This window comes from Helianthus annuus, chromosome 17, assembly GCF_002127325.2.
Source record: "Helianthus annuus cultivar XRQ/B chromosome 17, HanXRQr2.0-SUNRISE, whole genome shotgun sequence".
Classification (NCBI taxonomy): Eukaryota; Viridiplantae; Streptophyta; class Magnoliopsida; order Asterales; family Asteraceae; genus Helianthus; species Helianthus annuus.
The window spans coordinates 160,029,522-160,101,610 of NC_035449.2; the positions used below are offsets into that span (position 1 = coordinate 160,029,522).

The 72,089-nt window shown below is 34.5% G+C and overlaps 3 protein-coding genes and 2 long non-coding RNA genes across 14 annotated transcripts; 4 read left to right on the forward strand and 1 right to left on the reverse strand.

The window, feature by feature from the left end:
• The first annotated feature begins 24,391 nt into the window (after positions 1 to 24,391).
• LOC110920641 (CBL-interacting serine/threonine-protein kinase 9) lies at positions 24,392 to 29,922 on the forward strand. 2 transcript variants are annotated; one of them, XM_022164818.2, is made up of 14 exons: positions 24,392 to 24,798; positions 24,908 to 24,970; positions 25,285 to 25,356; positions 26,125 to 26,232; positions 26,424 to 26,492; positions 26,581 to 26,634; positions 26,719 to 26,844; positions 28,265 to 28,354; positions 28,428 to 28,550; positions 28,831 to 28,938; positions 29,054 to 29,170; positions 29,299 to 29,430; positions 29,534 to 29,604; positions 29,679 to 29,922. In XM_022164818.2, exons 1-14 carry the CDS (start codon positions 24,628 to 24,630, stop codon positions 29,689 to 29,691), a joined length of 1,317 nt encoding a protein of 438 aa, XP_022020510.1. In that variant the 5' UTR covers positions 24,392 to 24,627; the 3' UTR covers positions 29,692 to 29,922. The 2 variants fall into 2 exon arrangements, with proteins under 2 accessions (XP_022020510.1, XP_022020511.1); XM_022164819.2 differs by having other exon boundaries at positions 29,682 to 29,922.
• Positions 29,923 to 32,050: 2,128 nt separating this feature from the next.
• Positions 32,051 to 33,624, forward strand: LOC110925178 (3-ketoacyl-CoA synthase 1). The gene has a single exon (XM_022169148.2). The coding sequence runs from the start codon at positions 32,111 to 32,113 to the stop codon at positions 33,545 to 33,547; it is 1,437 nt and encodes a 478-aa protein (XP_022024840.1). The 5' UTR covers positions 32,051 to 32,110; the 3' UTR covers positions 33,548 to 33,624.
• A 1,305-nt stretch (positions 33,625 to 34,929) lies between these two features.
• On the reverse strand, positions 34,930 to 38,600 carry LOC110922097 (phosphoribosylformylglycinamidine cyclo-ligase, chloroplastic/mitochondrial-like). 9 transcript variants are annotated; one of them, XR_004885714.1, is made up of 6 exons: positions 38,247 to 38,600; positions 37,829 to 37,963; positions 37,645 to 37,731; positions 36,985 to 37,140; positions 36,793 to 36,878; positions 34,930 to 35,115 (listed from the first exon to the last, which is right to left on the reverse strand). XR_004885714.1 is itself a non-coding variant. In XM_022166425.2 (5 exons), exons 2-5 carry the CDS (start codon positions 37,853 to 37,855, stop codon positions 35,061 to 35,063), a joined length of 306 nt encoding a protein of 101 aa, XP_022022117.1. In that variant the 5' UTR covers positions 37,856 to 37,955; positions 38,247 to 38,600; the 3' UTR covers positions 34,930 to 35,060. The 9 variants fall into 9 exon arrangements, 4 of the variants coding, with proteins under 4 accessions (XP_022022117.1, XP_022022116.1, XP_022022115.1 ...); XR_002582870.2 differs by lacking the exon at positions 34,930 to 35,115 and adding an exon at positions 35,525 to 35,871 and having other exon boundaries at positions 37,003 to 37,140; XR_004885713.1 differs by lacking the exon at positions 34,930 to 35,115 and adding an exon at positions 35,525 to 35,871.
• An 11,157-nt stretch (positions 38,601 to 49,757) lies between these two features.
• On the forward strand, positions 49,758 to 50,333 carry LOC110922448. Its single transcript, XR_002583170.2, has 3 exons — positions 49,758 to 49,884; positions 50,145 to 50,207; positions 50,285 to 50,333. It is a non-coding gene; the product is annotated as an uncharacterized LOC110922448 (long non-coding RNA).
• Positions 50,334 to 70,258: 19,925 nt separating this feature from the next.
• On the forward strand, positions 70,259 to 70,834 carry LOC110922460. The gene is made up of 3 exons (XR_002583177.2): positions 70,259 to 70,385; positions 70,646 to 70,708; positions 70,786 to 70,834. It is a non-coding gene; the product is annotated as an uncharacterized LOC110922460 (long non-coding RNA).
• Positions 70,835 to 72,089: the final 1,255 nt, after the last annotated feature.

Consider the following 72,089-nt stretch of genomic DNA (forward strand, 5'->3'; position numbering starts at 1 on the left):
TTATTGTTCTCGCCTTGTTCCATTTCAACTCAGATCCTTTAGGTCCCCGATTTGTTTTTCTTTCTTTCGGCCGCTCGTGTGTTTCAGGTGGGATCCGGTGACGGCGGAGAACCGGCGGCGGCGGTGGAGCCGACCGGCGACAGAGGCGATGGTGGTGATGTGGTGACACTCGGTTCAAGTGTTAGTTAGTTCAGGCTCCAGTTTAGTTTCGGGTTCCGTTCGGTTCGGTTTGGTGAGGCGGTTCAGTTGACTCAGTCACCGAGTCAACTAAGTGTCCGAGTTAACTCAGTCAACGGGGCAGATTCAGTTCCGGGTCAAACCCGGTCAACACGACCAGTTTTGGGAGAGGTTCGAGTCGACTCGTTGGACCGAGTCAACTCGGTCAAGCCTGGTCAACTCAGCAGTCAACTTCAGTCAACTCCGGGTCTTGTTTCGGTTCGATTTCGGAGCAGTTGGGTCTCGTTTCAGTTCAAGTTACGGGTTCGGGTCTCAGTTTCCGTTCGGTCAACAAAAGTCAGCAGCGGTCAATTGTTCGGGTCAACCGGTCAGATGTGGGTTCGGGTCAAACCCGGTCAACGCTATCCTTGGTAAAGTATTGATGATGATGTTTCATTATACAATTATTTTGATTTGTCATAACGTGACGTCGAGCTCCAACCCGGACCAACTAACATAATCGTCATGAAAATAGAAAGATTTTAGACTCATATCAGATTTTGTTGTTATCGTGCGTATATGCTTATGTACATATTAGTCAAAAACCGAACTTTTACGTAATATAATAGTGTATATATATAAATATATATATATATGTTAAAATTTACAAGAAAGTGGCGTTTGAATAAAATGAAAGATACTTGTGTATTGTTGAAAAGTTGATTGTTGAATTTTGAAAGAAACAACGACAACTTGTGTTGTCGGGGACGTCCAAAAATAGAGGAAACTCTGCCCGTTTTTCGAGAAAATTCGTAAAAGTAAAACGCGTTTTATTATAAAACAAACTATCGGACTCAAACGACTTTTATAAAAACCAATACAAATTACTTATGGTAACACTTTACAATTTACGAAAACGACTATTCGGAAATTATTGGGGAATTGGCCTATAATAATCCCACCTAGACCTTATTGGCCATTAATAATCCCATCTCAGAATATTCCCCCCACCAGTCCCAGCTTTCACCTATTTTTCCTACAATGGTCCCCCGTTAAAAAAACTTAACAGAGTTAAGCTTTTTTTCCAAATTACAAACAGATTTTTTAGGGCTTTTGATCAGAACGGCGATATGAGTCCATTGATGTAATACTTAATTCGAAATGGTGCTTCAAGTGACTTGATTTTGGTTAATTGGAAATTTAAACACCCGAATTGAAGCGCCGTTTTCATCGTTTAGAGCACCATTTCGAGGCAAGTTTTACATCAATGAACTCGTATCGTCGTTCTAATCAAAAGCCCTAAAAAATCTGTTTGTAATTTGGAAAAAAGCTTAACTCCGTTAAGTTTTTTTAACGGGGGACCATTGTAGGAAAAATAGGTGAAAGGTGGGACTGGTGGGGGGAATATTCTGAGGTGGGATTATTAATGGCCAATAAGGTCTAGGTGAGATTATTACAGGCCAATTTCCCGAAATTATTTACAACAAATAAATATAGTTATTATATTTATTCTAAACTTCGAAACTTCGACAATTCTTCTATAAAAATAAATATTGATTATATATTTATTTCAAATATCGTACAACACGAATTCTTTTTATAAAAATAGATATAGTTTATCTATTTATTTCAAATATCCAACAACTCGATGATAATTTTATAAAATAAATATAACTTTTTATATCTATTTCAAACGTCGAAACGGCATTATATTTTGACAAATATAAACAAGACGCAATATATAATACGAGCTTGTAATATAATACTTTCATACGAATATTCTTACTTACACATACGACTTCTCGGGACGACGAAGCGATCTTATTGCTATATTTATATATTTTTATATAAATATTTATATATTTTAATAATCTCTCGAGAACTAAGTCATCCAAGACTTATTAATTATCGACAATAAACGAACTAAATAAGTATAACTTACTCGTTTTCATTAAGTTAATAACTTACCGTCGAGTCGTTTGGTCAACGATTCGGTAGAGCTCGGTGACACGTAGTTTAGTTACTACGTTTACTTAGAAACTTATAAGATACTCTGTGTTAGGAATATTGTAGAATGCACGCTAGCAAGTCAAGTCTTGGAAACGACATCACGAAGTCGTAATTAGCTAGCTTTGCACAGGAATATTCAGGTGAGTTCATAACCCCACCTTTTTACGGTTTTACATTTTTGTAAATGTTTTCGGGGTGGAAAGACATGCACGATTTTCAGAAACATACAAAGTTTTCGATAAACAAAAACTGTATATTTTTAGACAAAGCACGTTTTGCAAGAACATACAAAGTTTTTGAACAAACGCAAAACTCGTATTTCTAAATCATATTACGAATGGATTTCGAGGAACTCAAATGATTTACGAAAGGTTTATACTAAACATACCGGTTTTTACAAAACAAATGCGTATTTTCGAAATGTGAATGATTTTCATAACTAGGGATGGGTCGTCTAGGGATAATATATAGAGACTAGGGAGTTGGCCTTAGAGGCTGGGAGGTTCAGCCTTAGAGGCTGGGGAAATTCAGCCTTAGAGGCTGGGGAGGTTCAGCCTTAGAGGCTGGGGTAAAATACATGTTACAATTATTTCAGACATTTTATACATGGTATGGTTAGCGTAGGGAGGGTTTTTACTACTTAGATCATGTGAGTGGGTAGGTGGAACTTAAGGCCATTAATCCTCGTTGTAGGACCGAGGGACATGAGTGATAGATCTATTCGGGTGTAGCGAGCCCCACTCCTGAGTCCGCCGAGTGGACCATGTGGTGATTATGTGCCCGACGCACAAATCTGCTAGGCTTGAGTCTTCCTGCATCACTTCACACATATCAATGGCTTTGCAAACCATTGGTGATCTCTTTTTCCTTATTGCTACATACCTGGGGATTTTTATCCTTCATACTTACAAAAATACTTGATTTATACAAACTAAATACCATGTTTTATACAAATTCAAAATATAGGATTATACGGGCATAGAGTCAAAGTCAGGGTGGGCATTGACGGTTATACAAATTTTACAAATTTTGCAAATACAAGAGTTTACAAATACATGGTTTTACGAACATAAATCGTTACAAATACAAAGTTTTCATATAACTGGGCAAGAAAATGATTTTAAATTCGTTTTCTCAATATTATTTCATAAACCGGTTATTCAAAAGATTTATTTCAAATCTTTTTCAAACAAACTATGAACTCGCTCAACTTTATGTTGATTTTTCGCATGTTTCTTTCTCAGGTTACTTTCCAGAAATTATGGCACGGTTGGAATAGGAGAGCCATTGGAGATTCGAGTACTTAGTGATTGTTCATTTTCTAGAAGTCTTAGCTTTATTTGCTTCCGCTGTGCAATGAAGATACCAGTCCGGTCACGCCAGTTCTGATAATTTCGGGGTGTGACATTTTTCTCAAGTTACTATCATTTATGTTTGGTTTTTGAAAAGATTTGATATGTTGAAAATAACTACTACTAAATCTAATCAATTTTAAACAATAATAAGAAATATGGTTAAGTTAAAACTGAGTTTAGAGTTTAGAAGACAGAAATATAACCTAGTTTAGTTACCAAATTGGAAGATTACATAATCATATTCGTTTTAGGGTTATGAAGGAATAAGGATAATGGCTGACACAAAATATGGCCATGTTGACCCAAAGGTTTGAATAATCGGCTAAGAACACAATCTAAGACAATATCAGACCGATTATCTCCTACTCAAAGTTCAACAAGTTGAATTAAGAAAAATCTAACTTTAATGCTCTTTAGAACTCAAAACGAATACATAAAACATTTATAGATTACAAATGAGATATGTCCAACCACGCTAAAATTAACTTGGTTGAATACACTTTCTAGCTAAACCTAACACCCATAGTTGATCACAGAAATTTAGCCAATCATCAAAGTAAAGAAATTGAATATTATAAGTATCAAATTTTTCATTAAAATTTAATCAAATAAAATAAAATACTCAGTTTTGTTCTAAGAGTAAATTTAAAGAAATTTAACAACATACTTTCTTATAAGAGTAAATTTAAATAAATTTAACAACATAGTAGGGATGAGCACGATATCAGTTTGTTAGTATCCGATACCAAATGTTCATCCCTAAAACATAGGCTGTCCATTGTCTTTGTGTGACCCCCCTAAAGCTGCCGTCATGCGTTCACTTTTAAGCCAGCCCTCATGTGAGTTCAATTAAGCCCAAGGCCCGTCTCTACCAATTATCATGGTTGCCTCGTTTATTATGTGAAGAAATCAAGAAAACACTTTATTAAGCCCAATGAGATTTAATTATTTTTTTGGGTTTGCTCCAACCAAACGCCCAACATATTCTTTCAGTTTCGATCACTAGCTTTTATTTGTAGAGTTAATGGGCAAAGCTGACATTTTTGTCCATGTGGTTGTTCATTTTTGTCCATGTGGTTGTTCATTCAAATGTTTAATTTTTGGTATTTGGGTCTTCGAGCTTCAAAATCTTGTCATTTTCATCTTTGAGATTTGGCAATTTATTGTAACTTTCGTCTATTAAGGTTTGGCACTCAGGGACAAAAATGACAAGGTTTTGAAACCACAGAGACTCAGATGCAAAAAAATAAATCTTTGAATCAAAGTATCAAACGTGACCAAACCTCAGGAACGAAAATGTTAGTTTACTCAAATAGTTAAATGCACTAATAGTCCATATGGTTTGTTTGACCAAATTTCATCTTTAGTTCTCAACTTTTTAAAATTATACACTTGTTCTCTCTGATTTAACAAGTTGTTACTCGGATAATCCCTCTTTATATGCTAACTAATATAGATAGAGATTTTGCATGACTAATATTTTACGACTTTTTAACAACTTTTTTGAAGCTTTGGTTATTTTGTTATTTTATTATTTAAAATGATTTGTTATAACGTCTAAAATACGATGATTCGAGTATGTTGTTGCGACGTGTCTATTTTTATCTACGTCTCGATCTAGTTTTTTTCTAAACCGAGTTGTGAGTTATAACTTATAAGTAACTAAGGCACAAACGTACATGTTATCAAAGCTACTTCACATATAGTTATCTTTATATAAATTGACATTGTTACCATTTTCGTTATTCTAATAATATAGTGTAGTGTCTTATGAATTTCCGAACATATGCAGTGTACTTATTTTTATCTTCATTTCGCTAAAAGTTATGTTCAAAATCGAACAGATCAATTATGATTAATTTTTGTTCTTTACCGTGATCAACCAAACCGATATTGTGCGAACAACTTTGGTAGTGACATAGGATATCTTTATTATATTATAAACTATATCAAGTGTTAGTACTGTACTAATACCGTTACGAACCGAACTTATATCGTCTGTTCTTTACCATGACAAACTAACTCGGTACCATGACGAATTAAGCCGGTATTATGCGAACAACTTCGATAGCGGTATAGTTATGAACTATATATATTAATTCGTAACTTTGTGTTGCATTGTTAATTATAACTTTGGCATATTGGATTGTACCCTACTTAATTTTTTTATCTTTGTTTTTTTTACTTTTTATCTCAATACTTTTACATCTTTTATAATTTAACCTTAACAATTTTTCACTATCAACTTTGATCCCTATACTTTTCATCTTTTACAAATTTTTCATTTTGCGTTCTATAATTTGCGAGTTAACACGCCAGAGCGTGCATGTGTGGTTTAACATTTTAACCTATTTTTTATGTTTAATACACCCATTGCAACATGCGGGTTCTAAATCGGTTTAATTATTTTTTCCTATGGTTTATGTTTCACGTGTGTAGTTCAACTTTTTTACGTCTGCATTTCTTTTCGTTCGGCATTTTTTTTTTCGTTTTATATTTTCTTTTTATATGAGTTTTTTCCGGTGTTGGTGGTCTCTGGTCGTTGTGTGACATTAGTGCTACTTGGCACGGTTTTATGCCCACGCCGCAATACGGGGGCTTAATACTAGTCTTTTTTATATCGTAAACTATAGCGAGTATCAATATCATACTTGTATCATAAACTTTGGTTTATCTATGTTATAATAATAAGAGTAAACTGCCATTTTGGTCCCTGTGGTTTGGGCAGTTTTGCCATTTTAGTCCAAATCTTAAACTTTTTAAATCTGGGTCCCTGTGGTTTGCATTTTGTTGCCATTTTAATCCAAAAGTGAAATCAGGTAAAAATTTTCTTATTCAATCATGCTATTTTGTCTTTTTTACTAAGGGCAAATTGGTCATTTTTAATTAAAAAAATCTCTCTCTAAACCTTCTATATATTTAAGCCTTTATCTCTCTCTTAACAAAAACCCCTTTCTTCTCCAGATCTCTAATTCCTCTCTTAGCAAAACTCCCTTTCACCCACCAAACAATATACCACCCATCTTAGATCTGTTTCCCATCTTGATCTGTTTTCCGGTGGAGGGCGATGCTTGTGGCGGTGTGAAGCAGCGGCGGTGGTGGCCTGCCCGGTGTTGGACGTGTTCGTTGATGGTGGTGGGGTTCGGTGTTGGTGGGTGTTTTGGTGGTGAGACCTGGAAGCCGCCGACCACCTCCTTCACCATTGTCATTGTCTCCGGCAACCTCCACCATCACACCTAACACCCCGTCTTCTTCAATCATTCTTATCAGAAAAGGTAAACTCCAGTGGATATAGCACCAACCCAGTTACTAGTTACGAGTGTTGATGATGATTGCTGATGAGTTTTGATTTTTTATTGATATTTGTTTGTTTATAATTTTATTTTAGTACTAATAAATATCAATAGATGATATGTTTATTACCTTTTTCAGTATTTATTTTAAGTATATGGATTTGTTTGATTTATTTTTATGGAATCGTATTCTTTGCCATCAGAACAACTTTAGCTTTTGTTTAGTTTTGGTTTTGATTAACGAATCTGATTTGGGACAAAATGACACCTTATCAGCGGGCTAGATTTTTGTGTGGTGTTACAATTGGATCTGCTGTTGTTTATAGAGAGAGAAGAGAGAGAGAGTCAGTTGTATTTAATTTACTTTTTTAATTAAGAAAATGTTAATTAAGAAAATGTTAAATGAAAAGCAAAATGACCAAAATACCCCTGAATTAAAAGACAAAATAGGAGGTTGCAACAGTCAAAAAATGGGGTTTTTTGAATTTTGAACTAAAATGACAACAAAATGCAAACCACAGGGACCCAGATTTAAAAAGTTTGAGATTTGGATTAAAATGGCAAAACTGCCCAAACCACAGGGACCAAAACGGCAGTTTACTCTAATAATAAAGTTTGGCACGAGACGGAAGTGTTAGATTGGTTATATTAAAGTTTAGTATTAAACCTTAATGGCTTAATTATGTATATAGTTATGTGATAATATTAGACTTAGGATTAAAATTATTAGGGGATGATTAAATCGGTATGACGGCATGTAACACACCAAGACAATGATCAAGTTCTGATGCAATGAGAGAAGAGTTGAAGAATTTTATGTACAACTTGTATAAGATTTGTAGTATTATATATCTATCAAATACAAATAGCTTTATCATACAAAACGTACGAAATGTATGAAAATGTAAAAAAAACGTGATGACATTTTCGTAATTATTTACTCATAGAGTAATTATCAAAATTACCCTACAAATGATTTTGTATGTTAATTTTGATCTTGTAGGGTAATTTTATAAAATGACCTTGTAGGATAATTTTGTAGAGTGTCATAATTACTCTACAAATGATCTTGTATGGTAATTTTATATGCGGGGTAATTTTGATTTTATAGGATCATTTTGTAGAGTATCATAATTACTCTACAAATGATCTTGTAGAGTAATTTTGATCTTGTAGGGTAATTTTGATCCTGTAGGGTAATTACAAGTAAAATAATTACGAAAACGCCAGCGCGTTTTTTACTTTTTTATGTCTTTCATACGTTTTGTACGATAAAGCTATTTGTACAGGATCTTTTAAATACTAATGAGGTAGTAGTATATTTACAAAGCAAAAGCTTTTAAATACCTTTGGATTTGAAATGTGGATATACTATGATCAAGTCTCAAAAAACATGGATTAAAAGAAATTTAGCATTCAAAAAAACAAATACCCAAAAGATTTCGAGAGGGAAAAAAATCCTTCTATTAAAAGAGGTGAGTACCATTACTTTATACAACTTAAATATCGTTTTAATAGCAACGTTATTATAAGAATCAACAAATTGAGATAAAAATATCAGACATGACTCATATAGTAAAGGGAACTAGAGTAGAAAATATAGATAGGCTTATGGATCATCGATCACCCCAGTTTGATAGTAAATTGGTTGTTACGAGAGATTATTGTTAATAAGAAGTTAAATATGTCTCGTTAGATTAAATAATGAAAACAGATTGCCATTGTTGTCGTTTCATTTAATTTAGTCCGTCAATTTTTTAACCTTCAATTATTTTTATAACCTAAAACTGAAGTTTATTCTTTATAAGTTGACTATAGTATTGATCGATGCAAGAATTATAAAAGACTGAATGATCATATTATTGAATGAGTAGGTTACAGTATATAGGGATTACAAGTAATCCTAAAAACCTAACTAAACCCGTGGGCTCATAGTGTAATACTCCCCCGCAGTCGTAGCGGATAGGGGTGTTCAAAAAACTCGTGGCTCGCAGCTCGCTCGAAACTCGCTCGAAAAAAGTTCGAAAAAAGCTCGGCTCGAAATTGGCTCGGTTGTAAACGAGCCAGCTCGGCTCGGCTCGGTTTGTAAGCGAGTCGAGCTCGAGCTTGGTCTGGCTCGGCTCGCGAGCTCGTGAGCCAGCTCGATAAGGTTTATATCCTTCATATTTTTGTCCCACATCGCTCAAAAGACAAAAACTAAGGGAGTATCTCCCCTATAAAAGAAGGTAAGGAAAATGTACAAAGAGATTTAAGTATTTATACTTGCATATTTAGCCATTTGGTTAAATATAATTGCAATTATGGCCCTTAGTCTATGAAAATATTCATTTTTAGGGTTTTTAAAGTAGTAAATTTTGCGGTTTTTTGTTAATTCGAGCTAGATCGAGCCGAGCCGAGCTAGCTCGAATTTTAATCGAGTCGAGCTCGAGCCTCAAATCTTAGCTCGATTTGAAATTCGAGCTCGAGCCGAGCCAGCTCGAATTGAGTTCGAGCCGAGCTCGAGCCGGGTCGAGCTCGGTTCGACTCGGCTCGTTTACAGCCCTAGTAGCGGAGGAACTAGAAGCTTAGACGGAAAAAAAATATGAAAACAAAAACAATAATAAACCCTAAAAAACTGTCTTCGATTTCGGTCAAAATTCCATAATCTTGCAATCTTCAATCCATAATCTTTGATCCACAGTTTTGAATGATCTCGTAATCCTACAATAGGCATCCAATACGGCAGTGCGGCGGCGGCGGGTAGCGGCTCAGCGACGGATCGTAATCCTGCAGGCGGTGCGGCGGGAGACCGTAGTATAATGAGCGGCGGCGGCACAGCGGTAAGGGGCGGCTTGATGGAGACGCGAAATCAACAAGATGAACCGTAGCATCATCTATGTAGTAAGAAACTGTAAGAACACTAGTGAATCTAGAACCGAAAACATAGCTTTATTTGAACATGAAACTGAGAAAAGAAAAAGAACCAGAAACGGAAAACGAACAGCGGCTGGACAGGGCGGCGGCGATAGTGATGGCACACCGCCCTGTCTAAGGTTTTTCTCAAGTGGTGACGGCTAGGGTTTGGTATTTGTGTGTGGCGCGGCGGAAACGGTATAGAGCCTAGGCTGGCTCTGATACCATGTAAGAATTATAAAAAACTGAATGATCATTATTGAATGAGTAGGTTACAGTATATAGGGATTACAAGTAATCCTAAAAACCTAAATAAGCCTTTGGACTCATAGTCTAATAATCGATTTAAAAAGATGTTTTTAAAAGTCTTATATGCACTATTGATTATAACATTGTGTTCAAAAGTGTTATAACCGTGCATTTAAATTAATTAAAATTGTGTGCAACTTTCATGACTCATGTATGAATGAACTATAAAACTATAAGACTATGGAGTGATAACCTCTCATAATCCTCTTTATTTAAACATTACCCATCATAACCCCCCTTTAATTATGTGTGTAGTGGATAACCCCCTTCAATTATAGATATATATGTAGTGGAGAGTTCAAATGAGAATAATTTTTTTAAGAAGAAAAAAGAACAAATTTCAACCAATAAGAATGCTTTATTTTACTTCATTTAATATAAGTATTTAATGTTACTATAAGGGTACATTGGTAAATCTACATAGGTTATTAATTTGTAGTCTTCCTTTTTAATAGTAAATACATTAAATTTTTTGTAACTTATCTTCAAAATATATAGTTTTTCAAAAAAATAAAATAAAATAATTTAAAGTGTAGGATAAATTACGAGTTGTGTAGGATAAAATACGAGTTGTGTAGGATAAATTTCAACGTGTAGGATGAATTTCGAAATATGTAGAATAACTTTTGATGTGTGTAGGCAAAAAAAAGTTAGTGTGGAGGATAATAGTCTTTATGACTAATTAATTAGTGAAAAATGATAATAAATGGGATAAGTGAAAAAAATATTTAATGTTTTACAAAATTACCTTTTGTTCTTTTTCTTCTCAATTAAATTTTCTTTTCAAATGAACCTTCCCCTATATATGTATGTATATATATGTGTGAGAGAAACCAAAACAATAACCCCGCCGTCACCATCACACCCAACCCATAACCCTTCATAACGCCCAGGGGTCGGTGTTCCGGGGCTTTATAAATTATAGCGCCCCTTCACCTCTTCACTACACATGGCCTAAATATGCATCTGAACTATCATAATGGTACGTCTAAAACCAATCTTTCTATACTAATAAACAAAAATCTTTTTTTGACACATGTCATTCTCTGGTAATTTCTCACCCTTATTTTTTTATTTATCTCTTTTATTGAATAATAATAATAATAAAAATACTAATATTAAACATCAATTTAACTAAATCTATTTATCTCTTTTCTTTAATTGATTTCTTTTTTAACTCTAAAGTTTCAATCTTTGGCAATTTAAGTCTAAAGTTTCAATCTTTGGTATTTTAACCCCCTTGATTAATTTGATTTTTCACTTATAATTCAAAAGTTTTCATCTTTTCACAATTTTACCCCTTTAATTTTTTTTTACTTTCAACCCAAAGCTTTTCATCTTTTGCAATTTAATCTCAACACTTTTTTCACTTTCAACTTTAGTCTCTTATATACTTTTCATCTTTCATAAGTTCTCCGTTTAACGTATCGTTCTAAATTTCTGACTTAACACGCCGCAACATGCGTATGGGGTTCAACGTTTTTTCAATCTATTTTTTTCCTGTTTGACATGTCCGTTGCAGCGCGTCTATTTTTCCCCGTTTGATAGGTCTGTCGTAACGTGCGAGTCAGAGATCGACTTAGTTACTTTTTTCTCGGTTAAACACACAAGCTCGTGATTATGTGAGAAACATTTGCCTTTCATCTAACATGATATATAACTAATGAATCTCCGTCGCATTACGGCGGGTGGTAATTCTAGTTATATAATTATACGGAATCACCTATCATCGATATAAAACTAACTTGCTTCACACGCAAAATTCTCTTTTACAAAATTCGTTGCAAGCAAGGCCGGTGCACACATGAGGCATAAAGTCGTATGAACTTGTTTTTTTATTTTTTCTAATTTCATTTGGCTTTTATGTAATAATAGATATCGTTTTCTCACCAAGAAACCATCTTGTGGTACTAAATGATTCTACATTTACATTGTCATGTATTATGTCTGGAACTGATTGGTCTAAAATTACTTCGAGGTCTAGAGTTTTTGGAAGTGTTAGACTTGTGGGTCTGCATTACGAAAGGGAAATACTTTGGGTTTCTTAAAACAAAGTAGACTGTAAAATGGTATAGATCTAACCAGAATATACAAATACACCAGATATAGTGACAAAAATAGTGACAAAATCTTTATTATTTTCCCAAACCAAAAACACCCAACCAGATACCCTAGATCTCAAACTTATGAGATCTATATGAAACAAAATACAAGTTCAACAGATTAGTAAAATCTGTTGAACACAACGGAAATACAAACAAAGTAAAAACAGAAACTGAGATCAACAAGATCTCTGATACAACCACGATCTCAACACTGAGATCTATAACCCTGGATGATGAAGATCTTCAACTCCAGATGAACCCAGGTGAACAATCCAGATGAACACCAGATGAACAAGAACGAATACACAGAGAAAGTGAAAGTGAAACCCTAACAAATATCTAGAAGTAAACCGACTTCACTCTCTCTCCTCCATTATATAGCTGGTAACAACCACATGATACATCCAGCCCCATGATCTTTACAAACTATGCACATAAAGTCCCTGAAGTTACACTTTGACCCTTGAGCCCAACAGACTTGTAATAACCTCCAGTAAGCCCAATAACCATAACAACCTGTTAATAGTCCATCAATAATATGAAATAATAACATAACGTACAAGCCCAATATTATGTTTATAGTATGAATTATATAACATGTAACATTTTCAACATCCCCCCATAATTCATACTGTAAACATATCAAACAACCCTAATTTTTCACACAACTCATTGTGTTGTACAACACTAAGACCTTTAGTAAAAATGTCTGTTATCTGAAACTCAGTAGCAATTTTTTGTGGTTCAATTATGCCATTTGCAATTTTTTCTCTTAAAAAATGCAAATCTAGTTCAAAATGTTTTGTTCTTTCTTGGAAAACTGGGTTATATGATATAGAAATGGCAGACTTATTATCACAAAACAGTTTAACAGGAAAAGCACAACTAGTTTTCAACTCTTCCAAAACATTTTTAATCCACATAATTTCACATGTTGCTGAGCACATTGCCCTGTACTCAGCCTCAGCTGTGGATCTAGAAACAACATTCTGCTTCTTACTTTTCCAAGATACAAGAGTATCACCTAGATAAATTGCAAAACCAGTAACTGACTTCCTGGTCAAAGTACACTTTCCCTAGTCAGAATCAACATAGCCTGAAACATCAAGACTACCAGTTTTCCTAAACATAACACCTTTTCCTGGACACTGCTTTAAGTATCTTAATAACCTCAAAGCAATGTCCAAATGAACTTGACATGGCTTATGCATAAATTGGCTTAAAAATTGAACAGAATAACTTATATCTGGTCGAGTCAACGACAGATATATTAATTTACCAATAAGTTTTTGAAAACCATTAACATTGTCCAAAAACTTAGTATCTTTACTAGTTTTACTAGTAACAAGATTAGACTGTTCAATAGGTGTACCAACAGGTTTACATCCCAAATATCCAAACTCATTAAGAAGATCTAGGCAGTATTTTCTTTGAGACAAACATATAGATTCATTTGAATACAAGACTTCTATACCAAGAAAATACTTCAGTACTCCTAAATCTTTTATTTTAAAACTATCACTCAAACACTGTTTAACTTTTGTTATTTCAGCAAGATTATTACCAGTTACAACAATATCATCTACATAAACCAACAAGATCAGAAAAATTTCCCCTTTGCACATAATAAACAAAGAATGATCACATAAACTTTGTACAAAACCCATATCAACAAGTACAGATGTCAGTTTTTCATTCCACTTTCTTGGTGCTTGTTTAAGCCCATAAAGAGACTTAACAAGCTTACACACCTTACTTTTATCATTACTAAAATAACCTTGAGGCAAGGACATATACACATCTTCAGATAATGATCCATACAAGAAGGCATTATTTATATCAAGTTGATACAAAGGCCAACCATTATTAACAGCAAGTTTTAAAACAATTCTAACAGTTACCATCTTGACAACTGGAGAAAAGGTTTCTCCAAAGTCAATCCCCTCTCTTTGATTAAAACCCTTGGCTACTAACCTAGCCTTATATCTTTCAACCTCACCACTTGCTTTATACTTAATCTTATAAACCCATTTACAACCTATGGGTTTTCTACCTTTAGGTAAATCAATAATAACCCAAGTATTATTTCTATTTAAGGCCTCCATCTCATTATTCATAGCTTCTATCCATCTAGGGTCTTTAACAGCCTCATTATAAGAGTTAGGTTCAACAGATTTATTCAAGGATGAAACTAAGCATAAATTTTCAACAGATAAATTAGCATAGTTAACAACCTTCTCAATACCATATTTCACCTTCCCTTCAACAACAAATTCATTAAATCTTTGTGGAAAAGACACTTTCCTTGAAGATTTCCTAACAGTGTTTTGTCCCTCAGATAGGTTGGTCTCATCACATGACCCTACAGTGTTCTCTGCCCCGCCATTGTTACCCAAACTACTACTACCTAACTGGCCATTTTCAGGTTGACCACCCTCAACATTTTGGGCAGTAGCAGATGTAGAGGGGGACACTGGCTGCTGATCACCACTGTAGTGATCTTGAGCACCAGTTATACCCTATTCATCATTGGGAGCAATAGGAACTTCAGATGAAAAAGTTTCAGTAAAATCAAAGAAATTAATATGATTCATATCAGTTTTATTTAACAGTTCTTGATTATTAATCAGAATAGACTTAAAAGGGTAAACATTTTCATAAAACTTCACATCTCTAGAAAAGAACACTTTTCTATTTTCTAAGTTTAGTAATTTGTACCCCTTTTTCACATTTGAATAACCAATAAGAACACACTTATCAGCATCATAAGCAAACTTATCAGTTTCAGACAATATAGTACTAAAACAAAGACATCCAAAGTTCCTTAAATGACTTAATGAGGGCTTAAAACCATAAACAACTTCATATGGACTCCTACCTCCTAACACAGAAGTGGGTAACCTGTTAATTAAGTAGACAGCAGTTAATATACAATCAGACCAGTATTTAAGAGGTAAACTACTCTGAAATAGTAAAGCTCTAGCTGTGTTTAAGAGATGTCTATGTTTCCTCTCCACCACACCATTTTGCTGTGGTGTATAGGAACAAGATGTTTGATGTAATATGCCTTTATTTCTACAAAACAGATTCATTTGGTTATTCACAAACTCAGTTCCATTATCACTCCTAATAACCTTTATTTTTTTCTCAAACTGAGTTAGAACAAGCTCATAAAAGTTACATAAATTTTCAAATACCTCTGTTTTATTTGTCAACAAATAACACCAAACAGTTCTTGAAAAATCATCAACTATGGTTAAAAAATATTTGAACCCTTCATAGCTAGTAACTTTATATGGACCCCACAAATCTAGGTGAATTAAATCTCCTATAGACTTTGTTTTATGCTCACTTAGAGGAAAAAGGACCCTGACTTGTTTAGCCCTATGGCAAACATCACAGGGTCCATGTTCAATACTTTTAACATCAAACAGCTCTTTTAACACAGTTAGAACTTGATCAGAAGGGTGACCTAATCTGCTATGCCACAGACTAGACTTAACAAAACTATTAAAACAAACATTCACAGAATTACCATTCTTTCCAACAAAATATAGACCACTATCTTGACTACCAGTCACCAGGATTTTCCTTGATTTGGAATCCTGTAACACACAGTTATTTTCATTAAACACTACGCTAATGTTGTTATCCTTAGCTAACCTATGAATAGACAGAAGATTGACATGATACCCTGGGACATAAAACACATCTTTTAAAATGACACCATCCATTAATTTTATGTTGCCAATTTTTAAAACCTTAACATTAGTTCCATTTGGATGTCCAACTTTAAGATCAAATTCAGAAACATCTACTGTATTAAACATGTCTTTATCACTATTTACCATATGTTGACTTGCCCCAGAGTCAACAATCCAACTGAACACTCCTCCAAAAAACATAGAACTAGAACAACTAATGTAATTATTAACTGTACAAGACTCACCTCCTACATTTGTTGACTCCACTCCAGAATTTGACACATTAGCAGATTTTTCACCAACTAAGCTTAACAATTTAGCTATCTGTTCAGATGTAAAAGGCACACCAGAAGTAGACACACTACCAGAAGACCCAACAGTAGCATTGGATTTACCAGTTATAGTAGCTTTACCAGACAAATTATTAGATCTCTTTTTAAAGTTTGGAGGATAACCAATTAACTCAAAACATCTATCAACAGTGTGACCTATCATATTACAGTGTGTACACTTTAAACCAGGATTAGGTCCTCTTTGATTAGATGCTTTTCTTTTTGACTCAAAAGATTGATTAGACTTGGATACAAAAGATACACTCTGACCTTTTGACCCATTACTACTAGACATCCTATGTGATTCTTCTCTAGAAACCACAGAAAAAGCAACCTTGACAGATGGAAAAACTTCTCTGGTTAACAGATTTGTTCTTACTGGTTGATAAACATCATCTAGTCCCATAAGAAACTGCATTAACTTGATTAACATTGAAAAATCATTATAGTCTTTTGTTGCTTTGCAAGAACATGTGGGCAGTTTGAGCATAGCATCAAACTGTTTCCACATGGTGGTCAATCTATTATAATAATCAGCCACAGTTGAACCATTTTGGGAAATACAATTGATTTTTTTAAAAAAATCATAAACCACAGAACCATCTATCTTGTCATAGGTTTCTTTTAAATCCTCCCAAACCTCTGAAGCTAAAGTAGAAAAAACTTGACCTAAAAACAGTTCCTCAGAAACAGAATTCAAAAGCCAAGTTAACACCACAGAATTACATCTATCCCACTGACTAGCAAGCACATGATCCTCAGTGGATCTTTCACATTTCCCATTTACAAAACCAAACTTATTCTTTGCTTCTAAAGCTAGCTTCATAGAAGTTGACCACACAGAATAATTCTCAGTACCCTTCAACTTAACACTAACAATAGTTAGGGCACTAGAGTCACTAGGATGAAGATACAGAGGATCTCCAATATCTAATTTACTTATTAAGGTCTGAGATGTACTAGCATTTGGATCAGCATCACCCATGATAACAAGATTACAAACAAGATTTAAAAACAATCACAACACAACAATCAAACAGAAACAGATTCACAAAAAGAGAATCAACACAGACAAATACACAAATACCCTAAGGTGAAGCTGTATCAGTGTCCAGATTCCAGGTTCATCACTTATAGTGCCTGGACAGGTCTTAATACAGGAGCCAAACTCTAAGATCAACACAACCAATAATACACAAAGACAATACACAAAAGAAGTAAACAGAAAATCAGATAAAGGTGCCGGTCCTCACTACCCCGACTTCAACTAATCCAACCAACAAAAAAGAGATAAGGGAAAGAACACTCTCACAGTGGGTGCAACAACTTCAAGGAATATGAACACTGTAGTTACAGATCATTCAAAGAAGACAAATAATAAACTGGTTAGTTTGCTCTGAAGCCTTCTAGGGTTTCAGAGACCAACGCAGCCTTCACAACACCAAGATCTATACCGTCACACTTCCCAAGATGCACAACCAACAACAAATCTACAACAAAACAAACAAATCAGTACAAGGAAACAAACAAACCCTAACAGCGGAAGACTTAGATCTGAAGTTCAGAGCCTGAAATGCTCTGATACCATGTAAAATGGTATAGATCTAACAAGAATATACAAATACACCAGATATAGTGACAAAAATAGTGACAAAATCTTTATTATTTTCCCAAACCAAAAAGACCCAACCAGATACCCTAGATCTCAAACTTATGAGATCTATATGAAACAAAATACAAGTTCAACAGATTAGTAAAATCTGTTGAACACAACGGAAATACAAACAAAGTAAAAACAGAAACTGAGATCAATAAGATCTCTGATACAACCACGATCTCAACACTGAGATCTATAACCCTGGATGATGAAGATCTTCAACTCCAGATGAACCCTGGATGATGAAGATCTTCAACTCCAGATGAACCCAGGTGAACAATCCAGATGAACACCAGATGAACAAGAACGAATACACAGAGAAAGTGAAAGTGAAACCCTAACAAATATCTAGAAGTAAACCGACTTCACTCTCTCTCTTCCATTATATAGCTGGTAACAACCACATGATACATCCAGCCCCATGATCTTTACAAACTATGCACATAAAGTCCCTGAAGTTACACTTTGACCCTTGAGCCCAACAGACTTGTAACAACCTCCAGTAAGCCCAATAACCACAACAACCTGTTAATAGTCCATCAATAATATGAAATAATAACATAACGTACAAGCCCAATATTATGTTTATAGTATGAATTATATAACATGTAACATTTTCAACATAGACTGATGAAAATGAACACATTTTTTGAAAGATTTTCATTTCAAAACTCAAAGTGACATTTATTATAATTGGTGGTTTCTAGCAGTCTCACGTTGGCACAGCTTGTGACCGCAACGCTCTTTCTCGACGATGGTGTCGTTTTAGAAAGCACAACCGCTCCCAGGCGGTGGTGCTCCATCTATACGATGGTGGGACTTAGTTGTGAAATCCGTTGACACAAGTTTAATCTTCTTCTCCGGCGACTAAGGAAGAGAGCAAAGGACGCCGCCATTCTCCGACGGTGGCTAGGGTCTCGGCATGCCGATCAGTTGGGTGATGTATGAGCTAGATCTCACCAGATCAAGTGACGGCGTAGTGTGAAATGTCAATATATCACAACTGGGGTTCTAGCGGTAGGATTCTCGAGCAGATCAGTGACAACTTAGACGAGATCCCGACAGTAGATGGTGGTTGAGGTTGGTTCTGACTGTTGTAATTTCGTGTACCTTTTGAAAAAAAAATTGTCAAGCAAACTAAATGCAACGAAACATGTACACGAGGTTCGGATCTAGATCGATTCCACTAGTGATCTCATTACAATCAAATCAATACTATATTATAAAGCAATTTAGAATGATGACCTCAAAATTTAAGTAATGGTCTTTCTACATGAATTTAAAATGCATATATTTTTTCTAACAAATTACAATTAAAATAATAGTAAAGTTGGGGATGGATCATAAGAAAAATAGTTTAAATGAGAAAACCAAAAAACTAACTAAAAAGTCTAAAAATCATACCAATTTTTTTTTTTTTTACAATTTTTTATAAAAAAAAATTGCTATTTTTATATATGAAAAAAAAATTCAAAAAAAAAATGTACTGCACATGTGCACTAATACGGAAAGCCTAAACTACTTAACCCACCCCCCATCGACACCCCCCAAAAACCTAAACCCCCCACCCCCAAAAACCTATATTCACCCTCCCACCAAAAGCCTAACCCCCCCCCCCCGAAAACCTAAAACTAAACTCTAAACATAAACCAAAAAAAACCTAAACCCCCCCTCCCCCCACACCCAAAAACCTAACACAGTATTGCTACTGGGGCACCATTGTCCCCCGTGCTTGCGGTCATGCTAATATTGGCTAACCCTTTGTCCAATATTAACGAGTGTCAAGTAATGTATACAAAACCCCACATACTGATGATAATTGTAGAATTACAAAAACTTAATCACTGTAAGTATAACTGATAAACATTTAGGGTTTTGTAAAGCATTTTAAATATAGTAGCTCACAAACTGTGAGAAAAAAAGAGAATGACTTACATTGCAAAGTTAGGTATTTTTAGTGGCTTTCTAGAAATATTTTCTGCTAATATTCTTGAGTGCCTATTAAAAATATACAATGCACGCGCGTTAGTATAATAACCCAAATTCAACTTATCAATACATCCGAGACAGAACCCCAACGTACTTAGTCAGGCAAAGCCTTGACATGCGTTGTTGGGTTCAAGATCAATCGGACAGGGTATCGAATTAGTAATCAGGGGGTTAAAATACTTACAACGGGGCAGAGCTTCGTGTTTTAGGCGGTATTTTGACTAATATTTTCGGACTATATTTGAGAGAGAAAGAAAATGTGTGAGCGAGTTGGGACTGTGCCGTTGCTGCTCAATTTATATCTGCCTTCGAGGTCTCTTGCGCCCCGCGACCCACCCAAGGGGGTCCTCTCGCGCCCCGCGAGGGCACCCTAGCTACGGCTAGGGTTGCCTGATCACTACCCTAGACTCAACACGTTACGGGAAACGTGGCATAAGGGGTGTCCGGCAAGAAAGGGCCTGTCGCGCCCCGCGACACACCCGGGTATTCCTGTCGCAGCCCGCGACCGAACAAAGATAATTATTTTATTTGTTTTTAATAAAAATTAAGGTTATACGGGTTCGGTTTCGGACATGTCGGGTATTTTAGGGCGTTTTCGAGGGTTGTTATACTTGTGGAGGACATTCACGACGCCAACGCCCCTATGGAAATGGTGTTGAGGGCCGGAAACGGTCCAAGACGGGGCAGGGACATCCCCGTTACCGTTTAACCTAATAATGAAGTTCGATATCTCCTTTTTGTCCTTTAGGATTTTTAAAAACATACTTTTTATTGAGAGTTATATTTAGAGATTAATAGGTAGTCCTTTGAGTAAATTGCCACAATCGTCCTTGAGGTTTAGGTCTGTATGTCAGTTTCATCCAAAATAATTTTTTTGTGCCAAATAGCCCTTCACCTTTGGCATTTTTTGTCATTTTCATCCAAACCACTAACTTAATTTACTTTTTCTGTTAAGTTGAAGGATATTTGGATGAAACTGACAAATATAAATCTCAGGGACGATTTTGACAATTTACTTAAATTCTTTTTAATTTCTTTTAATTAATTAATTTTGTCACATGTATATATAAAACAGAATATACATACAGTTCTTAACAAAAAATTAATAGTTTTGTCACATAATCTTTATAAATTTTCATCCAACCACTAACTCAGTTATTTTTTTCTATTAAGGTGAATGATCTTTTAAATTTTATAAAATAAGACAAAAATTAATTTCCAGCTTTTTATATACATCGATTTTATAAAAATAAAATCTACTTCAACCTCTAAATTTTATAAAACTAAAATGCTAGTGACCTTATAGAAAAATGTCAAATAAACAAATCTTATCATATGTACTAAGTTTGTAATTCATCTTCTACTCTTTTAAATTCGTTCCTAACAAAAATAGAAGCCACTGCCCTCCCCCTATCAAACAATGTATTGTTACCAAACTTTAAAATTACCTACGAAATAGTAAGTATAATATCATGAATCAAAAGTTTCTTTACCCAAACCACTCGGAATAAATATTAGTTAGTTACCCTCATAATCTTAATTAGATAAATATTTTATTTCTGCCAACATATGTCTTAGGTGCTCAACACATTTAAAAATATGCAATGTTTTACAATTTTTTTCTACCTCTACACTTGATTAAATATTAAAAGTTGTAATCGATTGTTATGTGCTGTACACCATTTATATTTATTTCATATATCGTTTTCTTTTTATAAAACTGATCTATATAAAAAACTGGATATTAATTTACGTCTTAATTTATAAAATTTAAAACATTCTTCACTTTACAAAAAAATAAAAAAAATAAACTGAGTTAGGGGTTTGGTTGAAAATTTATAAAAATTACGTGACAAAACTATTAATTTTTTTATAAAAACTGCATGTATATTCTGTTCTAATAATAATAATAATAATAATAATAATAATAATAATAATAATAATATAATAATAATAATAATAATAATAATAATAATAATAAAAGTTAATTACATAGTTAGTCCCTGTGGTTTGCCCAAAGTAACATAATTAGGTACTAATAGTTTAAAATCACATTCTAGGGTATTAACTTTTTATTTTGTAACGTTTGGAGGTATTAACGTTATATGTAGGTTTAAAATCACATTCTTTTAGTACCTAAGTATGTTATTTTGTGCAAACCACAAGGACTAACTATGTTAATACCCTAGAAGTTAATACCCTAAACGTTACAAAATGAAAAGTTAATACCCTAGAAGGTGATTTTAAACTATTAGTACCTAAACATGTTATTTTGTGCAAACCACAGGGACTAACTATGTAATTAACTCTAATAATAATAATAAGTCACCCCCCCCTCTCCGCCCCACGCCAAAAAGGCACCGCCCCAACTGACGCTAACCCGGAGTGGAGCAGTTGGCGTTGAAGGGCTTCGCCCGCCCCAACCAACGGCCCACTCCCCACAGTCTTAATAGGCATCATCGCCAACCAACAAGGCCAATTGATACATACTAAGGACACCGGGTGTTTGTTTTTTGTTTCCTTGACAGAAAGCTTGCTTGGTAGACGTAGTCACTCTACAGAGTCTAACCGGATTGGAATGACCAGGTTTCGTTATAAATAAATATTTTTAGATGGACGAGAAATCGGATCAATTAAGTACATTACATGTGGACGTGTATGAACCTGAGAACGATCTCGTCTTTCCAACAAGTGGTCTCGGTCTCGTCAAGTTTGTTCAATTTTTTTTATTATTTTTTATTTTATTTATTTATTATTATTATTATTTTTTTTTTTGCTTTTTCTAGCTCTCTACTAGCCATTTTGGAATAACATTTATGATTAGAAAAAGAGAAAAATGTTCGGATAATCCCTGTGGTTTGTCCATTTCTCACATTTAATCCCTAACTTTCTAAAATTACAGCTATATTCCCCAACTTTTGCAATTTCGTTCCCGATAGTCCCTGACGCGGATGGGGTTAGGTTTTGGTGTTAAGTGGATGTGAAATGACCAAAATACCCTTACTAATAAAAAAATATTTAGAACATTACAAAATCTAATTAATCGTTATAAATAGACCCTACCATTTCTTAAAAATATAAAACTAACTCTCTACCCCACCCCTATCCCACTCCCTCCTTCCTTCTGTCTTCCTGACAAACCCTCCCACACCGGTTGTTCCGAGCACCCCAAACCCCCACCGCAGTAACTCCGAGTACCAAAACCCCCACCACTGTCGAGAAAATACCACCAACCAATTGTAATCCTTTCAAGACTTTCCACATGCGACTTCCGAAAGATTTTAACCTCAACACTTTTCTTTGACCACAAATTAAGAAACAGATATCGCAAATAGAACAATCTGCTGCCTGACGTTACCACCTGCTGCCTTATTATTTAGTTGAAGACTTGCAGTCTTGTTTCACACCAAACATATAGAATAGGCATTCTTGATCACATTGATTCTTATTTTTCTAGTTATTGATAACCTTCAGCATATGTAACTTCGAAGTAAAGGTTGATTGACCATTTAGAAATAAGATTATACAATACATAACCAGATTTTGATTATATACTTTTTAGTGAAGGTAAGTTTGTCGACAGAGGGAAGGTGGTGGTGGTGGTTGTGGTGAAAGGAGGAGATGGTGGTGGAGTGGTGGACTGGTGGGTGGTTTAGAGCATTCACATCCACTCCACTATATTTTCACCCTAAATTACACTAAAAAACACTACATTTTCTCTCTCTTTTTCAATTAAATAATATTTTTTATACCTTTATCATTACCTTTTCTCTCTCTTTCACTCACAACCACTTTCAAAATATATTAAAAAATTATAGGGGGTGAACAGTGTCCCCCCAAATATACAGATGAACAGTAACATTTTCTCTCTCCTCCACTCACAACCACTTTTTATACTTTTTATATTTTAAAAACACCACACACACAATTTGATTATTTGGATGTGAATGCTCTTAGAGTGGGGAAGATAGGGTGGGAGGGGTGGGTGGTGGGTCCCACGTAAAATTATTTAATATTAATTATATTTCTTTTTAACTTTTTAGGTATTAATTTAACAATATGGGTATTTTGGTCATTTCTTATCCACTTAACATTAAAAACTAACCTCCATCCGCATCAAGGACTATTCGGAAACGAAATTATAAAAGTTAAGAACTATAGCTGTAATTTTAGAAAGTTAAGGACTATCAATACATTTTTCTCTTAAAAAAATATATATTGGTTAATGATATTCAGCTAATATTAGACCATGGGTAATGGTTAATGGCTCTTAAGGGGCATTTTTTGCCACATCACCATCATAATGTTTCATGTAATGGTTAAGACTTTCATAATGCCCTTTTATTTATTAGTTTCCTTATTTTTCCTTCTTATTGAGCATTATTCTAGAAATGCCCCTCACTCTTCATGCCCCTATAATGCCCATGAGTAATGGTGTAAGGGCATTATCAAAATCTTTAATGCCCTTATAAAGCCCCATTACATATCGTCTTATAATCAATAATAATAATCATTTAATTATTAATAATACATTCCATAAAATAAAAAGTAAATATTAACAGCCACTCGAATCTACAAATAATTGAAGCCTACCAGGGTATGGAGCATGGGGTACAGTCAGCTACAAAACATATCATCGCGTACGATACGTGTGACCGTGGGCCCCACCTTTCATCCCCTGCATATCCTTCCTTGTTCAATTCTCTATCCAAACCATTTGCGTCCTCTTCTTTCTCACTCTGTTTTTATTTGCATCTTTTAACTTCTGCTTCATTCTCATTCATTGCAACTACAGAAGTAACCCTAATAGTCTATCTGTTACACAATGAGCAGTGTGAAGAAGAGGACACGTGTCGGTAATTACGAAATCGGCAAGACGTTAGGTGAAGGAAGCTTCGCCAAAGTTAAGTTCGCGCGAAATCTCGTTACCGGTGAACCCGTTGCCATTAAGATTATTGATCGTGATCGTATTCTGAAACATAAGATGGTTGAACAGGTTTTTTTTATAACTTTCTTCTTTATTTAAAATTTTAAATTATCAGTATTTTAGTATCTGTTTTTCTCTTCCTGTTTGATTGTATATTTTTTTTAATTTGTTTTGTTAGATGAAACGAGAAATATCGACAATGAAGTTGATTAAGCATCCGAATGTTTTGAATCTGTATGAGGTATGGTGGATTATGCTTTGTGGTTTTACTGTAATTATTATTTTTTTTAAATTTTGTTAGGTATGCAGTTTGATTGGAATATGATTGAATTCTAATTTGATTAGTTTATTATGACTTTATTCCCATGTTAGCTATGAAATTGACATCTGTACATGTATATCCTTGATTAATTGAGTTCACAAAAGCCCTAATAATTGATTAAAAAAATATATATTGAGGTCTCATAGTTATAGGATTAAAATTAATTTAACATAGCCTTTATACAATCTCCTGGTTTGTGTATTGAATTCTTGATTTTTTTCACATTTTAATAGGTTATGGCAAGCAAAACAAAGATCTATATCGTTCTCGAGTATGTTGATGGAGGGGAGCTTTTTGACCAAATAGTAAGTAACTTTTTTTTGTTATATACTTTACCGAGATAACTTTGCAAAATATTGGTGAGTATCGGTACCGATAGTATCGGCGATATTGACTGATATTTGACCGGTATTGGACCGATATTTGACCAATATATCATTGATTTTCCCGATATCAGTACATTTCTTCTTATTTCTACCATCCGCCTTTCTTCTTATTGCTGCTAAATGTTAGTGTTTTAAGCCTTAGTCAGTTAGTGGTTTAAGTCTTAATTGTTAGTTGTTACTGTTAAATGTTAGTGTTTTAAGCCTTAGTCAGTTCATACTTGTTACAACTGTTAGTGTTTTGCAAGTTGCAAAAGGTTAATTTGTTAATCATAGGAGAGTGTACTGAATTGTTAGTGTTAAATTGCTATATATATATATATATATATATATATATATATATATATAGCATGATACTAAAATTACCGATATCCCACCACGATAACCGAAATCTCAAATATCGGTCCTTGACCGATATCCGATATTTTACCACATCAACTACTTAGGGAATGAGAACATGTTAGGAAAAACTAACGGGCCCAATTACAACCCTGCTAACCAGTGGGACCAGGTAAAGGGATAAAATTTACGTCAGGTAGATGACCCTTAAGGGGTTAAGCGGGAAACTAGTACAAGTTTGATTCTAGCTAGTAAACTTTACTAGAGGAGAATTAAGCGAGTGCGCCACTCCTTGAAGATTATTTTTGGACAACTTGTTCCTGTTTTCTTATGTGTAATGTTACTATACAGGCAAAACATGGGAGGCTTCAAGAAGATGAAGCTCGGAGATACTTTCAGCAACTAATTAATGCTGTTGATTACTGTCATAGTAGAGGCGTGTATCACCGAGATCTCAAGGTTCATCCTACCTTCGCTATTTTTTATTATTGTTTAACTATTTATTTAACTATGTTCATCTTCATTCCCGCAAAGGATATTATGTTGGTAATCCGCAAAAACCTTTTATAGTTCGTACAACTTTGTTAAGTTGTTCCAACAATGTGCTGTTTTGTTACTTTGAATAAGTTGTTGATATTCATACATTGCAGCCTGAAAATCTACTCTTGGACTCGTATGGTGTTCTAAAAGTTTCAGACTTTGGATTATCTCAGCAAGTGGTATGTTAGTTTAAAAAAAAAAAATTGTGGACGATTGTCTAGTGTCTTGTTGATGGTAATTATATATTTAAAATCTATTGTTATATAGGAAAATGGGATGTTACATACGGCCTGTGGGACGCCAAATTATGTTGCTCCTGAGGTAATTACAGCTTCAAAGTTTACTGATGTAAATGGTGCAAATTTACTTGAGTTGTTGCATTTCATAAAAAAATTTTTTTTTCAGGTGCTCACTCTACAGAAATATAATGGTGCAGCCTCTGATATATGGTCATGTGGAGTTATCCTTTTTGTCCTTATGGCAGGATACTTACCATTTGATGAAGCAAACCTCATGGGTTTGTATAGGAAAGTAAGTTTAAATCTTTTTAGGGAAAATACAATAAAGATCCATCATACTTTGTTATTTTACAAGCGGCAATACTTGACAGTTGACACAACCCGAAATATGACACGAAAAAAACAGATTTTGGGTTGACTAACACGACCTGTATGAAAAAACAGGGTGTGTTCAGGTAAACCCATTTTAAAATCATGCAGGGTTCGGGTTGACCCATATAAAAACGGGTTGACCTATTAACCCGTTTGAGTAGTTAGTAAAATAACTTTTAAAATTTAATTTTTATTTTTTTTCGTGTTCTATTTTACCTGGGTTGTAATAATAATGTTAGGTTTGTCATTCTATATTAACTAGGGGTGTAAACAAGCCCAGAGGCTCGAGAGCTACTCGTGATCGGCTCGGTTAATAGCTCGAACGAGCTAAGCCTTAACGAGCCCGATCCCGAGCTCGATCCTGAAATACAAAGCTTGTTCAGGCTCGCGAGCCTAAACGAGCCCATACAAAATTTTATTTTTTTATATATAATATATTAATAATGATGATAACATTGATGAGCCGAGCAAGAGCCGAGCTTTGGCTCGTTTAATAGATGTTGAAGTGAGCTCGAGCCGAGCTTTTAGCTCGTTTAAGGTTGTTCTAAAAATAGTTCGAGCCGAGTCGAGCCGAGCTCGAGCTTTGGGTTTTACTCGCGAGCCGAGCTCGAGCTCAAAGAAGTAGTCTCGAACCGAGTCGAGCTCGAGCTCGAGCTTCATATAAACCTAACGAGCCGAGCTCGAGCCTGGTCGAGCTCGGGCTCGGCCCGGCTCGTTTACACCCCTAATATTAACTACTTGTCAAACTCATACTCACCATTAAACATGTTACTGATAACCCGACTACATCCCAACAACTCGCGTATAACTTGTCAACATGTATGTGCCATTTAAAAAAATGAGTTAAACAGGTCGTGTTCGGGTTATGGTTGAAATCTTTGATACGGATAGTAATAAGGGTTTGGTTCGTGTTGCACATTTCAACCCGCCAACCCGAAACGATTGACACCCAACTTTTCAAAAAGATGCATGAAGAAATCAGCCAACCCAATCTTGGTATATTAAAGCCCCTAACCTTCTCTAAAATGCGTGTATTTGTGAAGAAAAAACTTAAAATAATGATTGGTTACCTCCTAAACTAGTCAACATGTATGCACAAGAAAAATTATATCTTATTTTTGACCAATTTAAGAGGCAACAAGTCATTATTAAAATAAAGTTACAAGTACAGTATAGTAGACTAGTTTACGGACTATAATATATTGGGTTGGGTGACTCATTCGTATTTTCTTAACAAGTATAGGACTTTAATATACCAAAATTGCGTTGTTCGACTTTTCTCGTGTAAAATAATGAAGCATGTCTTATTTGTAATTGAAGAAACATCAAACTTTTTTCAGATTGAGAAGGCTGACTATAGATGCCCACCATGGTTTTCATCTGGTGCAAAGAAACTGTTGGCACGAATTCTTGATCCGAACCCCAACACCGTGAGTGGCGTTGTTGATCTTTTATTATATATAGATTACGAAATTATATTTGTGACATAAAGCTCCATTTCAGAGAATAACTATTCCTGAAATCTTGGGAAATGAGTGGTTCAAGAAAGGGTATAAACCCCCACATTTTGAGCAGGATGGGGATGTGAATCTTGATGATGTTGATGCTGTTTTCAATGAATCAAAGGTATAAGTTAATGATTATTGTCTCATATTTTAAACATGGTCAAATCTTGGTGTGTCGGTGTGCTGTTCGTTTTGGAGCCGAGGGTCTCTCTGGAAGCAGCATCTCTATCCCTAGGGATAGAGGCAAGGTCTGTCTACATCTCACCCTCTCCAGACCCTATAGGTAGCTTTGCTATTTGTGGGATTTACTGGGTATGGTTGTTGGTAGTTGGTATTTTAAACATGGTCAAATAATTTGTTCAATGTTGTATATCGGTTCATTTGATTTTTGTCATTTTCAGGAACATCTTGTTACAGAAAAGAAAGAGAAACCTGAATCCATGAACGCGTTTGAGTTGATATCTCGGTCACAAAGTTTCAGTTTAGAAAATATGTTTGAGAAGCAGAAGGTATGTTAAAGTTCTTTTTATAAAAGGTTGCTTAACTAAGAAAAATAAGGAAAAATATTAGTTTTTTTTCTATGAATGTAAAATATAATTATTAATTTGGGCTTCCACAAAACAGGGTCTTGTAAAGAGAGAAACAAGTTTTGCTTCAAAGTGTCCTGCTAATGAGATCATGTCTAAAATTGAGGAAGCTGCAAAACCCATGGGTTTCAATGTTCACAAACGAAATTACAAGGTATAATATCGCATATGCCCATTTTCAAATTTATGACATTTATGCCTTCTTAAACTTGCATCAAAATATGATAGTTTACGTATAATGGTCATATTATAAACTGTATTTAATGAAATGTGTCATTACAGATGAAATTACAAGGCGACAAGACCGGAAGAAAGGGCCACCTTGCCGTGGCTACAGAGGTTTTTGAAGTGGCCCCCTCACTGCACATGGTGGAGCTTAGGAAAACTGGGGGTGACACATTGGAGTTTCACAATGTAAGTATCAATATCTACCATTAGTGTAATCTCACATTTATATATATATATTTACATTTTATGTTTATTTATTTATTTATATATATGTTGTATCGAATGGCAGTTCTACAAGAACTTTTCATCAGGATTGAAGGATATAGTTTGGACCACCGAATCAAATACAGATGACAACAGGTGAGACTCTTGAACCCAGTTCTTGGTTTTTGTTTCATAATTCTAATCTAATTTGGTGTTTAAAAATGTTGAAGAAGGAAAGGGTGAAAAGGGCAATTGTTTACAAGTGGTAATCATTCAGGCTGAAGATTTGGTGATTCGTGACATAATTTGAGCGACACCCTCAACTCCCCTCTGTGTATTATTCGTGGTATATCGGTTTACTAACAGAAGTTGCAATCTTTTTTGTGTTGTAACCTGAATTATATGCCATCTGTATGTTTAAGAACCGAATGAAGCATGCTTGAGTTATGAATTCATCCTGAAATTTATGTTATACATACTTTTTGACATAGCGTAGAACTAACAATTTATGATACGACCTGTTAAAACGACATATATAACTCGACCCAAAGTTAAACAGGTTGGTGTTTGGGGTAAATGGGTTCAAGTCATAACGGGTCAACAGATTAAAAACGTGTCTAAACAAGTTCAACCTTCTTAAGTTTACGCATAACTTAACGTATCGTTAGGGCCGGCCCTGAGAATTCGTGTACCCTGTTCGAACTCTTAAAAATGTGCCCTTAGGCCTTAACCAAATTGGGCATTGGGTTCACTAAAGGTCTAAACCTAATGGCAAAGGGGTCAATACCAAATCTAAACCATAAGAATAGTTTTGTAAAGGGGCCTATGTTGGTGTTTGTATATGTGTACCCTATTAAAAAAATATTTTACATATACATATCGGGTTTCTTTTATAAAAAAATATGCCTCTCGAAATATCGGGCCCTGGCCGGTGGTCCTCCCCGCCCACCTCCAGGGCCGGCTATGCATATCGTGTCAACTAGGTTATCGTGCTGACACGACACATTTATGACATGTTTATCAAAACGACTTAGTTTTGAATTTCTAATATAATTTAATTCATTATAATTAAATGTGGATTGTATTTTTTGGTAACTTTAATTTATCGTGTTAATTGTGTACGTCATATAATTTATCAATAGTGTTTAGCAAGCTGCGTCTATAATCGTGTTAAATTTGTTGTGTCATTGAAATGTTTATAGTTAATCGTGTTAGATGTGACTAGTTACATTTAATCCTATTAAACTTGTCGTGTTGTGTAACCCGCTTATCATACATCTCCGTGTTAGTGCTTAGAAAAATGACACATTTAGTTAAACTAGCTATGTTAGACGTAAACATGACTAGCTTAGCATAACATGATAGTTTTGCGGGCTCTAACAATCTAATATAGTGTTTTCTTTTATTTACTTGGTCAACAACGAACACATCAATTATTGGCACAACTATTAATATTACTAAAGGAGGAAGGGCATATACTTTTACTTTGAACGGCCGGAGGAGGACACTTATGTGGTTATTGTTTCTCACTCGTCTTTTCTTAAAAGTTAAAACCAAATATGAACAAATTAGTTTGATTGTTCCTATAAGTATATATATCTACACATGCGTAAGTTATATAACTTGCACATTTCTAGCTAATTGGTACAAAAATTTAAATAAATGAATAAATTAGTTTAATGGTTTGTTATGTACATATCTACAAATAAGTAAGTTGTATAGGATCTATAAAATATGACCCATGAGAAAAAAAAATAGTTTAGATTTTTTATTTGTGTTTTTAAAAAAATAATATTCTGAAATAATTATCTCTATATATATATGTATCTATTATAAGGGTCGGCCGTAGGGGTGCGGGGTGGGCGATGGCACAAGGCCCAAATCTTCCGAGGGCCCAAATCTTTTTAATTTTGTAAAGAATTTACGTTGTATAAGATAGAATATATATGCACTAAATCGAAAGATAAATTAAATAAGGTCTTGTACTAGTGGTTGTTGTCTTGGTTAAACAACAAGTAGATGCAGGTTCTAATCTCGGTGTATCCAAATTCTTAATTTTTGGTTTTTTTTTTTTTTTTTTTTTTTTTTTTTTTTTTGTTAATGACATTTAATGCTTAATTTTGTGAACTGCATATTTCCCTTTAATTAATAAATTACTTCCTAGACTTAGCTAAAAATAACTTTTTAAATTACATCCACATAAATTTTAGTGATTGATGCGTTTATATTAAATGAAGATTTTTTAATAGGGCTCAAACTTTTTATTTTGCACAGGGCCCTTTTTTTTTCGAAGACGGCCCTGTCTTTTATACATGATGTGTGTACATACGTGTATGTTTTAAATAGTCAAAATGCCTTTTTATATTAGCATCACATATAAATATAATTAACATTGAGAAGTACATATATATGATGTTCTCCAACTTTGTATGCCAAGAAAATCGATGGGACCAAAAGTAAACCAGCCCGAAGTTGGGAACTCCAATTTTAGAAGTTACAATGTTGATTTCAACATCAGCATAAATAGCCCCTACCCATCTCCTTTTCATTAGTTAATAATTGTTCCATACCTTTCTCCCCTCCAAAGTTGATTCTGAGTCTCTTTTTCTTAATAAATGAACTCTTTCCCTTCATTGCAACTCGTTTAATCTTTGATCTCTTAATGGCTGAACTTACAATCAAATTCCATCGAAAACTAATTGGTTTCATACAAGATTTAGACCTCAAATCCATAAAACTAAGCCATGCATCTTTATATCTACTCCTCATTCATCTCACTCTCTCTATCCTTCACTTCAAACTCCACCATTTTTGGATCATCACCACCTTCTTGTTAGTTTCACAAATTTACTTAGCAAAACGTTCAAGACCCACCTATCTTGTCGACTTCACTTGCTTCAAACCCGATGACAACCTTAAAAGGTCCACTCAAAGCATCTTGGAAAGCTCACAAAAGATGGGGGTGTTCAATCAAGATACAATGTATTTTCAAGAACGCGTCATGAATAGTTCTGGTTTAGGGGACGAGACATACGTCCCCCCAGGGCCTGCGGCTCAGCCCCCACAACTAAATTGGGAGGTAGCCATGGCCGAGGCCAAGATGGTCATGTATGGTGCCTTAGACTCTTTGTTTCAAAAGACGGGAATTGCACCACAAGATATTGGTATTTTGATAGTGAATTGCAGCGGATTCAACCCTAACCCGTCTCTAACCTCCATGATAGTTAACCATTACAAGCTCAAACCTGATATCGTGACATACAACCTGAGCGGAATGGGCTGCAGTGCGGGTCTTATTTCTATCAGCTTAGCTCAAACTCTTCTCCAGACTCACCACGACACGTACGCTGTTGTTTTGAGCATTGAAGCCATGTCCCTCTACTGGTACTTGGGAAATGATCGTTCCATGATATTAGGAAACTGCCTTTTCCGGATGGGTGGTGCTGCAATAATCCTCTCCAACAAGTATAGTGATCGAGCACGCTCCAAATACGTGTTAGCCCATATGATCAGAACCAATAAAGCATCTGACGATGAATGCTACAACAGCGTGCAGCAGAGAGAAGACGACAAGGGTATTATCGGAGTTTCACTTTCCCGGGACCTAATGAGAGTTGCTGGAGACGCCCTAAAGACAAATATAACAACTTTAGGACCTTTAGTGTTACCCTTTTCTGAGCAATTTTTATTTTTTATTACACTTGTGAAAAAGAAGATACTGAGGATGAATGTGAAGCCATACATACCCAATTTTAAGCTTGCTTTCGAGCATTTTTGTGTACACGCTGGCGGTAAGGCGGTGCTGAATGAGGTTCAGAAGAGTTTGAATCTAACGGACCAGGATATGGAGCCATCGAGGATGACGTTGCACCGGTTTGGCAACACGTCAAGCAGTTCCTGTTGGTATGAGTTGGGTTACATGGAGGCTAAAGGTCGAGTTTCGAAAGGGGATCGTGTTTGGCAGATTGCATTCGGGTCGGGTTTCAAGTGTAACAGTCTGGTTTGGACCGCTTTAAAGACTATTCCACCAGGTGGCTTCATGGGGGAAGCATGGTTTGACTGCATTGGTGGCTACCCGGTCAAGGTCCCTGTTAACTAGTTTAAGTTCCCGTGTGTTACATGGGTTGTATAAAGGAACTCGTGTATTACTCGGCTTGAATAATAAAGATGATATAACCCATAAATATATAAATATTTCATATATACACTAAGAGCATTCACATTGGAGACTTCATCTCCTATATAATTCAACTAAAAAACCTATTTTTCTCTACACTTTATTTTTCGAAAACATTTCACATCAAACCTTTATCTATATCTCTATCATACTCACACAAACACTTATTTTATTTCATCCACAACAATCTCTAACAATTTTTGTAGTATAAAGTGAACATTAAAAAGAAAAAAAAAATAGAATAAAAACAAAATGTATGCAAGAAAGGAACAAATACAACAAATTTTAAAGATGATGGCTAACATTAAAGACAAGATATCGATAGATGTAGATGAACTATATGGTGTATCCAAATCCTACCAGTTCCAAGAACTTGGGAACCTGCTTGCAACAGAGACATCAAATTTTTGTACTTTTCTTAATATTTTTTTTGACGTAGGTTCATTTACCACAGGAAGTCCATTGATTACTTGAACAACTGTAGAAGATAACCATAGACCAAGAGTTGCTCCTCCACCATATATAACAACCATGGGCTTGTTTTCAATTGCGTCCCACTATATAATATAATCAAGTGTAAAATTTTAGAAAATGTTGGTAAAAAGTTTGAGTTTTTAAGAAGATTAAATTGTGGCTAACTTCTTCTTCCTTCAAGCCCAAGAATACTTCCCCCTTCTGAGGTTTCAGATGAATCCTCTGAAGAAGCCTTAATGCAATATGAATCAACATATAAAAACATGCTTTTATACCTGAAGAAATTTATTGCAACACTGGAAATCTCATCTCATATATTGGCTGTTGAGTTTTAATTCTTTTTTTTTTTTTTACTTATATGGTTAACTGGAGAAACACAGAACTAATCTGGTGATTAGTTTGGGCTTATGTTTCGACAATAAGGTTAATCTTCTTGATCTTTCCTGAGCCGTGAGCTTGATCTTCCCGCAAAACACAAAAACACCCCGCATAGGGGTAACGTTTCAAAAAAGGGTTTTTTTTTTCTCATGCATTTGGAAGGAATACTTGAAGACCAATCATCATGAATATTGGTGGATCTAGAAAATCCGCATAGGGGTAACGTTTAAAAGAAAAGGGGTAACGAAATGGAAACACGTCAAATTTTTCCAAAATTTACACTACCGTCGGAGCGTCACTAGAACGTCAAGGGCAACGGAGGTTACCCCTTGTAACACTATAGGTCTGCCGCTGATCATAGTCATTGGTATAGTCATTGATTATTCATCAATTACTTTGGTATAATCCAAATCAAAGACAAAAAAGAAAAAAAAAAGAAAAAGAAAAAAAAAAGAGAATAAACCACCATAGAAGTAAAGGATAACTGAAGTATGAATGCGAGTGTAACGATTGCAGTATGTGCAGCTTTTGCAAAAATTTGGAAGAAAGTCACTGTTTCAAACGATGACTTACCTATCTTCACTCAAAAAATTTCAGGGCACCTAGAAGCACTCTTTTCTGGTTCAAAACACCTACTTCTGCAAAAAAATCCAGACTATTGGTGTAAGTTCCACGATCATCTTTTGCACAATCAGCAAAAGGTAGTGCGGGCAGCAAGGAACCATAGAGGCTTATCCTTGAATTGTATTGTAGTGGGACAATCATTTTGTAAATCTAAATGACGGAAACACTAAAATGTAAAATTTTCAGTTAATCGCCATTGCCAAGTTGTTACATCTTCCATTAAATATCATCAAATTCTCACTTACCATTCTAATTTCTTTCATTAAAAAATTCTTAGCAAGATTAATTGCAAAGACATGCAAATATCATCATCATTTTTAGGCTACTAGTGGGAATGCCCGCGCTTTGGGGCGGGTGCGTCTGTTTTGTCGCCTCATATGTTGTTTGAACAATATCGACTCGTTTGTCATGGTATTGAACAAAAAAAAAAAAAAAACAGTGAGGTAGATTGAATAATCCCGAACACATTACCATTTAGTGCAAAGTGAAAATCCTAAAAGAGTGTTGTTGAGGAATCAAAAGCATCTTAATATAAAAACCGAGACTTAACAAGCTCGAGCTAGAAATATAAAGTATGTTTAAGCTTGTGAGCTCAAAATGAGCTCAAGATTTGGGTTTTACTTGCAAGCCGAGCTCGAGCTCAAATAAGTAAATCCGAACCGAACCGAGCTTCATAAAAACATGACGAGCCAAGCTTGAGTAGTGGAGGCTCGCACTATGCCCGACTCGTTTACACCCCTACCGGTGTACCAACATGTACCTTCAGTTGCCTGTACATCAAACATTTTATTACTTTAGGCGAAAACATCATTTCTTTTTTAAAAATTTTTTAAATCACATTATTAAAAATAATATATATATATATATATATATATATATATATATATAAATATATATTAATAAAACAATTAAATATAATTAAAATATTTAAAATGTAATTGAGATCAATAAATATAGATTTTGAAACTTGAAAATTAAACAAACATTATTGAAGATGAATGTTGATTGAAAGGCAGCATGGTCAAAAACAAACATAGCTCATCAAACCACAGCCCAAACAGAAAACAAAAACAAAAACAAGTTGTGGCCTCTTTCATCGGGTACCAAATATTTTGATAACATGGTCCGTTGGTTCTGAGCTTGTAGCAACCAGTTTAACATTAGCAAATAATAACATAAAAAAGAAAGAAAAAATGTACAATTTAGATGTGACAAATTGGGCATTCGGGTCAAGTTGGATTGACCTGCAAGCATTTTTATACTTTTAACACCGAAAATAGTTAATAAATTATATAGTTACACAACTGTTCCATGATGCTGCAAGTAAGAAGGTTTCATTTCCTTATTAATGGGTCAGATTGGGGTATATCTATTTAATTTTATTTTTTATTTTTTCTCTAATGAGGTAATCGGGCAAGATGAAATAAGGGACCTAAAAATGACCCATTAAACAGATTGGAAGGCTCATAAAGTGATTTACATCCTTTACTTACATTCAAAATACCTATGTATCAATAATATATGCTAATACGAAGAGTCATTCACATTCAGTTTAAAATTCAAGAACTTAAACATATACACACCTCTACTATCTTTATCTTGTGCAAATCATGTGTAAGATCAAACATATAGAGCCTAAGTTACATACTTAATGGTAATCAAGATCACATAACTAAATAGTCGAATACTACCTCTTTCCTTTGGGCAGCCTCTTCGCTAGCATCCTGATTCCCATATTAAATGTACGCTTCATTTCAGCATCTTCAATGTTTTCATCCTGGAAAAGGAACAACTGTTAAAATATAAATTGTTAAAAATCTGAACCCGGCCCGAACCCATTTTAATCCATTATCCGTCCCGCCCCACAACGCCCATCTTCCCACCTGTAAGCATAACTACACCTTTTGGATCCACTTGAAAATAGGAAGAACGGACCAAAAGTTGTTGTAAATGCGGGCCCCGAGGCCTTGAGGGACATTATTTGTTAAACCACCTCCTGTTATGTGGGCGATTCCTTTTAGGCCTCCCTTGCTGACACCCTACATTAACGTGGTTGACAAATTAGAAAAAGAAAATGCTTCGCCTTATGTAACTGATTCACAGGGAGTTTGTCCTCCAATGAAAGTCCACTTCTAGTGGAAACCATAAAACAATATATATACAACACATATAAGAATGAAATGAAATAAGTGAAGGTGGCAATTTCGACCCGTTTACTTAGAATAGGTTTCTTTGAGTCAAGTCTAATCTTTAATGGGTCAAACAACCAAACTCATAAAAATGGCCAAAGCAGGACCATGTCAATCAGGTAGACATTGACCCATGTGTTTTTTTTTCTTTTTTTTTTTGGGCAATTTCATATACACTTTTTAACTCTCATAATATCACTTTTAACCTTTAACTTTTAACCTGTTTGAAACAAAATGAATAAACATCCTCTAAGGAGGGACGATTAACACAAAACCATGACGATAAATAATGTAATTACTAACAATAAAAAATAAACACATCAGTAAAGATAAAATGTAAGCCCAATACTATACCGCAGTATAACATCTTTATTCATGTTCAGAAGGCTTTCCGAAATGAACGGTCCGAGTTATATCCGTTTCCGTTGTCCCATCAAAATACTTTTAAAGAAAAACACAATAAAAATGTAGTGAATAATTTTAGTAAGTAAATAGTATAATGTAAGCCAAAAAACTGCATAGAAAATGTAAGAAGAACCTGAGCTCCAGAATCACAAAGATACATGCGATTTGGATGGAGTTCCGCACATGTTTTAGCTTCTGGTTCGTAATGAATAATTGAACCGTTTGGACCAACTGATGAAATAGTTGGAAAGCTCGATCATCTGAAATGCTAAGAAATACAATACAAAATCTGATTAAGTAATATAACTTAATACAATTGAGATAAATGAACAAACAGAGAAAGAAAATTGTTGTTAAAGATCAAAATTAATCAAACCTTAAATAAAAAAGAACAACAATCAATTTTAAAAAGCCCTCACAACCCACAAAGACATTCAAGTAATGTGATTCACAAAACTGACAATCACATCCAGGAACTATGAATGAGTCGGCATCGTGTACCGAAAGGTTAAAACGGGAGAAAACGAGTGCAAGCAAATCCAAAAACAAACCTCTCCATCCGAACCATAGGACAACGGTTTTTCACCCTTTCTTGAATCTAACCCAAAACGAGTGCAATTACAGGTACCATTTAACCGATTTCTACTCTCGTTCATCGATTTCTAGTGTTTCTATGTTGGGGGAAGGAATTGAGACAATATCGGAGACGATATAACATAACCAAAACAGCGCAGAATTGAGAAAATCACAGATTAATTGGAGCCGATGAGCAGGGTTTATAAATTGCTAGGGTTTGTAACTGATGTTTCTTAATTGATGAGGCATCGGTTGAAGGGTGACAAAGGAGAGCAGGGGTAGATGGGTATCGGTTACATGCTATCAATTTAATTTTGAATGACTGCAATTAAGTGGGTGTTTGGCATTCCTACTCAAAATGACTTAGGTAGTGTTTGGTATGCAGAAATGAGAGGTGGAATGGAATGCATGATTACGAGGGAATGAAGAAAAGAGTGTTTGGTTGGTCAATGGAATGGAATCACCCATTCCAAAAGTCATTCCATTCCCTCAAAATCATTCCTTCCACCCCCCATGTTTTTTTTCCATTCCATCCCCTCTTGCACAATTCATCAACAACACCACAACCCACCACCTTCGCCACAACCCACCACCATCACCACCCATCATCGACGCCATCGCCGCCACCCGCCACCACCTCACCCCGACAGCCACCGTCGTCACCGCCACCCACTCGCCACCGTTATCACCCACAGTTGCGACCAACCACCAACACCACTCGCCGCCGCCGCCAACCACCATTGTCGACGCCACCACCACCATCAACCGCCGCCACCAACCACCATCTCTGCTGCCACCCACCACCAACGGCCACCTTGCCGCCACCACCACTCGTCGTCACCGCCGCACCGCCACTCGCCGCCACCACCACCACCCATCGTCGCCGCCGACACCCACCACCGCCAGCTATAACCACCCACAATCACTACCACCACCACCACTCACCGTTGATTTTATTACTCCGTTTTTCTTGCCTACCGAACAATACACAATAATAATTCATTCCATTAACACATGGTAACCAAACAAGACATGGAATGGTAATGATCCATTGCATTCCCTTGTCCATTCCATTACCTCGTCCATTCCATTCCTCCGTCTATTCCATTACCACATACCAAACAAACCCTTATTAACTTATATAAGTCATAAGTGAGAAGTCAGAAATTCTGACTTCTCAAAAATGACTTCTCACACACACAAAATCCTTTAAATTAAGCTAACCCAAACACTCAAAAAACAACTTATTAACTTTTATAAGTTAATAAGTCATAAGTTGCTTCAAAATAAGCTAACCCAAACACCCCCTAAATGTCTGAATTATACCAGAGTTCCATTCAAGGGGGAAGGAAGAGACGCCAATTATACCTGGATCGACGATGAATGAAGAAGTAATCCATAATTCCAATTATCTATATATCTATCTATACCTATATATATATATATATAATTAAAAATTTAGTTATATGAACTATTTTACAACCTTCATTAATTAATGAGACTCCTAAATACATGAGTCTCTTAAATACATTCTTTCTTCAAATTAATAAAATTAATATTATAATTGTAACAAATTAGACTTAAAATAAAATTAAAGATAATGTAACTGAATTATCTATATATCTATATATAATTAAAAATTTAGTTATATGAACTATTTTACAACCTTCATTAATGAGACTCTTAAATACATGAGTCTCTTAAATACATTCTTTCTTCAAATTAATAAAATTAATATTATAATTGTAACAAATTAGACTTAAAATAAAATTAAAGATAACGTAACTGAATTAATGGAATTAAAGGAATTCTAAAGGAATTAAAGGAATAAAAAACTTTAAACATTTACTTTAACCTTCATTAATGAGACTCTTAAATACATGAGTCTCTTAAATACATTCTTTCTTCAAATTAATAAAATTAATATTATAATTGTAACAAATTAGACTTAAAATAAAATTAAAGATAACGTAACTGAATTAATGGAATTAAAGGAATTTTAAAGGAATTAAAGGAATAAAAAACTTTAAACATCTATATATACTTAAAAATTTAGTTATATCAACTTTTTTACAACCTTCATTATGAGATTCTTAAATACATTTGTGTCTTTCAAGTTGTAACTGTCTTAATATTTTTTAATGTTTTATAATTACATTTATATTATTTCAACAGGTTTCAAGTGAAAAATAAGCAATTTTTCCGCAATTTTACGACCATTACTTCATTTGGAGTTGTTGGTACTCTGATTTCGTTTGTCATTATATCGTTCGGTATGTTAAATGCTTACAATTAAACATCTCGGTGGTCTTATATTTTTTTAGGATGTGTTGATTTTATTTATGTTTATTAGACTTTAACTTGATTATTATTTTTTTATTTCAGGAGCAACGCGTCTGTTTCCTTTATTGGATATTGGTTACCTTGAGCTCAAGGACTATCTCGGTATTTATTCTTTTTCCACATTTTTCTAAAATTTTGATGAATTTTTTATTTTATGACGTGAATGTGATATATACCCAGTATAAACTTAAAATATCATATAAGTTTATGACGGTTTTACCCTTTTCAAACACATTAACTTTTTTAACCTTAATTTAATTTTTGCGGATATATTTATTGCTTCGATCATAGCTTAGTCTGAGAACTCTTCTTAATTAAAAAGAAAATTTCAATCACAATATCACATGCAAATTTGATTAATTTGTTCTTTTTTAAATTGTTAGTTACGAGGAAAAATAGGTAATGGTTTTTTAAGGTTCATTAATGATACTATATTTAGGTTAGCCACACAACTCTAAAATATGTATTTAAGTCAAATTAAAAGAATTAAACTTTTTATAAATCATGTGGTGTCCGAAGCCATATAAATGAACCATCACATTCATAATTAATAGTGTACAAGTGGTAGGTATTTCTTAATAAATTGTTCTCTTTTATAAAGTCTAACATTATATAAAAATCAATTCAAGAAACTCTAACTACAAGTTAGGATACCAAAAGTCGCTTTAAAATTAATTAAATTGCATTGTTTTATTGTGCCTCTTTGAATATCCCTGTCATTTAATATCATTCATTAGGATATGATTAATTTGTAGACAGTTGAACGGTCTTTGGTTATGCTATAAGATTGTCGGCTTTGTTATGTTTGTAGGTTCATAGTTTCCTTTCCTCCTCTATTGCCATGGCCAGCTCCCTTAGTTTGCAAACGTCCGACGGTGGTACAAGCAGTCATATGTTCCTTAGTGAACTCCGTGAAGGGAGCACCGGACCTATCATGATAATGGTTTGTAGAAAATGGGATGTGACAAGTGTTAACGGCAGGTACATGAGCACCGATTATATTGTCACTGGCATAAAGGTAGTTTTTTACCCTCTGCTATCCCACATTCTTACGCTTTTCTACTTTTGATTCTGAAACAAAAATCTACGCCTTTATTTGCGCAGGGAGGTGTGATGCATTGCACCGCAAGGAATAACATTGCCCACTATTTCTTTGACAAACTCAAAGAGGGCGGTGTATATTTGGTCAACGGTTTCGCCGTGCAACCTACAAATCAGTATCGGGTTCTTAAAGACAGCCCATTTGTGATTAGGTTGCATGGTTCGACAACTGTGAAGCGGGTTGATGATGACGGCGGTCGTTTTGAACACTACCCTTTCCTGCTTACGGCGTTTGAGGATCTCCAACCAACCGAAAACAAGTACTTCGTTGGTATGTTTCCTATACCCCACCTGGTATTTGTCGTTAAAATATTATTAGGGCGTATATTAAATGCAATCTACATCGAAATAAATATAAATCTTTGATAATTATGTTACCGACATTGATATTTACAACAAAAAGGAGTCATGATAATCATAATTATGATCATCAGAATCCAGGTTTTCTTAGTAATGTTATACACATGAGACAAAAATTTTAATGTAATATATTGCGATAGAGTAATATTTAGTTAAAAGAAAATGCTAAAACGGTAATACTAATAGTAATGATATTAATAAATAAATAAATAAATAATATTTTTTATATTTTTTAATAATAATAATAGTGTTAATACCTCCGATCGAGCTACGAACACGAGTAGGTAGGCGGCTAGGGGGCGGCAGGGCTGTGCCTTTTTGATTAAAGACGCTAATGATTATTATTAATAATAATAGTAATTAATAGTAATAATAATATACAAATAGAATAATAATTAGTAATGTTAATAAATGAGTGTGAAAAGAATATTCTAAATTATACATGTTAATTTTTTTAAGACCAACTTAAAGCAGATTATAGACACGACACAGTTATTACAGTTAGATGTTACCGGTTCATATCATCAGTATGCTACGTGTTTTAAAATAATTAATGATGTGATTCATTTAACATAGGTAAAACAACAAAGTAAAGTTCCCAAAAAAAAATGTATTCTGTTTATAAATTTATGTCGTTTTGGTAAGTTGATCATAACAATAACAATACCACAGTGTTTGTAGTATGGGTGCAATGTGGCCATTAAATCATAAATGCAATACTTGGCGTTTTTATTTGGTGTGGGTAGAGCAGGCGATATGTTTTGTTTGCTAAAATGGGTCGTGTTAACATCGGGTACACTATCATATTTAGCTAAACATGTAATATACGACATAAAGGAAAAGTTGCACAACATTGACATGTTTAGCATGATATTTGGCAAGTGGGGTTACATGCCGTTGACATACTTTTAACATGATTCAAAACAACAAGTTCAATAGCATAAAGGAATGTATACATTTAACTTGAAATAGTAACCAGTTTTCATATAAATGGTTTTGAGCCCAACATATTTACGATGATTAAGATCCATACCTATTTTATAAATAATAAATATAAATATAGAGAGAAAAATATTTGCCTCGAAAATTACCGGGCTTGGCTGATCGTCCGGCTCACACTAACCTGGAGCCGACGCTGCTAACACCACATATGAGTCTTTGTGTTGAACATATATGTCACATGTTCATATTAATATTGTCATTGAACTAAAGAGTGCATTGCATAATGTGAGACCATGTATACCTGGAGGCTGGAGCCGAGAATTGCTAAAACAGAAAAGGAAAAGAAAAAAAAGCAAAAGGCGGGCCGCCGGGTTCAGTAAAAAGAAAAATAGCTACCGAATACCGAGAATTAGTAAATCAGAATTGCAAATAATTTCTTGGAAGACATCTTTTTTCGCTTCTTTTTGGCCGACAAGTTTTGCCAAGGAAACAAATTATGGTCCATGATTTAATAAAGTTTAAGCACGCCCCTTTGTAGGCGTATTGTCTTACATGTTATGCACCGGCCGTGTCAGACGTCTTACCACGAACAAACAATAGCTATTATGCATGCAGTGCATCGCACGGGCTTTCTCCCTAGTAATAATATAATAATAATCTATATAAAACATTTCACATGTACAAAATAGTAAATTAACACTAATTTTTTAAGATGGCAGACTAAAAGTCTCAAACAAAACTCACTATTTTCACAATTTTCTTCCAATTCTGCCCTGCTCTCCCTTCATCCCCTATCAGATATGAAACCACGTAAGGAATTCGATGAATTAGGTTTTAATGAATGTGGCACACTAATCATGAAATCAAACGTTTAATCGGTTATGGCAATGAAATCATTCTTGATTGACGATGAATTGGAACCTGGAACAATTAATGGAAACTACCCATTGAATGCTAGCAGCAAAGTAAAGATTGGAAATTCATTACATGCCTACAATTCTTTAATAAGGAGCGACCATTCTTTCTCATCTTTTAAAAACCTAATTTCTATCCTCACAAAACACCACTGATGATAATCATTCAATTTGATCCTTAATGTTTTGTTGAGTTACTACTTACTACAGGTATGATTTGTTAGTTGAATAGTCCTTTTTTTTCATGTTGAGTTACTAGGGTTTGGTTGATGTAACTTAACTAAATACGTTAGAAAATTAAGTTTTTAATGTAGAATAATGTAGAATACATTTTGCTTTAGAGAAGAATAAATGGTAAGTGTGGATGGGAAAATTTCTAATTTTGATTTGCAGGTCTTTTAGATGAGCCAAAGGTAAGGTTTGTTAAAAATTTCATTTAATATATCTTTTATTTCAGTGTGAAAAATGGCTGATCGTTATAAAAGAGAGGGACAATTGTTGAAAACCTCACTGAGGAATATGTCAGGGGCTGGGATGAAATGATAGAGCTCCTACGTAAATTAACCGAACCGAATCGAAATAATCACCAATAACCGATTAACCAAAAGAGATCGCTTATGTTTTTTTTATAACCAAAATATATGCTTTTTATAACAAATATGTTTTGACCATGGGTAGTGTTGGATTCATGGTAAAAATTTGTTTACTTTTCTAAAGCTTTTTAGAGTAACAAATGATAATCAAAATCTTAACATACCGGTGGTTTTTACTTATATAGTTTACTGCGAAGGGGTATATCGTACTTTTAGTATGCTAGAAGATAAGAGAATTTATAAATTTTCAGAGGATAATTTAAGAGATAATATCGAGCCCAAATAAGTGTTTTTTTTTTTTTTTTTAATCTCAGCAGTCATTGGCTCATTGCACAGGTTAAGTTATTCATGTGTTTATTATAAATGGATGAGTGTGGTAGTGTTTCAGATGTATGTTGTGAAAGAGTATAATCATAATGTCATATTTTTTCCCCATTGTCAAAAAGCACATTGGATTGTTGTTTGTTTTGACTAATCCAAAATGTTGGTTAATATGGGTGTCTAACTTGTGACCAACTTCTGTGCAGAACGCGTTTGAGCTAGCTTCGTTCCTTTGGTTCTAGGTAATTACTCTTATTTGATTTCATAACCGCAATTCGTCTTAAATCTTGAGTTATATTAACTGTTTTATGTTTTTTTTTTTTTTGCAGCGGCAATTCTACTATAATTCTTTTTTTATCATACGACTGATTTTGGGGTATGCATTTGTTTCCATTCAGTTTGACTTGGATTCATACATGTTTAAAAGTAGACCCGGCGAAATCAACCCGTACATTCAACTTTGGGTTAGGATGGGTATTATTTTTGTAGTAGATGAGTTAAGTTGGGTTAACAAGAATTGTTAAGAGGGACAAGATGAGTAACTTTAAAAAATAACATCATGGGTCATTATGGGTTTCTCTGGGTAAACCCTAAAACCAACGCATTCTTCTTTTTAAAATTTTTTAATTTTTTTTTTAATTTTTTTATATTTTTAGCCTATCATGCCCAAATCCATCTTGACCTAAACCCATCCTAACCCATTTCTTAATAAACTCATCCTAACCCATTACCCAAACATGCCCAACCCACCCATTTTGCCACCCCTATTTAAAAGTAACGAAATGGTGGGTCGTTAATGAGTCAAAACACCCATCTTTTTTAAAAACTGTGTTGCGCCTATGATGAACGTGTTTATATCTTTGGAAAAAAATTAGAACTGAAATAAACTCAATTCTTATGGAAATATGTTGAAATTGCAATGCCTACGTACAAGTATGAACATGATTACTTTTAAAACTGTAGATCAGTCTTGTTGATGGTACCATTTCAAGAGTTGGACAACTGAAAGAAGGAGTTATGACAGAGCATTTTGCGCTTTGGGAGGACCCGTTCAAGAAACCATGCTATCTGTTCGCGTTAGTTGTGGGCCAGTTAGCGAGCCGAGACGATACGTTCACAACGTCTTCGGTTCGTAAAGTTGCCCTGAGAATATGGACCCCCGCAGAGGATCTTCCGAAAACCGAGCGTGCCATGTATTATCTCAAAGCAGCCATGAAATAGGATGAAGATGTCAGTTCTTGCATGCTCTTTTAATACTTTTTTTTTATAAACGATGAAAAGGGCGGGTTGCATAACGGGTCATATAGTTTTTTGTTTGAGTTAAAAGTTAAAACGGGTCAGGCTGAGCGATCCTTCAAACACGTCTGTATTTATTTTATTCAACTTTAGAAATCCAGGTCAATATTATGGTATTGCATATCTTTTTATGTGAATATCTATTGCTGGTTTTTAGTAGTGTACTGGATGACTAATTTTATGTTTTCTTCTTCACTCAGATGAATTCACCATGCTTGAAGTTGCAGAGAATGTGAAAGAGGTCAGTTCTAGAATTTTTTTAACAATTTTATTGTTATGTCCAAAATGCCGATGAATTTGTATGTCCAAAATGCCCTTGAATTTGGCATTTAATATGAGTATCAAAACCACATATGTTAGCCGATAAACCCGGAAGTGAAAATAATACATGTGGAAAAGACGCATGATCCTCGACAAAGAAAGCCATTGATAACCAAGCCAAAGGAGGTGCTTGATTGGGAAGCAACAATCAAATTACGCTATGGACTCCCCCAAATGGACGAGGACTTCCGCAAGAGGCTTGGACTACCAAGGACTGCATGAGTGTGAGCGTGTGCGTGTCCTCAAACCGCAAGAATTTTGGAAGTAATCGTGCTGCAAATGAAGCTTCTGCTGGAACTGCACTCTTTCACCCGCTCTGATTTTCAATGATGCCAGATACATTGAAAAGAAAGACAGTAACTTATAGATGAGATTTCATTTGATATATGCAATTGAAACTTTTGGGCTTAATTTGTAACTTTTGTATAACCTCAGGGACTAATGTTGAAATTTACTGTTTTGTGGAGCATGTTAAATGTAGTTATGTACTAACTTAAGAGGCGTTTATCATGTGTGAATGCTTCACTTGTCTTGTCCGGTTGTATGTATGTAATGTACATAATTTGCATTTGGTGATCATCAGCTCAACTTCTATAATAACCACTTTTGGTCTAAAACTGAACTTCGAAAACTTTGCTCGTATGACTTTAATCTTCTTTTTAAGTTGTTTTTATACATTGTTGTTACACCACAGATTACGTTCAAGATTTTTTCTCCGAATCTCTTTAAAATTCTTGGCAACACTCGAGTACCCGCCGCAACGCGCGGGCATCACACTAGTTATATTATATAACACTCTAATTTGCAACACTAAAAGGCATAACAAGGTTGTACTTTGTGTAAGGGTGATGTTCAAAGTATTTGGTATTTGTACTCTGGGTTTTTAGGTTTGTAAACTGTTTAGGGCTCACGAGTACTATTAGCTTCCCCCTTTTACCCCTTTTCACCAGTATTAGGTTTCTCCCCTTTTACCCCTCTTCACCAGCAACGACAGAGAGAGAAGAGACAACGGACGAAGGTGGTGGTGATTCACGATGGGGATGCGACGTTCATAATAGCGGTGGATTACATAAAGAAAGTGAAAGCTGACGGAGCACTGGTTAGGGTTCCGACAATCGGTTCACCAGTGTCGTCCCTCGATAGCATCCTACCAACGGTCGGAGACGGTGATGAGTCGGATATCGGGAGTTCCGGTGAGGTCTGGCAAATCCTCCGGTAAGCATCCTCTGTATCACATGATACATTTATAGCGCCTTGCTTAAGACTAACATAGGAATTAGGTTAGTGAAATGTTGAAGTTGTATAATTAATTAGTTTCTGATTGCAAAGTTAATTTTTATGAACTTCATGTATAAAGTTTCAGATCGTTTTCAATTTGTTTATGAACTTCATGTATAAATAGGAAGATTTGCTTGGTTCAGTGATTGATTGATTGATCATTTATATTTATATATACTCTATTTTGCAACATTTGTGTGCAATAGGAGTTGTACCATGTGCTTCATTTGGTTGTACCACTTTTGAAGGCTTGATGCTTATATTGGCCAGTGAGTGCGGTGGGTGATTCATCACATGCGTCGCACCCTCTTGTAAATCTTTACCACTAAACGTACACAGATCACCCAATTTCACAAATGTCTCCCCAGGAAGCAAAGCGACGAACCCGGTGAACCTTCACTTTCAAGACGGTAGTACCCATTGTAATCTCCGCGAATCGGAACTGCTAGGAGGTACGCCAACGATGATGCAAATGGTTTTGAAAAATGTCTCCAAAACAAAATTCTCAACACTTTGAAAAATTTGATGCAACGTGTTGTTGTACATGTAGCTTCATTGGTGTTTTCTGCCTTTTGCTCATGTGTACATGTAGCTTCATTGGTGTTTTGTGCGTGGAGTGAGAGGTAGGAAGCACAACCACATAGACCTTTTCAATGACTTTTTCAATATATTTGTACTTGGTATTTAGAGCCTAAACAATAAATATTGTAAGATAGAAAAGCAATGAGATCAGGAACTTCTCGATGACTTTTATTGATCCTTGGGTTTAAAATGCGCGCAACAGGAGCGCATAATGCACGCATCACATGATGCAATGATGGGATCGCATCGCGTGTTGCGGTTCCGTGATGCGCGCATCACATGATGTGGTCTAATGTGGCGCCTTATACAGTTGACTTGACTGGTATTTGAACAAATTAGATCTTTAATTGAACAAATCTTACTATAGATAATGAGAATATATTATAATTTAGTGTTTAAAGGTTCACAAGTTAAAATATTAGCTCTATATATATTTTGTAGTATTATTAAACAAAGAACACCTCGCATACGTGATGCGTGCACTTCACTCATTGCGCATCACGCATCGGATTTTGGGATCAAAACGCATTCGCTACACGCATTTTAAAACCAACATTGATAAATAACGTGGTACAAGGAAAGCAAGACTGACCCAGTTTATGAAGACTGAGAAAGCAAACAAAAAAGTACTGAAACAGGAGAAGGTCTATTGACGGGTAAGCTAACAATTAAAATATCACGTGCATGAATGCAGAAGTTCCTTAACCAAGTTTTGAATCATTCTTCTTCGATATCTCAGGTTGTTGTTGGTAAGGTATCGGGAAAATACAGTCTCTAAATTGTGAGTACTTTGTTTCTCTCCATTACACTCGACATCCACACACTGCTTCTAATATCTCTTATACTTTTAATTATTATTTTAGTTAAGCCAGCTATTGTGTCTTTTCGAGCCTACTCGATGGATCAAATCATCATGATTCTCAAACAACGGCTGATGCTGAGCATTATTGGTCTTTCGCTTTCTCTTTAGCTACTTAATTAGAAAATATAACAATTTTTTAACAAAAGAAATTATATTAAGGGTGTTTTGTTTCATCGGGCACTTCCTTACACCGTTTTCTAGCCACAAGCACTGGAACTCTGTGCACGCGTAAGTACACCATAATATTATCTACTTATCTTTGCTTTGACTTAAAGTTTTAATTCATGTGTTTGTAAGTAATTAAAGACTTAAGGTTGCTATAAATTCTAAGATGCATCATATGAATGAATGTATGCAGAAAGTAGCTGCAACATCTGGTGATATGAGAAAAGCTCTTGGTATTTGCAGGTTGGTATTTCTTTTTAATTATTTATAATTGTTTTACAGTCTACAAATTCTCGTAAATTCTTTAAGGCGGAAAGAGCTTTTATTTCGCTTTTTAGGGGTGCGATAGAGATGCTTGAAACTGAGCTTAGAGAATCTACCTGCACTTCAGCTTTGACATCCATGGTAATAGTTATCTAATTTTCTCTACTTCATTTTCATGTAGGTGAGGGTTGATCATGTGGCTATTGCTTTGTCGAGGGCTTACAAATCACCAATAGTTGACACTATACAATCCCTTCCACAACATCAACAGGTACCGTTTTAAACACAATTAAACACATTCGTTTCAGTGTTTTCATTTAAATAGGTCAAAGTGAACGGGTCATAAACGTCTAAGTCATTTCATTCAAAGATTTAGATAACTATTTGTTTTTATATTGCATTGTAAACACAACTAAACTCAATTCTCTATATACTAAGAATGGTCAAAAGTCAAAACAAGATTAGTGGGTCAATGGTCAACCCGATCTTTCCTTTGAAGTAGACTAATTTCCTACTCTCTATTTGGTGTAGATTGTACTATGTTCTGTTGTGAAGCTGTTTCGTAAAGGAAAGAAGGATACAACAATAGGAGAGGTATAACCATATCATCTTTCTTTCATGATAAAAGATGAAATATCTATATATTCTAATCAAAATTAGTTAGTTTACAGTTGAACAAGTTTTATATCGATATCTGCAAATCAACATTGATACCACCTGTTGGTATAATGGAACTTTCATGCATGTGTAAAGTGCTAGGTGATCAGGTAACCAACCATCTGCACCTATCAATCGACTTTTTATCTATTAAATATTCAATAAAAATGTCTTTTTTGTTGCAAATTCTTATAAATTGCTATCATTTTATAGGGAATTCTAAAACTCGGTCAATCCTGAGATGATAAAAAATGTTTAAAACTCGTTGCAAGTAGATGAAGCCGACATCAGTTTTGCATTGCAGGTACAATAAACAACTTGTGTACATTTTTTTTCTGTCAAAAAAAGGCGTGTTTTCTGTATAATAAGCACCGAATTTCTTTGTTTCAGGGCATTCGTTTCTTTAAGAACTGTCTTCAGTAAATTGCAACATCAACACTTGCAATGTTTGTCAGGTTAACTGTAAAGGTCACTGTTTTTTAGCCTCTTACATTTCATGTGTTTGCAATTGAAAACTAAAATGCTCATGATGTTCTGTTCACTCTTTTACAGATTATGCAATCGTGCGCGCGCTTGACCATAAAGGTTTCAAACTGAGCTTGTCAATGGTGCATGTAATACAACAGAGCAAAACTCGTGATATTAATATCGGTTTGATACTTTAATTAAAGTTATATAATTCTTTTTACCGGAAAAAACAATTCTAGATTAGCGTATTCTTTGTTGTTTATTTTGGTATTCAATTTTTGTTAGTGATGCGTAGTTAATTTTGTACCTTTTATACTTTTGTAGTTAAATGTGAGGGTTCCTCCACCAAAAACACCTAACACCAAGCTTAACCAATAAAAGCGCCCTCAAGATGAATCGCCAGGTAAACATTACACACACACCAATCCTAGGCATATCAAAACCTCTATAGTGATGTGTTTGATCAATAACTCTACCCATAGTCCTTTAGATTTATAACTATACCTTACACTAATATGCATAAATTATCATCCATGATACCAGTAATACTTCAAAGAAGGGACGCGGGAAATGATAGGGACGTCAGACACCTTTTGTACAGCTGCCAGGTAGGAAAAAAACGTAGCTGCAGTCCGCAGTTCAGCAAGCCACATTGTGTTGATATATTTTGCGCAACTTATGTAACTAACACACTTAGTGTTAGTAACCTAAGTAGCAACCATAACAAATGTACAAACTCTTGGTTCCAGCTGATGTATCTAACCTAATGGTTGTAACTCAATGACAACAGCTTAACATAAATAAAAATCTAGCCCCCCCCCCCCCCCCCGCATCGCGGCGGGTTACTTTTCTAGTTATACCCATAAAGTGTCTTAAAAGTTTAGATAATGTGCAAATTTACCCCCCTTTAAAACAGTTTGTACTTTCTTGTACGTAATGCTATAAAATTTATACGTGTGTAAAATAACTAAAAGGGTAAAAAACCCAGTTTCGTATTATAGATAAGACATGGCCATATGGTCAAATATAACTAACTACATAGTGCGACATTATTTCTCTACAAAGCCAAAATCTGCAATTTAATTTAGCCCCTTGTTATTATACTAATAATCAACAACTATTAAAACTCCATAAACACAATAAACATATGAAAATTCCTAAATTTATAACCATGTTTGTGTATATATGAAAACCCCAATACTCCATATCAACTCTATATACACAATACACAAAAATATAATGTACACTAAACCCTAACCCTTCACAAACCATATAGAATAGTTACCTGGTACGAAAGGCATGAAATACCTTCGTCATTGTGGGAAGACATGAAGACTGCAAATTATTAACCAAAAACAATTGTACGTATAACTGATGAACGTGTTCCAAATGACGGTTAACATAACATTTAGACAAAACATGAAAAAAAATGTAACAGAATGTTTAAAGCGAGTCAACTTAAAGTTTGAAGTAAAAATTTTATTTTTAAATAAGAGTTAAATGTCATTTTAGTCCCTGTGGTTTGGGTCATTTTGGCAGTTTGGTACAAATGTTTCATTTTTCGCCTGTGGGTCCAAAAAGGTTTCACAGTTGCCATTTTAATCTATTAGGTTAACTTCATCCGTTATTTCTGTTAACAAGAAGGGCAAATCTAGTTCCAGTTGAGAACTTCAAATTTACCCAGGTCTTTCAAAATTAGAGGGGGCAATCCTGACCCAAAAACTAATATATGAGTCAATTTGAGTAAAGAAATTTAGAAAATGGGTTATTTTGGATAAAAGAATTTAGACAAGGGGGTCAAAATGGGCATTTAAATACTTGTAAGTCTTATCTACGGGTCATTGATTAAATTAGAATAGCGGGTCATTGGGGTTCTAGATTAAAAGAAACCACGGGTGAAGTCTTCAATTCACCTTGATTCCTTGAAGAACATTGATTTCACTGAACAATTGAACATCATCTTCAATTCTTCAACATCGACGCCCAACCTCCACCATCGCCGCCGTCTCCGCCGCCGCCACGGGTGAAGACGTGAAGTCTTCAATTCCCCTCAACCCTCTTCGTTCCCCATAAACCCGATTAAATATCTTTGTTCCCCATAAACCCGATTAAATATCTTTGTAGATCGTTGCATATTCACGGTATCTTTGTACATCCAGTATGTTATCTCTATTTCTCCATTAAATGTTGGAATAAGATTTGCGAATTTGACTATGGTAGAAATTGGGGAGGATCAGGAAGTTGAAATTGCTAAAGGTTAAATATTGATGCTTGTTATTATTGCTTAAACTTATTAAGATGGAACATAAAGACATATGTATTGATGTATAAAACATGTTTAAAGCTGTCATTAATGATTCTGTTTGCTGTATAAAACCTGTTTAACCTGCTGTTAATGCTTCTGTTTGCTGTTAAAGCTGTATTGAACCTGTTTAAGCTGATGCTAATGCTGTTTAAAACCTGTTTAAGTTGCTGTTGATGATTCTGTTTGCTGTTTATAGCTGTATTGAACGTGTTTAAGCTGTTGTTAATGATTATGTTTGCTGTTAAAGCTGTATTTAACCTGTTTAACCTGCTGTTAATGTTGTCTAGAATTTGCTGTATAGTGTTAATCTGTTTAGTGGGAATTTGATTATGTAATTAGCACTTCCTTGTATACCCATTCCATATATCCATGGTAAATAAAACATTTTTTACTTAAAAAAAATATGTTCTTCGATTAATTGTGGTGCAATCACCCTTTTTTTAAAATTGTGCAATCACCCTTTGTTTAATGCATATTAGTAAAAAAAAAAAGAGAATTCTGACCCGACCCGACCCGAAACCCGTTCTGACCGGGACCCGTTCTGACCCGAACCCGTTCCGACCCGAACTAAAACAACCATTTTTTTAATTGACCCGTTTTGACCCGAACCCGTTTTAACCCAAACCCGTTTTGACCCATGACCCAACCCGACCCGAACTGACCCGTTTGCCAGGTCTACCTCATGCCAAAGAAACACACAGTGAAATACTTGGTTAGTTTTCTCTTATATGTTGCAAGTAGTTGAAGCTGTCTTATGGAGAGTATGAGGGACAGAGTAACATGGGTTCATGTGCACTTACAAGACACCGTCACCATCGAAGGGAAGATGGGTGTCCTACAGGCGCCCATGACTCTGTGGGTGACCGCATCTTGCTGAGAACAAAGGGACCACTCCTTTGTTTCTTTCTCACACGTCTTTTTTAGAGTCTCATGATATAAAGTAGAGGCTAGAGAGATGAAAGAAATCTTTTATTTCACATTTGAGCTGTACAGACCTTTCCATGGCATGGCTATCAAGTTTAAGAGCATTCAGTAAAAGTTGTACATTCTTCTATACGGGTGGGGTGGGTAGGGGGAGATAAGAAAGCCCCCCTGTGGTTGTTAACGGACGCCAACGCCCTTCGGTCCCCAGAAACACAGATATTATAATAAAAACATTCAATTTCTATAATATGTACCTTGTTTTAGAGAGGACTAAGTGGCGCACGCTAACAGCTCCCAAAAATTTGTTTATATGTTTTATTTATAGAATGACAATTATATATTTTTGCTCTCTTATTATATATATATATATATATATATATAATATATATATATATAGAAAGAGAGAGAGAGAGAGAGTTAGGATCCTGTAAAAAAGGCCCAAAGTGTGAGAAAGGTAAGAAATTATAGCGGTAATAAAGTCTTTATATCCATTCAAAATAGGAAACTGTAAATCAAAATTCCTATAATTCCGATCTCTCTCTCCAATTGATCGTACAGTTTCTCTCTCTCTACAATTTCAAAACCCTAATGCCGCTAAACCTCCATATCTCGACTTCTTGTGCCCGATCAATCACGCACATGATTCTTTGTTGCTTCATGATTTCCAACTAGCCTAAGAGATGTTCGGTTCCCGTTTCGTTTTGATCTCAGATTAAAGCATCTCAACCAAACGAACCAGGGTTCGTGATCTTGGTCTCCAAACTTGATTCAGGGTTCGTCTATCTCTATAATCGATCGAACAGCGGCGACGACGAGCGGCGACGGCGAGCGGCAGCGGCAGTGGTTGTGCGGATCGGCAGCGGTGGTGCAGCACTGGTGGTGCCGGAAGTGCCAGTGGTGGTGCCGGAAGTGGAGAAGATGATACAGAGGTGTTATTTTTTTCTTTACTGAATGGTGTTATATCTTGTACGGAATGGTGTTATTTTTGTACTGAATGGTGTTATTTTTGTACTGAATGGTGTTTTTTATATTTACTGCTGAATGGTGTTATTTCTGTGCTGAATGGTGTTATTTTTGTACTGAATGGTGTTATTTTTGTACTGAATGGTTTTTTTATCTACTGTTGAATGGTGTTTTTTTATTTACTGCTGAATGGTGTTATTTTTGTGCTGAATGGTGTTTTTTTTGTACTGAATGGTGTTTTTTTATTTACTGCTGAATGGTGTTATTTTTGTGTTGAATGGTGTTTTTTTTTTTTGTACTGAATAGTGTTATATTCTTGTACTGAATGGTGTTTTTTTATTTACTGCTGAATGGTGTTATTTTTGTGGTGAATGGTGTTATTTTTGTGCTAAATGGTGTTATTTTTGTGCTGAATGGTGTTATATTTTCTGAATGTGTTATATTTAAAACACCATGTATGAACATGCTCTGAATGGTGTTATATTTATGGACGGTTATAAGTCCTAAAATCCTGGTTTTTCTCTCTCCAAATCCTTAAATCAAGGATTACCATATTTGAATTTGTTAATGCATTTACAATTATACCCTTTTCAATTAATTTAGATCTAATGGTTGAGATTTTTTCTTACCTTTCTCACACTTTTGGTCTTTTTTACAATAACTTCACCCTATATATATATATATATATATATATATATATAGAGAGAGAGAGAGAGAGAGAAAGGTTAACATACTTCACGTAGGAGACAATGGTAACCGTTGGATCAAGGGTATAATCACGCATGGAACATATAATCACGCATGGGACTACATAATCACGCATAGGACCACATAATCACGCATGGGATCCAAAATCACGCACGTTATTTTGGTCAAAAATATAATTACGCATGTTATATATTTCGTGAAGTACGTTAAGGCGTGAAGTACATTATACTATATATATATATATATATATATATATATATATATATATATATAGGGTAGGGATCCTAAGAGAAGTCCACCCTATATGAGAAACTTGAGAAGCATCCTGGACCACACATTTTTCTAAGCCTTTCGTAATATACACATATGTATAGTTTAAAATTGACTATATACATATGTGTATATTACGAAAGGCTTAGAAAAATGTGTGGTCCAGAATGCTTCTCAAGTTTCTCAACTAGCATATCACTTCTCACATGATCCTTTTCCTATATATATATATATATATATATATATATATATATATATATATATATATATATATATATATATATATATATATATATATGGTAGCGATTCTAAGAGAAGTCCACCCTATTTGAGAAACTTGAGAAAGCAATTTGGACCACACATTTTCCCTAAGCAAAAAATGCAAAAAAAAGTGAAAAAAATGCAAATCATTTTTTTTTTGGAAAAATCGCAGCTTTTTCTTTAAGAATTAAATTTTTTATTATTTTTAAAAAATTTTTTTTTTGGATTTATACACATGTATATATTGTTAATCTTTGAACTATACATATATGTATATTGTCAATTATACATATATGTATATACATGTTTAAAATTGAAAAAATATGTGTTATAAATCCTAAAACTTAAACCATAAACACTAAAGCTAAACTTTAATACTAAACCCTAAACCCTAAAGGTAAACCCTAATTTTAAACCCTAATGCTAAACCCTAATTCTAAACCCTAAAGCTAAACCCTAATGTTAAACCCTAAAGCTAAAACTAAACCCTAAAGCTAAACCCTTAATGCTAAACCCTAATGCAAACCCTAAATATAAATCTAAACCCAAAAGTTAAAGTTAAAGCTAAACCCTAATGATAAACCCAAAAGCTAAACCCTAATGTTAAACCCTAAATACTATTACTAAACCCTAAAGCTAAACCCTAAACCGTAATGCTAAACCCTAAATACTAATGTTAAACCCTAAATAACACTTATTTTTCGATTTTAAACACGTATATACACATATGTATAATTGACAATATACATATATGTATAGTTAAAAAGATTAACAATATACACATATGTATAAATCCCACCAAGCTAAAATGCCAAAAACTAAACCCCCCCCCCAAAAAAAAAAACCTAAACCCCCCTCCCCCACCCCCCGAAAACCTAAACCCCCCACCCCCACCAAACTAAAATGCCAAAAACTAAACCCCCAAAAAACCTAAAAAAAACTAAAAATTTTTTTTTTAATATTTTTTATGTTAAAATCGCTACTTTTATTAGAAAAAAAAATTAAAAAAAAAAATTTTGCTACTAACAGTAGCGATTTTTTTATAAAAAAATATTAAAAAAATTGTGGGTTTTTAGCTATTTTTAGGCATTTTTTGTTGTGTTCACATTGGTTCTCGCGGTTCTCGCAATAAAGGGTGGTTTCTAACGTATCCTTGTCCTATATATATATATAGGGAGAGGATTATGAGAAAACTACATCTAAATGAGAAAACTAGAAAACTAACTAAAAAACCTAAAAAAAGCCAAAAACATACCAAAAATTTATTTTTTTTACAATTTTTTATAAAAAAAATCGCTACTTTTTATATATAAAAAAATTCAAAATTTTTTTTTTGTTGTTCTGCACATGTGCATTATATGTGATTATATGTGTATTACACATGTACTACACATGTGCACTATATCCGTAATAGTGCACATGTGTAATACAAGAAAAAAAATTTATTTTTAAAATTTTTTTTCCATGTATAAAAACTAGCGATTTTTTTATAAAAAATATGTAAAAAAAATTGGTATGTTTTTTAGGCTTTTTTGTTAGTTTTTTGGTTTTCTTATTTAAACTAGTTTTCTCATGATCCATCCCCTATATATATATATATAGAGAGAGAGAGAAAGTATAATGTACAAAACGCCTTAACGTACGTTAACGTACGCGACACAGACAAAACTTGCGTGATAATATAGAGATAACTAGCGCGATTACATTTTGTTCAATTGAACGTGCATGATTTTTGCTCCCATGCGTGATTAACTGCTCCCATGCGTGATTAACTGATCCATGCGTGATTATAGCCCTGATCTGATGGTTACCATTGTCGCGTACGTGAAGTAGGATAAGCCGTGAAGTATGTTAACCGCTCCCTATATATATATATATATATATATATATATATATATAGAGAGAGAGAGAGAGAGAGAGAGAAAGAGAGTATAATGTACAAAACGGCTTAACCTACATTAACGTACGCGACAAAAAAGATAACGTGCGTGATTATTTTTTTGTTCAACTTAACGTGCGTGATTTTGGATCCCATGCGTGATTATAAAAAAAAACTGATCCCATGCGTGATTATATGTTCCTATGCGTGATTATATGTTCCATGCGTGATTATAGCCCTGATCTGACGGTTACCATTGTCGCGTACGTGAAGTATGATAAGGGCTTTTGTATGTTAACCTAACCCTATATATATATATATATATATATATATATATATATATATATATATATATATATATATATATATATATATATATATATATATATATATATATATATATATATATATATATATATCATGTTATCCGTATTAGAGTATACTTAAAATAGGTTTTATTTTTATTAGAAAAAGCCTCTTATTTTAGATTCGTTGGACAAAAAGAACAAGTCCAATGAGGTAAATTTTTGGATGCCACGTGACACGAGAACCGAGAGAGTGGTCCCCCCGGGTGAAATCTAGGCAACCCATCGATCATTTCATATCATTTGTGCACTATCAATTGAATAGAGGACCACCAATGATTTCAAAGCTTCCCATCGATCATTTCATATCATTTGTTTTTCTCAATTTAAGGAAGGAAGGGTATGATGTTCTTTTTTGTTTGGATTTGAAATCTTGCCAAAAAGTTGAGCAAGACTTGAACCAATTAAGTGGTGATCCTATGTTTGGATTTGTGGACCTTTAATCAATTGAATAGAGGACCAGCAAATTCAAAGCTTCCCATCGATCATTTCATATCATTTGTGCAGTATCAATGTCAAAAGAATATCCATGTGATAAAAAGATTTTTTGTTGTTAATAAAAAAAATAAAGAGAAAAATTATTTGAGATGAGATGAGGTTTGTTTTTTTTTTTTTCAAGAACGTTCGTTTTAAAAATATTCTACAGAACAACATGAGTTATTACTTATGTATAGATAAGAGATCATGTACAAAAGAAGAATTTTGTATGAAGTGTAGGAGAAAATCATGACCACATATTTGTTTTTCTCAATTTAAGAAAGGAAGGGTATGACGGTCTTTTCTCCCTTTAACATGTTTTCTTCTTGATTTTCAAACGACTATAACTTTTCCATACGTTAATTGTTTTTAAAAAATTACACCGTATTAACGAGCATTTCATTCTCTTTAATTCGAGCAGCTATTACTATAGTACCCTTAAAAATAATTTACAGGATTTTGAATACCCATTACGTGATTACACATTCAACATAAATCATTACACATTCAATGTAAATTTATTACGTGATTACACATCCAATATGATTTGTTATAACTAAATTTAATACAATTATGTTTATTACGTGCTTACACATTCAATGATAAGAACTTGATTTTTATGCTTTATTACGTGGTTAAATCTCTAATATACGACATTATGTTGTTTTTATTGTTTTGGTGAAAAATCAGTTTAAGGATAATGTAACCAAATTTTGATTGTGAGGTAGAGTGCTTATGTGTATGAACAACAATGTAATCAATTATAAAGTGGAAGTGACAATGAACACCGATATTTGTACGAGGAAAAAGCCCTTGATCCTTATGAAATCTCTGGCACAAAAAACCTCGGGTAATGGAAACTATCGATCACCAACTATATTGAACAGACAAGTTAGAATTCAATACAACTTTGGAAGATAATGAGCTTGATACAATGAAATCTAGTGTTAGTGTTGAGAACAGTTTGAGTGTTGTGAGAGAGAGTGTGTGTTCATATGATATGTTGTGTTGTATATTATGCCTAAAATGAGCTTCATTATCCCCTTATAAAATTGGAAATAACTAGATAACAAACAATCCGAAAAGTGTGCTAGTATCCCATGTTCCTCCATAACGGCTACACTCGAATATGCATGTGCCCATTTGGAGTATATTCACCGATATTCCAGCATAGACCAAGTCCACTTCGTCAAGTACCTGTGAATACAAGTTAAAATATAGGAAACAAATGTTAGTCAGTATAAGTAACAATAAGGATCCTTTATCCTCAGACTTCCTGCACCGTCCATTAAGGATCAGGGATTCTGGCTAAATCTCAGGATACATGATCCATAGTATTAAAAATCAATGCCCTAACAATTGTCCCCAAATATGGCAGATATGATACACATTCAATCTGCCATATTTCCGTTGGAATAGGACTAGCCGTTACACAAGAAACTAGCCGTTACAGCGGATGATATCACTGATAGGATTGCCTGCAACAATCATCACGATATATAGGGACTATATATAATTAAAAATTTAGTTATATGAACTATTTTACAACCTTCATTAATGAGACTCTTAAATACATGAGTCTCTTAAATACATTCTTTCTTCAAATTAATAAAATTAATATTATAATTGTAACAAATTAGACTTAAAATAAAATTAAAGATAACGTAACTGAATTAATGGAATTAAAGGAATTCTAAAGGAATTAAAGGAATAAAAAACTTTAAACATTTACTTTAACCTTCATTAATGAGACTCTTAAATACATGAGTCTCTTAAATACATTCTTTCTTCAAATTAATAAAATTAATATTATAATTGTAACAAATTAGACTTAAAATAAAATTAAAGATAACGTAACTGAATTAATGGAATTAAAGGAATTTTAAAGGAACTAAAGGAATAAAAAACTTTAAACATCTATATATACTTAAAAATTTAGTTATATCAACTTTTTTACAACCTTCATTATGAGATTCTTAAATACATTTGTGTCTTTCAAGTTGTAACTGTCTTAATATTTTTTAATGTTTTATAATTACATTTATATTATTTCAACAGGTTTCAAGTGAAAAATAAGCAATTTTTCCGCAATTTTACGACCATTACTTCATTTGGAGTTGTTGGTACTCTGATTTCGTTTGTCATTATATCGTTCGGTATGTTAAATGCTTACAATTAAACATCTCGGTGGTCTTATATTTTTTTAGGATGTGTTGATTTTATTTATGTTTATTAGACTTTAACTTGATTATTATTTTTTTATTTCAGGAGCAACGCGTCTGTTTCCTTTATTGGATATTGGTTACCTTGAGCTCAAGGACTATCTCGGTATTTATTCTTTTTCCACATTTTTCTAAAATTTTGATGAATTTTTTATTTTATGACGTGAATGTGATATATACCCAGTATAAACTTAAAATATCATATAAGTTTATGACGGTTTTACCCTTTTCAAACACATTAACTTTTTTAACCTTAATTTAATTTTTGCGGATATATTTATTGCTTCGATCATAGCTTAGTCTGAGAACTCTTCTTAATTAAAAAGAAAATTTCAATCACAATATCACATGCAAATTTGATTAATTTGTTCTTTTTTAAATTGTTAGTTACGAGGAAAAATAGGTAATGGTTTTTTAAGGTTCATTAATGATACTATATTTAGGTTAGCCACACAACTCTAAAATATGTATTTAAGTCAAATTAAAAGAATTAAACTTTTTATAAATCATGTGGTGTCCGAAGCCATATAAATGAACCATCACATTCATAATTAATAGTGTACAAGTGGTAGGTATTTCTTAATAAATTGTTCTCTTTTATAAAGTCTAACATTATATAAAAATCAATTCAAGAAACTCTAACTACAAGTTAGGATACCAAAAGTCGCTTTAAAATTAATTAAATTGCATTGTTTTATTGTGCCTCTTTGAATATCCCTGTCATTTAATATCATTCATTAGGATATGATTAATTTGTAGACAGTTGAACGGTCTTTGGTTATGCTATAAGATTGTCGGCTTTGTTATGTTTGTAGGTTCATAGTTTCCTTTCCTCCTCTATTGCCATGGCCAGCTCCCTTAGTTTGCAAACGTCCGACGGTGGTACAAGCAGTCATATGTTCCTTAGTGAACTCCGTGAAGGGAGCACCGGACCTATCATGATAATGGTTTGTAGAAAATGGGATGTGACAAGTGTTAACGGCAGGTACATGAGCACCGATTATATTGTCACTGGCATAAAGGTAGTTTTTTACCCTCTGCTATCCCACATTCTTACGCTTTTCTACTTTTGATTCTGAAACAAAAATCTACGCCTTTATTTGCGCAGGGAGGTGTGATGCATTGCACCGCAAGGAATAACATTGCCCACTATTTCTTTGACAAACTCAAAGAGGGCGGTGTATATTTGGTCAACGGTTTCGCCGTGCAACCTACAAATCAGTATCGGGTTCTTAAAGACAGCCCATTTGTGATTAGGTTGCATGGTTCGACAACTGTGAAGCGGGTTGATGATGACGGCGGTCGTTTTGAACACTACCCTTTCCTGCTTACGGCGTTTGAGGATCTCCAACCAACCGAAAACAAGTACTTCGTTGGTATGTTTCCTATACCCCACCTGGTATTTGTCGTTAAAATATTATTAGGGCGTATATTAAATGCAATCTACATCGAAATAAATATAAATCTTTGATAATTATGTTACCGACATTGATATTTACAACAAAAAGGAGTCATGATAATCATAATTATGATCATCAGAATCCAGGTTTTCTTAGTAATGTTATACACATGAGACAAAAATTTTAATGTAATATATTGCGATAGAGTAATATTTAGTTAAAAGAAAATGCTAAAACGGTAATACTAATAGTAATGATATTAATAAATAAATAAATAAATAATATTTTTTACATTTTTTAATAATAATAATAGTGTTAATACCTCCGATCGAGCTACGAACACGAGTAGGTAGGCGGCTAGGGGGCGGCAGGGCTGTGCCTTTTTGATTAAAGACGCTAATGATTATTATTAATAATAATAGTAATTAATAGTAATAATAATATACAAATAGAATAATAATTAGTAATGTTAATAAATGAGTGTGAAAAGAATATTCTAAATTATACATGTTAATTTTTTTAAGACCAACTTAAAGCAGATTATAGACACGACACAGTTATTACAGTTAGATGTTACCGGTTCATATCATCAGTATGCTACGTGTTTTAAAATAATTAATGATGTGATTCATTTAACATAGGTAAAACAACAAAGTAAAGTTCCCAAAAAAAAATGTATTCTGTTTATAAATTTATGTCGTTTTGGTAAGTTGATCATAACAATAACAATACCACAGTGTTTGTAGTATGGGTGCAATGTGGCCATTAAATCATAAATGCAATACTTGGCGTTTTTATTTGGTGTGGGTAGAGCAGGCGATATGTTTTGTTTGCTAAAATGGGTCGTGTTAACATCGGGTACACTATCATATTTAGCTAAACATGTAATATACGACATAAAGGAAAAGTTGCACAACATTGACATGTTTAGCATGATATTTGGCAAGTGGGGTTACATGCCGTTGACATACTTTTAACATGATTCAAAACAACAAGTTCAATAGCATAAAGGAATGTATACATTTAACTTGAAATAGTAACCAGTTTTCATATAAATGGTTTTGAGCCCAACATATTTACGATGATTAAGATCCATACCTATTTTATAAATAATAAATATAAATATAGAGAGAAAAATATTTGCCTCGAAAATTACCGGGCTTGGCTGATCGTCCGGCTCACACTAACCTGGAGCCGACGCTGCTAACACCACATATGAGTCTTTGTGTTGAACATATATGTCACATGTTCATATTAATATTGTCATTGAACTAAAGAGTGCATTGCATAATGTGAGACCATGTATACCTGGAGGCTGGAGCCGAGAATTGCTAAAACAGAAAAGGAAAAGAAAAAAAAGCAAAAGGCGGGCCGCCGGGTTCAGTAAAAAGAAAAATAGCTACCGAATACCGAGAATTAGTAAATCAGAATTGCAAATAATTTCTTGGAAGACATCTTTTTTCGCTTCTTTTTGGCCGACAAGTTTTGCCAAGGAAACAAATTATGGTCCATGATTTAATAAAGTTTAAGCACGCCCCTTTGTAGGCGTATTGTCTTACATGTTATGCACCGGCCGTGTCAGACGTCTTACCACGAACAAACAATAGCTATTATGCATGCAGTGCATCGCACGGGCTTTCTCCCTAGTAATAATATAATAATAATCTATATAAAACATTTCACATGTACAAAATAGTAAATTAACACTAATTTTTTAAGATGGCAGACTAAAAGTCTCAAACAAAACTCACTATTTTCACAATTTTCTTCCAATTCTGCCCTGCTCTCCCTTCATCCCCTATCAGATATGAAACCACGTAAGGAATTCGATGAATTAGGTTTTAATGAATGTGGCACACTAATCATGAAATCAAACGTTTAATCGGTTATGGCAATGAAATCATTCTTGATTGACGATGAATTGGAACCTGGAACAATTAATGGAAACTACCCATTGAATGCTAGCAGCAAAGTAAAGATTGGAAATTCATTACATGCCTACAATTCTTTAATAAGGAGCGACCATTCTTTCTCATCTTTTAAAAACCTAATTTCTATCCTCACAAAACACCACTGATGATAATCATTCAATTTGATCCTTAATGTTTTGTTGAGTTACTACTTACTACAGGTATGATTTGTTAGTTGAATAGTCCTTTTTTTTCATGTTGAGTTACTAGGGTTTGGTTGATGTAACTTAACTAAATACGTTAGAAAATTAAGTTTTTAATGTAGAATAATGTAGAATACATTTTGCTTTAGAGAAGAATAAATGGTAAGTGTGGATGGGAAAATTTCTAATTTTGATTTGCAGGTCTTTTAGATGAGCCAAAGGTAAGGTTTGTTAAAAATTTCATTTAATATATCTTTTATTTCAGTGTGAAAAATGGCTGATCGTTATAAAAGAGAGGGACAATTGTTGAAAACCTCACTGAGGAATATGTCAGGGGCTGGGATGAAATGATAGAGCTCCTACGTAAATTAACCGAACCGAATCGAAATAATCACCAATAACCGATTAACCAAAAGAGATCGCTTATGTTTTTTTTATAACCAAAATATATGCTTTTTATAACAAATATGTTTTGACCATGGGTAGTGTTGGATTCATGGTAAAAATTTGTTTACTTTTCTAAAGCTTTTTAGAGTAACAAATGATAATCAAAATCTTAACATACCGGTGGTTTTTACTTATATAGTTTACTGCGAAGGGGTATATCGTACTTTTAGTATGCTAGAAGATAAGAGAATTTATAAATTTTCAGAGGATAATTTAAGAGATAATATCGAGCCCAAATAAGTGTTTTTTTTTTTTTTTTTAATCTCAGCAGTCATTGGCTCATTGCACAGGTTAAGTTATTCATGTGTTTATTATAAATGGATGAGTGTGGTAGTGTTTCAGATGTATGTTGTGAAAGAGTATAATCATAATGTCATATTTTTTCCCCATTGTCAAAAAGCACATTGGATTGTTGTTTGTTTTGACTAATCCAAAATGTTGGTTAATATGGGTGTCTAACTTGTGACCAACTTCTGTGCAGAACGCGTTTGAGCTAGCTTCGTTCCTTTGGTTCTAGGTAATTACTCTTATTTGATTTCATAACCGCAATTCGTCTTAAATCTTGAGTTATATTAACTGTTTTATGTTTTTTTTTTTTTTTGCAGCGGCAATTCTACTATAATTCTTTTTTTATCATACGACTGATTTTGGGGTATGCATTTGTTTCCATTCAGTTTGACTTGGATTCATACATGTTTAAAAGTAGACCCGGCGAAATCAACCCGTACATTCAACTTTGGGTTAGGATGGGTATTATTTTTGTAGTAGATGAGTTAAGTTGGGTTAACAAGAATTGTTAAGAGGGACAAGATGAGTAACTTTAAAAAATAACATCATGGGTCATTATGGGTTTCTCTGGGTAAACCCTAAAACCAACGCATTCTTCTTTTTAAAATTTTTTAATTTTTTTTTAATTTTTTTATATTTTTAGCCTATCATGCCCAAATCCATCTTGACCTAAACCCATCCTAACCCATTTCTTAATAAACTCATCCTAACCCATTACCCAAACATGCCCAACCCACCCATTTTGCCACCCCTATTTAAAAGTAACGAAATGGTGGGTCGTTAATGAGTCAAAACACCCATCTTTTTTAAAAACTGTGTTGCGCCTATGATGAACGTGTTTATATCTTTGGAAAAAAATTAGAACTGAAATAAACTCAATTCTTATGGAAATATGTTGAAATTGCAATGCCTACGTACAAGTATGAACATGATTACTTTTAAAACTGTAGATCAGTCTTGTTGATGGTACCATTTCAAGAGTTGGACAACTGAAAGAAGGAGTTATGACAGAGCATTTTGCGCTTTGGGAGGACCCGTTCAAGAAACCATGCTATCTGTTCGCGTTAGTTGTGGGCCAGTTAGCGAGCCGAGACGATACGTTCACAACGTCTTCGGTTCGTAAAGTTGCCCTGAGAATATGGACCCCCGCAGAGGATCTTCCGAAAACCGAGCGTGCCATGTATTATCTCAAAGCAGCCATGAAATAGGATGAAGATGTCAGTTCTTGCATGCTCTTTTAATACTTTTTTTTATAAACGATGAAAAGGGCGGGTTGCATAACGGGTCATATAGTTTTTTGTTTGAGTTAAAAGTTAAAACGGGTCAGGCTGAGCGATCCTTCAAACACGTCTGTATTTATTTTATTCAACTTTAGAAATCCAGGTCAATATTATGGTATTGCATATCTTTTTATGTGAATATCTATTGCTGGTTTTTAGTAGTGTACTGGATGACTAATTTTATGTTTTCTTCTTCACTCAGATGAATTCACCATGCTTGAAGTTGCAGAGAATGTGAAAGAGGTCAGTTCTAGAATTTTTTTAACAATTTTATTGTTATGTCCAAAATGCCGATGAATTTGTATGTCCAAAATGCCCTTGAATTTGGCATTTAATATGAGTATCAAAACCACATATGTTAGCCGATAAACCCGGAAGTGAAAATAATACATGTGGAAAAGACGCATGATCCTCGACAAAGAAAGCCATTGATAACCAAGCCAAAGGAGGTGCTTGATTGGGAAGCAACAATCAAATTACGCTATGGACTCCCCCAAATGGACGAGGACTTCCGCAAGAGGCTTGGACTACCAAGGACTGCATGAGTGTGAGCGTGTGCGTGTCCTCAAACCGCAAGAATTTTGGAAGTAATCGTGCTGCAAATGAAGCTTCTGCTGGAACTGCACTCTTTCACCCGCTCTGATTTTCAATGATGCCAGATACATTGAAAAGAAAGACAGTAACTTATAGATGAGATTTCATTTGATATATGCAATTGAAACTTTTGGGCTTAATTTGTAACTTTTGTATAACCTCAGGGACTAATGTTGAAATTTACTGTTTTGTGGAGCATGTTAAATGTAGTTATGTACTAACTTAAGAGGCGTTTATCATGTGTGAATGCTTCACTTGTCTTGTCCGGTTGTATGTATGTAATGTACATAATTTGCATTTGGTGATCATCAGCTCAACTTCTATAATAACCACTTTTGGTCTAAAACTGAACTTCGAAAACTTTGCTCGTATGACTTTAATCTTCTTTTTAAGTTGTTTTTATACATTGTTGTTACACCACAGATTACGTTCAAGATTTTTTCTCCGAATCTCTTTAAAATTCTTGGCAACACTCGAGTACCCGCCGCAACGCGCGGGCATCACACTAGTTATATTATATAACACTCTAATTTGCAACACTAAAAGGCATAACAAGGTTGTACTTTGTGTAAGGGTGATGTTCAAAGTATTTGGTATTTGTACTCTGGGTTTTTAGGTTTGTAAACTGTTTAGGGCTCACGAGTACTATTAGCTTCCCCCTTTTACCCCTTTTCACCAGTATTAGGTTTCTCCCCTTTTACCCCTCTTCACCAGCAACGACAGAGAGAGAAGAGACAACGGACGAAGGTGGTGGTGATTCACGATGGGGATGCGACGTTCATAATAGCGGTGGATTACATAAAGAAAGTGAAAGCTGACGGAGCACTGGTTAGGGTTCCGACAATCGGTTCACCAGTGTCGTCCCTCGATAGCATCCTACCAACGGTCGGAGACGGTGATGAGTCGGATATCGGGAGTTCCGGTGAGGTCTGGCAAATCCTCCGGTAAGCATCCTCTGTATCACATGATACATTTATAGCGCCTTGCTTAAGACTAACATAGGAATTAGGTTAGTGAAATGTTGAAGTTGTATAATTAATTAGTTTCTGATTGCAAAGTTAATTTTTATGAACTTCATGTATAAAGTTTCAGATCGTTTTCAATTTGTTTATGAACTTCATGTATAAATAGGAAGATTTGCTTGGTTCAGTGATTGATTGATTGATCATTTATATTTATATATACTCTATTTTGCAACATTTGTGTGCAATAGGAGTTGTACCATGTGCTTCATTTGGTTGTACCACTTTTGAAGGCTTGATGCTTATATTGGCCAGTGAGTGCGGTGGGTGATTCATCACATGCGTCGCACCCTCTTGTAAATCTTTACCACTAAACGTACACAGATCACCCAATTTCACAAATGTCTCCCCAGGAAGCAAAGCGACGAACCCGGTGAACCTTCACTTTCAAGACGGTAGTACCCATTGTAATCTCCGCGAATCGGAACTGCTAGGAGGTACGCCAACGATGATGCAAATGGTTTTGAAAAATGTCTCCAAAACAAAATTCTCAACACTTTGAAAAATTTGATGCAACGTGTTGTTGTACATGTAGCTTCATTGGTGTTTTCTGCCTTTTGCTCATGTGTACATGTAGCTTCATTGGTGTTTTGTGCGTGGAGTGAGAGGTAGGAAGCACAACCACATAGACCTTTTCAATGACTTTTTCAATATATTTGTACTTGGTATTTAGAGCCTAAACAATAAATATTGTAAGATAGAAAAGCAATGAGATCAGGAACTTCTCGATGACTTTTATTGATCCTTGGGTTTAAAATGCGCGCAACAGGAGCGCATAATGCACGCATCACATGATGCAATGATGGGATCGCATCGCGTGTTGCGGTTCCGTGATGCGCGCATCACATGATGTGGTCTAATGTGGCGCCTTATACAGTTGACTTGACTGGTATTTGAACAAATTAGATCTTTAATTGAACAAATCTTACTATAGATAATGAGAATATATTATAATTTAGTGTTTAAAGGTTCACAAGTTAAAATATTAGCTCTATATATATTTTGTAGTATTATTAAACAAAGAACACCTCGCATACGTGATGCGTGCACTTCACTCATTGCGCATCACGCATCGGATTTTGGGATCAAAACGCATTCGCTACACGCATTTTAAAACCAACATTGATAAATAACGTGGTACAAGGAAAGCAAGACTGACCCAGTTTATGAAGACTGAGAAAGCAAACAAAAAAGTACTGAAACAGGAGAAGGTCTATTGACGGGTAAGCTAACAATTAAAATATCACGTGCATGAATGCAGAAGTTCCTTAACCAAGTTTTGAATCATTCTTCTTCGATATCTCAGGTTGTTGTTGGTAAGGTATCGGGAAAATACAGTCTCTAAATTGTGAGTACTTTGTTTCTCTCCATTACACTCGACATCCACACACTGCTTCTAATATCTCTTATACTTTTAATTATTATTTTAGTTAAGCCAGCTATTGTGTCTTTTCGAGCCTACTCGATGGATCAAATCATCATGATTCTCAAACAACGGCTGATGCTGAGCATTATTGGTCTTTCGCTTTCTCTTTAGCTACTTAATTAGAAAATATAACAATTTTTTAACAAAAGAAATTATATTAAGGGTGTTTTGTTTCATCGGGCACTTCCTTACACCGTTTTCTAGCCACAAGCACTGGAACTCTGTGCACGCGTAAGTACACCATAATATTATCTACTTATCTTTGCTTTGACTTAAAGTTTTAATTCATGTGTTTGTAAGTAATTAAAGACTTAAGGTTGCTATAAATTCTAAGATGCATCATATGAATGAATGTATGCAGAAAGTAGCTGCAACATCTGGTGATATGAGAAAAGCTCTTGGTATTTGCAGGTTGGTATTTCTTTTTAATTATTTATAATTGTTTTACAGTCTACAAATTCTCGTAAATTCTTTAAGGCGGAAAGAGCTTTTATTTCGCTTTTTAGGGGTGCGATAGAGATGCTTGAAACTGAGCTTAGAGAATCTACCTGCACTTCAGCTTTGACATCCATGGTAATAGTTATCTAATTTTCTCTACTTCATTTTCATGTAGGTGAGGGTTGATCATGTGGCTATTGCTTTGTCGAGGGCTTACAAATCACCAATAGTTGACACTATACAATCCCTTCCACAACATCAACAGGTACCGTTTTAAACACAATTAAACACATTCGTTTCAGTGTTTTCATTTAAATAGGTCAAAGTGAACGGGTCATAAACGTCTAAGTCATTTCATTCAAAGATTTAGATAACTATTTGTTTTTATATTGCATTGTAAACACAACTAAACTCAATTCTCTATATACTAAGAATGGTCAAAAGTCAAAACAAGATTAGTGGGTCAATGGTCAACCCGATCTTTCCTTTGAAGTAGACTAATTTCCTACTCTCTATTTGGTGTAGATTGTACTATGTTCTGTTGTGAAGCTGTTTCGTAAAGGAAAGAAGGATACAACAATAGGAGAGGTATAACCATATCATCTTTCTTTCATGATAAAAGATGAAATATCTATATATTCTAATCAAAATTAGTTAGTTTACAGTTGAACAAGTTTTATATCGATATCTGCAAATCAACATTGATACCACCTGTTGGTATAATGGAACTTTCATGCATGTGTAAAGTGCTAGGTGATCAGGTAACCAACCATCTGCACCTATCAATCGACTTTTTATCTATTAAATATTCAATAAAAATGTCTTTTTTGTTGCAAATTCTTATAAATTGCTATCATTTTATAGGGAATTCTAAAACTCGGTCAATCCTGAGATGATAAAAAATGTTTAAAACTCGTTGCAAGTAGATGAAGCCGACATCAGTTTTGCATTGCAGGTACAATAAACAACTTGTGTACATTTTTTTTCTGTCAAAAAAAGGCGTGTTTTCTGTATAATAAGCACCGAATTTCTTTGTTTCAGGGCATTCGTTTCTTTAAGAACTGTCTTCAGTAAATTGCAACATCAACACTTGCAATGTTTGTCAGGTTAACTGTAAAGGTCACTGTTTTTTAGCCTCTTACATTTCATGTGTTTGCAATTGAAAACTAAAATGCTCATGATGTTCTGTTCACTCTTTTACAGATTATGCAATCGTGCGCGCGCTTGACCATAAAGGTTTCAAACTGAGCTTGTCAATGGTGCATGTAATACAACAGAGCAAAACTCGTGATATTAATATCGGTTTGATACTTTAATTAAAGTTATATAATTCTTTTTACCGGAAAAAACAATTCTAGATTAGCGTATTCTTTGTTGTTTATTTTGGTATTCAATTTTTGTTAGTGATGCGTAGTTAATTTTGTACCTTTTATACTTTTGTAGTTAAATGTGAGGGTTCCTCCACCAAAAACACCTAACACCAAGCTTAACCAATAAAAGCGCCCTCAAGATGAATCGCCAGGTAAACATTACACACACACCAATCCTAGGCATATCAAAACCTCTATAGTGATGTGTTTGATCAATAACTCTACCCATAGTCCTTTAGATTTATAACTATACCTTACACTAATATGCATAAATTATCATCCATGATACCAGTAATACTTCAAAGAAGGGACGCGGGAAATGATAGGGACGTCAGACACCTTTTGTACAGCTGCCAGGTAGGAAAAAACGTAGCTGCAGTCCGCAGTTCAGCAAGCCACATTGTGTTGATATATTTTGCGCAACTTATGTAACTAACACACTTAGTGTTAGTAACCTAAGTAGCAACCATAACAAATGTACAAACTCTTGGTTCCAGCTGATGTATCTAACCTAATGGTTGTAACTCAATGACAACAGCTTAACATAAATAAAAATCTAGCCCCCCCCCCCCCCCCGCATCGCGGCGGGTTACTTTTCT

Bases quoted from the DNA above. Each gene is read 5' to 3' on its own strand.
- LOC110922097 (XM_022166425.2), bottom strand. From the start codon at position 37,855: ATGTATCTTTGTGATTCTGGAGCTCAG. The intron at 37,141-37,828 runs GTTCTTCTTACA...ACGTTAATGTAG, and splicing joins TTTGTGATTCTGGAGCTCAG to GGTGTCAGCAAGGGAGGCCT. The intron at 36,879-37,002 runs GTGTAGTTATGC...TTCCTTTTCCAG, and splicing joins TTTTCAAGTGGATCCAAAAG to GATGAAAACATTGAAGATGC.
- LOC110925178 (XM_022169148.2), top strand. From the start codon at position 32,111: ATGGCTGAACTTACAATCAAATTCCATCGAAAACTAATTGGTTTCATA.
- LOC110920641 (XM_022164818.2), top strand. From the start codon at position 24,628: ATGAGCAGTGTGAAGAAGAGGACACGTGTCGGTAATTACGAAATCGGC. The intron at 25,357-26,124 runs GTAAGTAACTTT...GTTACTATACAG, and splicing joins GGGAGCTTTTTGACCAAATA to GCAAAACATGGGAGGCTTCA. The intron at 26,233-26,423 runs GTTCATCCTACC...CATACATTGCAG, and splicing joins TGTATCACCGAGATCTCAAG to CCTGAAAATCTACTCTTGGA.